The 72,089-nt window shown below is 35.9% G+C and overlaps 1 protein-coding gene across 1 annotated transcript; it reads right to left on the bottom strand.

The window, feature by feature from the left end:
* Positions 1-6,184: 6,184 nt before the first annotated feature.
* Positions 6,185-30,196, bottom strand: LOC128218474 (uncharacterized). Its single transcript, XM_052926147.1, has 9 exons — positions 30,056-30,196; positions 26,522-26,708; positions 25,514-25,729; positions 24,207-24,422; positions 20,906-21,001; positions 18,281-20,245; positions 12,308-12,379; positions 8,181-8,252; positions 6,185-6,676 (listed from the first exon to the last, which is right to left on the bottom strand). The coding sequence occupies exons 2-9, from the start codon at positions 26,535-26,537 to the stop codon at positions 6,471-6,473; spliced, it is 2,859 nt and encodes a 952-aa protein (XP_052782107.1). The 5' UTR covers positions 26,538-26,708; positions 30,056-30,196; the 3' UTR covers positions 6,185-6,470.
* Between the last annotated feature and the right edge of the window lie 41,893 nt (positions 30,197-72,089).

The raw sequence follows: 72,089 nt of genomic DNA on the forward strand, positions 1-72,089 counted from the left end.
ATATAATATCATTATGATGTATAATAATTTATATGTACACAACTTTGTTATTAATATGCATTAGAATTAAGAAAAAAAAATCCGTCAACCTTTAAAGTGCGCCTTTAAAAACTAAATGATGAATACCTCTTGTACATTGACGTCAGACTTTAAACCATCTTAGAGCAATATTTTATATATCATCGTCCCAGAATGAACTGCAATGGACACATAAAGACATATACTTGGTATGACAAGAATTTAATATAATCAACAATAAATGCAACAAAGCTAATACATTACGTAAAGTCGAACCCTGTTGGCTCGAAGTCCCAGGCACAGGCAAAAATACCTCGAACCTAGGGAAATTCGAGCCAAGCGGGAATGCTTACCGACAGTATAAAGAAATCGGTATTTTACATCCAGTTCGAGCCAACGAAGAAATAGAGTAAAGCGAGTTCGAGCCAAGCAAGTTCGAGCCAACGGGATTCGACTGTACATGTATTTAATATGTCGTATCCTAAATGTTGGACCTATTTTATACTTGTATCAATCAACTTATCTTTTTAAGGACAGTTTATACTCAACCACTTATTGAATGTTGTTTCTAAGATACGCCATATAATGTTTGTATTATTTGAAAGTGTATATCGCAAATATATCAATCAGAATATGAGTATTTACTTTCTTTACTCTGGTTCGGGCTTCCCGACCTTGAATACGACCCAACTTTGAAATAAGCTTACCTTTTTATGTCTGTTAGTTAAAACAAAAGGATGTTCTGTGTGTGTGTGTGTGTGTGTGTGTGTGTGTGTGTGTGTGTGTGTGTGTGTGTGTGTGTGTGTGTGTGTGTGTGCATACTTGTATTGCACCCGTAGCGAGGACCTTGACATTCGACCCCGAAGTGAGGACCAATTTATTCTAAGTGCTAGCGAACCGAAACTACGACATAAAGGTATTTTTTACTAGCTGATTATAACGACATGAGAATTTCTTCAATGCACTAAACCGTTTTTCTGTAACAAACTTCGAGGACTCCACCGTATATTCATACAAAAAGAGGACATCTTTCCGAGGACGTTCAATCCTTCTATCAATATAAGGACTTAAGTTACACAATCTATAACTCCATATTTTGTGAGGACGGGACTAATTTCACGAGGGTCATGCGGTGATAAGTCCTCATATTGAGTGCAATTAATCAAAATACGCACATTTGGAAATTACAGAATACATGTACATGTATATGGAAAGTGCTTTGAAAACTAGCTTGCTTTAGGTACCGCCGATATCGAACAAGTCGAAGTTATCTCATATCTCATAAGAGCAGCTTAGCTCGCGACCAACAAAAGCTTGTCTTAATTTTATTTATTTTTCTAAAGGAGATACATATAATTCAAAAAATTCAAAATCACTGTTCTTCCTTTTGTTACAATTTACAAGTGTATCAAGTTTCATTTCACTACTTTGCGGTTCCTGAGATATTAAAGAGACATAAATATACAGTTTGCAACGTTTAAAGGTTGGTTTTCGAACATTTGCGCTCATTTGTTTCAGTTATTAACCCCTTCACTGCTCTACCCCGAGTGTAGTAACATATGCAAACAGCTTAATTCCGAATAAGACACCGAGTAACTCGGCGTCTTATTTGAACCCAAGCTGTTTGACACTCGGCCAATGGTTTAACCAAATGTCGAGGGAGTGTGTTAATTCTAAAGCGGAAGTAGAAAAATTATTCCGCATGTGCACAATCTGCCTAGCAGTGAAGGGGTTAACAAGTGTTTGAAATAAAAATAAAATTCCCAGAACGTATACAAATGTATCAAATTTCATTTCACTACTTTGCGGTTCCTGAGATAGTACTGGCGTGCACGCTTTATATAAAAATCAGGTAAAAATGATATTCTGGAAGCACAAAGTATACCCCATAGATAGAAAATAGCAGTAAATATAGACGCCGACAACAGACGGCGAGCATACGACAACAAATAACCCGTACATTCGTAGCCGTCATTCTATCATTGCAAGGACTTTGTTCTTTAGCTCACTGATCTCTAACTCATGCAGAAAACACCACATGCAAAACACACAGCCACTCCGAAGCAGGTACAGTAATGTGTTCATGAATGTAAATTCACCGATATATCAAAAGACAAAAAAAGCTTTCAGAATACATCACGCTCGACTATTCAACGACAAATTTAGACTTAAAGTAGGTCTGTAAACGATGGCAAGAAAGTACAAAGCGCAAATTCAAGAAGAAATCAGTGTTATAATAAAAGAATCTAAGCAGCAGTAGCATTTTCACTCTATACTCTCATCGCCAGCCAATAAAACGACACATACACAACACTAGGGTCGTTGGCAAAAACACACAATGGGGTAGTATCTGGTCAATCCCTTTTAATATATAGCTCTTTCCTAATGGCTCCCTCAACCATAAGTAAACCTAATACTGCATAAACCTGATTGTTTTTCAAGAAATCAATAGTCATACATTACGAAGACTTCTGTGTCATTTATTAACCACATCGTCAACGTGAGGACCTTCAAGTCCTCGCAAGGGTATCTATACAAAACCACACAAACACACGTCTTTACACAATTACCAGACGCATATGCTACATCATGGCTGGAAATGTTTAAATGCGTGCAGTGTGTTTTGACCAATCAGAGCAAAGCAAATTTTACCAAAACTATCACTTGGTCAAGTCTGACAGGATCCCCTCTAAAATCTCAACTAACTTACAAGTTCATTTCATATTTCCCAAAGTTAAATATTTGAGCGCTGTCGTACATGTTAGACATGCGAAACACCGTAGACCCAGATCAGATGCTGCATCTGATCCGTGTCTATACTGTTTGCCAGTCATCAGCACCTACACTGTCTCGTAAACTGTCACGACAAACAGTGTAATGTGGCGGTCGACTTAAATAATACACTTTGCAACGTTCAAAGGTTGGTTCTCATTTGTTTCACTTATTAACCCCTTCGCTGCCCTACTCCGAGTGTCGTAACATATGCAAACAGCTTGGATCCGAATGAGACGCCGAGTTACTCGGCGTCTCATGTGGATCCAAGCTGTTTTGACACTCGGACAATGGTTTTACCAAAGGCAAATGTCCACTCATGTGTCCATTGCAGTGAAAAGGGAAACGACATATACACAACACTAGGGTCGTTGGCAAAATACAATGGGTAATATCCGGTCAAACCCTTTATCTAGCTCTTTCCTAAAGGCTCCCTCAACCTTAAATAACCTAATACTGCATAAACCTGATTGTTTTTCAAGAACTCAATGGTCAAACATTACGATGGCTTCTGTTTCATTTACTTGACAATGACCTTAATCCACATCGTCAACGTGAGGACCTTTAAGTCCTCGCAAGGGTATCTATACAAAACCACACAAACACACGTCTTTACACAATTACCAGACGCATATGCTACATGGCTGGAAATGTTTAAATGTGTGTACTGAGCAATCATAGCAAGCAAATTTTACCATAATTATCACTTGTTCAAGTCTGACAGGATCCACTTAAAAAACTCAACTTACAAGCTCATTTTATATTTCCTAAAGTTAAATATTTGAGCGCTGCTGTACATTTTAGACATGCTTAACACTGTAGACCCTGAAGTGTGGACGTACGGAGACCGATCACAATATCTCACCTGAGTAAACTCAGGTGAGCTAAAAAAGGGAATAACTCAAACAATTATGCATGCAGAGTTATGGTTCTTACACACCGCACTTCTCCTTGTCATTTTGAAGTTTCAAGGGAATATGTGAAATAGTTGTACAAAAATTAACCTTAGGACTTTGCAAAGAGTTGAGACCCAGATCAGCTGCCTCATTAAAATGTGATATTTGATCAGGGTCTACTATTTGTCATTACAATATACAACACAGAGTATGTGCTGATGACTGGCAAGCAGTGTAGACCTTGATCAGACAACAGTTTTTAATGCTGTTAGTGATCTGGTCTATACTGATTGCAATGTCCAAAGGTTGGTTTTGGTACAGCAGGGCTCATTTGATTTAAAGCCCATTTATACAGCCAAGTCTGCTTATGCTAGTACTATGTGACTTAAACCTTTACTCCATAGATACACCTTTTGACACTTGAAGCAGATGACAAATGAAAACAATGTGGTAAATGGAATATTGCTCATGATGAGCAAATACTACATTTTCAACATTGTTTTCAAAGCCATTCAACATTGGTGTTTTCCATTCTCTTAGATCTTCTTACTCATCATTGTGCATGAGTCTAAAAATAGCATCAATCTTCAAAATTCAATAATTTAGCTCTAATTACTCTAGAAATATATGTTGTAAACAAAAATTAATTATGAAAAGCAGAAAAAGGGATTATTCAATTATAAGCGATGTCAGAGCTATAAACATTGTCTATCACATAAATTGGCTTCTGGGAGTGACATAAAGCAGTGACATAAATATCATGTAAATATTTACATTCCCTATGTAACGTCCTTATATAGACCTATGCGAAATTTTGACGTTTATTTTCCAATGAACCTTTTATTTTGAAACTGGTTATAACCGGTTATTTTATGTAATGAACAAGAGTGAAAACCGCACAGTGACAGGTGAAAGTTTCGACAATTAGAGGCGATCGAGGGGTTCGCCATTAAGCAACATACACCTGTATTTCTCTTTTTCTGTGATGTTTCCGAATACATTTTGAATAAATCGCATGTCAAGCTTAAATCCTATTTTATCAAAATATAAATAAAATTAAAATGAAATAAACGTCGTCTCGCTGGGGTTTATCGGTTTGTAAACTGCAACGGGGTGCGTGCAAAGTTTACATGGGATTCACATACTTTGCACACGCCCGTTGCAGTTTACAAACCGATAAACTGCAGCAAGACAATGTTCTTTTCTTAACTAGTTACATAAATAAAACTTGAAACCGGTCTATAAATATGCTCAAATGCCTAGCAAGGTACCATCTGCTGACTTTGCGTATGACGTAGCTGTATTCAGGATGTTGATATGACATCGCATTTTTATTCCCTCCTTTAACGGCAAAAACCTATACGGATGACGATTTGTCTAGTGTGTTTAACTGATTTTTTTTTTCGAAAATTCCTCTTAATGTTATAAAAAGAATCTTACACGAGTGTTTATTCCATATCATTTTTATGAAACTCGTTGACTAAAACCATATGACACTCGCCAAGGCTTGTGTCATGCTTTTTAGTCAACTCGTTTCATAACAAGAGCACCGCAGAGTGGGTGCCAACGCTCGTCTGTTTTTAAGTCCGAAAAAGGGGAATAACTCAAAAATAAGTAAAGCCAGAGTTATGTGACCTTGTATAGATATGCGTACTATTCCTAGGAACATGTGTACAAAGTTTCATTTGAAAATGTTGAACGGTTTTTGAGTAATGAGGTAAGGTTAAAGTTTTTGGACGCCGACGCAGACGCAGACGCCGCCGACGCCAAGGCTATCTCAATAACTCGACTTTTTTTCTTCGAAAAACAGACGAGCTAAAAATGATATGGAATAAACACTCATGTAAGATCCTCTATGTATTACACCGTTTTAACCCTTTACCTCATAGAAACACCTTTTCAGGCATCTGTATTGCATGACCTTTGAAAACAATGTGGGTAATTGAGTATTTGCTCATAATGAGCAATTGTTTGATTTCCCACAAAGTTTGCAAAGCTATTGGAAATAGGCATTTTCATTTCAAATTGATTTTATTAGTTTTTGTCAGATGCTTTCATCGTGGATTAGTTTAACAAGAGGACCATAATGGTCCTATATCGCTCACCTGATAAAAGGGCTACCAAAGAACCATTACAAAAATTCTCTACAATATAGGTGTATAAGGAAAACTGGCGGTAGAGGTCCACTCAAGGATCATTCCTGAGAAATTATTTTGAAATCGGACCAGTAGTTTTGAAGAAGATTTTCAATTTTTTCTATATAGCCATATAAGAATAACTGGCCTGCCCCTGGTGGCCATGTTTTTTGAGATATCATCATTCTTTGAACATCTTTGGTAAAGGTCGACCCAAGAATCATTTCTGTGAAATTAGTTTGAAATTGGACCTGTAGTTTTGGAGATGTTTGAAAAGTGAACATGCGACGTATGACATACGCCGGATGGAGACCGATCACAATACCTGACATGTGCATACTCAGGGGAGCTAAAAATAGCATATTAAGGAAAGATTTTAATCAAGCTCCATTGTTACCAAAACCTAATGACTGATGTATGATAGTTCTAGAAATAAGTACAATGAGTTGAAAAAGCATAAAAGGGGATGATTCAATAAAATATGGAGCCAAAGTAATCACCTTTGTACATAACACTTCCTATGGTTTAATATGACATATTTGACTGAAATTCTTGTTGAATAATGTGTTACACACAATAAAATGTATTGTCTTATGTCATCGAAGTTCAATCAAACTGGGTTGTCCAATTGTTGAATGTATTGTGAATCTCACACCACTTTATGGTTTTTAATATAGAATTTGATTTGTTGCCATGGACGATGGCTCAGCACTGCCGCTTTGCTCTTAGCTTCAAGGCATAGTGCCTTCCCCGGGAGTTTGGCACTCACGAAGAACTTTCCCAGGAATTGATGGACAGCCTTTTTTTCCTCCTCCGACCACATGGTCCTTTTAGTGCTTTTCTTCTTACAAGTGACTGAAAATGGAAATGCTTCAGTTTTTACAAAATAAACAGAGAAATAATTGAAGTCTAAAGCGTTTATAAATCTGTAAATAGTGACCTTGACCTTGGATAGATCATCAAAGGTCATGTGTCAGACACGCCTTCAGCTTATGATTATAGCCTACAATATTTTGAAAATGGGATAAAGAATATGGGACGGTTATAGAACAAATGAAAATAATACCTAAATTTGCTGCGACATTGACCTTGGAGCTATAGGTAGAGGACATGTGAATACCATTAGTTTATCCAAAACGTTCAATAAAAAGGGATAAAATTTTAATATAGCAGAACAAGAATAGATGAGGTCTGGGGCCGTATTCATAAAGCTCCTAAGAAAAATCTCAGACTTAAGTGAAAATTTCAAATGCAGATTTCTCTATTTTTACCCACAATACTTCAATGAAACTGCATGCTTGTGAAAAAACGTAATTTTCAAAAGCATGCAACGTTTCATTGAAGTATAATTGAAAATAAACTGAAATCTGCATTTGAAATTTTCACTTAAGTTTGAGATTTTCCTTAGGAGCTTTATGAATATGGCCTTAGGTGTTTATAAAACTGTTTGACTGAGAAACATTTTCTAAAACATCTGATAGGTCAGATTTAAATTCAAGTACATTTTCAAGTCTTACCAACTATATGTTGAAAGTTCAAACATGATAAATCAGACATTCAAAGAACTATTTTAGAAGCGTCTGATTGGTAATTCTCATACTGGACAAGTTTTAAGTCACCTCTTGGAATGTGGCTAAACACATAAAGAACATTTGTGCCAATGTATTAAAAACTGTAACATGAGTGTAGGAGTTCCGGACCAGACACAAAAATGTAGATAATAATGTATGTAATTTGACATTGAATAGTTACTTTGACCTTTGAGCTCCTGACATTGGCATGTGGCACAACTCATAGTCTTTATGTAAACAAGTTTTTTTTCCTGATGATATGAAAATCTGATAAGGAATGTAGGTGTTACAATTGGAACACAGAAATGCAGACAGATGCACACACTACAGAACTTCGACACACATGCGCAGATGGTACCATTTAAAGACCAAATTAACTCTGCATAATCAAACATTTTTAATATCTCTAACCTCAACAATTCTAGTAACAATATAATTTCTGTGGATATCTACATTTCCAGTGCAACAGATAAACTTTTTTATGGAATGAAGTACATGTATCTACCCCTAAAGGTTTTTCTTAAAAGAGAAACTGCAAATTGTAATCTAGGTATTTAAACAAACTGGGTAACATAATTATTTCAATAAAGTTTTAATAAAGACGTGTTGCTTCTCCTTGATTAAGAAAACAATTAAGTTTTTTTTTTACAATTCACAGAGTAAATATCCAGAAATCCACTTATCTGTCCAACGATTATTTTATTTTAACATTAGGCATCAAATAACTTTTCTTTCAAAACTCATACTCGGAGCTGCAAATAGAAAGAGATTTTCAAATTCTAAATCACCTTTTCTCGATGGAACTCCATCTGTCTCTCCATCAGCTGAGGACTCGGCGCTCGGGATTTCTACTTGAAGATCTGGAACAATAGAAAGATCTGTAACATGCATTTTCCCCAATTGTGCACAGAAGTGGCAAATTTTCCTGCCCATTGATGACCTATATGCAAACAGTTTGGATCTAGACAAAAGCCCATATAACATGGGGCTTTATCTGTGATCCAAACCATTTGACAATATTACATGGGGCTTTATCTGAGATTCCAAAATTTGACATTATAACATGGGGCTCTATCTAAGATCAAAATAATATTGCAGTATAACATCGCGTATTATCTGAGATCAAAACCAATTGACAATATAACATGAGGCTTTATCTAAGATTGAAAGCAATAGACAAAACAACATGGGGCTCTATCTGAGATCCAAATAATTTGATAATATAGCATCACGCTTTATCTGAGACCCAAACCAATTGACAGTATAATGTCGCGCTTTATCTGAGATCCAAACCAATTGACAGTATAATGTCGCTTTTTATCTGAGATCCAAACCAATTGACAGTATAACATAGGGCTCTATCTGAGATCCAAACCAATTCATAGTATAACATGGAGCTTCATTTGAGATCCAAACCATTTCACAAAATGGCAATAATGAAAGAAATAAGAAATTTTGCCAAAATAAAGCAGACATCAATTAGAGATAAAAAATTGCGTCACCCTTTACCTCATAGAAGCGCCTTTTCAGGCATCTGATGAAGGCTACTTGAAAATATTGTGGGAAATAATGCATTTGCTTACAATGAGCACAAGCTCAAATCCCACAACATTTTCAAAACTATTCAAATTTTGCATTTTTCTTTTTCATTAGACATTTTGCCATATCATTAGATGCTTTAATTGGGGATGAGTATAAAAATAACATATAAGGTAAAAAGTTCAGACTGTAAAGATTAAGATTGCTCAACCGAGATGAAATGTCCTCTGCACTGAGTTTAACTTTGCATATTATATCCAAACTGTTTGCATCATGAGGGCTTGCCAGCTGGTGTGCTAATGAAAGTCCTCAAAATGAAGCAAAGCATTGTTTTGTGCAAGCACTAAAGTAATTCTCTAAGCAGTTGATCTGGTTAAAAAAACTGTAACAACCTTCTGTAACTATTTCTTATTTCTTCCATTATTTCCATTTTAAGCAAATAGTATCTGAATGACAGAAATATTAAATTCTGATAAAGTAAGTCACCTGGCATCTGATCTGGGTCCAAACTGTTTGTAGAGAATGCATTTAGAACTAGAAAATGTGTTCATAGGACACAAATGCCCCCACTTCCACTTTGTCACAAATGCCATATTTTCACAAAATATAAAGGGGCTGTTACGTGTAACTCCAAAATGACTAGTGATTTACATGGCTGTCAAACTTGATCCAGATATGGTCACAAACATGTGTGTAAAGTTTGGTGAGAATTAAACAAATACTTTTCATGATTTAGACCATACAAAATCTTCTGGATGGACGTACGAACAGACGGACGTACGGACGGACAACTCTAAATGCCACCACTTTTTGGGGGGCATAAAAACATCATGGTACTGTTTCACTCATTCTTGCAATGTTCTTCTTTATTTGTTTTAACATCCAATCTGAGTGTTACTTTGCATCTATATCCAAACTATTTGCCTTAAAGACATTTACCCAAGCATGACTAAACTGTTATCGCCATAAATTTGAGAAAAACATGACAGTCGGACCCTGCACCCGTACAAGAAAAGCTAAATAGAGGCCCGTCCCACAGGGTAACATTTTAAATGGGGAACACAATTCCCAAAAAAATGGTTATTTGACTGTTTTTGTTGTTAACGTCTGTTTTCCCTATTCAGTAAATAGACATTGGCCAACATTGTTGACCCAGATCAGGGGTCTACAATGAGTTTAAGAGTTCTGATTTACCGTTATTCTTTGTGTTCAGTCAGTGAATTAAACCTCCACCATGAGACTGTCAGGGCCTCTCTTGCAATGCTTGGCTGCCTAGCGTACTAAAATCTTGAGTTTCCCATGCATTTACCGTTTCATTCACACCTTGGGAGAATTGACTAGTTAGATGCTAGACACTTGATCTAGGGGTCATGAGTTCGATCCCCCACCTGACCAGTCTTTCGATGAGACTTTAAACCGAGGTCCCATGTATCAGTGCTATACACTGGGCATGTTAAAGAACCAGAGGGCTCCTTCAAAATGAGTAGGGCCTTGCCCGGGTTCCTCTGTATCAGCTTCCCTCTCTCTGGGAAGTCCAATTAGCTCAAAGTTGGCAGAAACGGACGACAACAACAAAACCAAAAAAAAAAAACATAGCAACATCATGATGACATGTTAGCTGGTGTTCTTAATAGAGTCCTCAAAATGAAGCAAAGTATTGTTTTGTGCAAGCACTATTTAAAGTAATCATCTAAGCAGTTGATCTTGTTCAATACACTGCAACAACCTGAATATCTATTTCTTTCATTTTTGCCATCCAGATCAAATTTCAATGCAAATATACTGTCTGAGTGACAAAAGATTAAATGCTAATCAGAACAAGAGTGCCAAAACACAAAATACGCCCATCTGGCAACAAAATTATCTAAATTCAAGTGGACTAATTAAAAAGAGTTACCAAACCAATGAAGGGTTTTATGAAAGCCAATTATCAAGTCTGTATCTGCAAAGGTTCCAAAAATATTGCCCTGTAACAATTCCTGAGTTTTAATTAATTTCAATTAATAAAGGGCCATTTCTCTGCAGCAACTTGATGAATGTTAATAAGGATCCAACATGTACAGGATCTTCTGGCAACATACATATGTGTAAAGTTTGATGAGGATTGGATAAACGGTTCTCTAAAAAGCCCCATGACAAAGTCTTTTTTTAAATAATTTCAACAAATAAAGGGCCTTATCTCTGCAGAAACTTCATGAATAGTAATGAGGATCAAGCTTGCACAGAACCTTATGACAACATACATGTGTGTAAAGTTTGATGGGAAATGGATAAGCAGTTCTCGAAATATTCCCTGTGACAAAGTCTTTTGTAAGTAATTTCTACAAATAAAGGGCCTAAAGTCTGTAGAAACTTGATGGATATTGATGAGTATCGAACTTACACAGGATCTTATGGCAACATACACTTGTGTAAAGTTTGATGAGGATTGGATAAGCGGTTGTCCAAAAATTACCCGTGACAAATCTTTCCCGCCAAACACCCACCACCCGCCTTGGATGTTCACATAATACATCCCATCTAAAGATAAGCTTAGAAAAAGTTATCGGGCATCTGATATGGGTCCAAACTGTTTGTAAACAATGCATATTCAACAATCAGCTACAGATAAATAATACAATTTTTACAAAATTTCAATATTTCTTAACAAGACCCTATACTGTCACCACTCAGAAGAATGGTCTCTTCAAAATGATTCTAACAATAGTGAAGAAATACTGGTGAAGATTTTAGCATGTTAAATACACACCCTATCTGGAGCCCTGACATCATGGTTCTGATGGACCTATTTCTCTCATTCTTGCAATTTTCATCTTTATTTGTTTAAACAAACAATCTGAGTCTTATATGGCATCTTTATCCAAACTGTTGGCATAAAGTCCTCTAAACAACTCATCAGCTGCAACATCATGAGGCCTTTCAGCTTCTGTGCTTATTACAGTCCTCAAAATGAAGCAAAATCTCATTATCTGTCACACAATTATTTCATTTTTTACTTTAAGCATCAAATTTTTAACTAGAAAATCTGTCCATAAGACACAGAGGCCCAAACTTCCTCTTTGTCAAAATGCCATATTTTCACAAAACCAAGGCCCATAACTCCATACATACTAATTTTGGGCGCATGAAAACACCCAAGTGCACAAGTTCACTCCCTGAATATTATATCTATGAAGTTTCAAGTCTGTAGTACAAAGGCTTTTAGAGTTATGTGAGACACAAAATTACTGTGCCGTACTGACGTACGGACAGATGTACAAACGGACGGACAGACGGACAAAGGCAAATCTATATGCCCCCCATATTTTAGAAGTGGGGGCATAAAAACTCATACTCGGAGCTGCAAATAGAAAGAGATTTTCAAATTCTAAATCACCTTTTCTCGATGGAACTCCATCTGTCTCTCCATCAGCTGAGGACTCGGCGCTCGGGATTTCTACTTGAAGATCTGGAACAATAGAAAGATCTGTAACATGCATTTTCCCCAATTGTGCACAGAAGTGGCAAATTTTCCTGCCCATTGATGACCTATATGCAAACAGTTTGGATCTAGACAAAAGCCCATTTAACATGGGGCTTTAACCGAGATCCAAACCATTTGACAATATTACATGGGGCTTTATCTGTGATCCTGGCACGGCTTTCACAAAGCGTCTTGAGTCGAGATCGTGCTCAAACTCAAAATTTCACCATCAGAAATCACATGAGGTTAATATTTGAGATTGAAATTCTGAGTTCGAGCACGATCTCGACTCAAGACACTTTGTGAAAGAAAAGCCAGGGCTTTATCTGAGATTAAACTAGAAATGTGCCCATAGGACACAGATGCCCCCACTTCCACTTTGTCAAAATCGACATACTTTTGCAAATAAAAGGCCGTACATCCAAAATAACTGAAGTGATTTACATGGCTGTCAAACTTGATCAAGATATTGTGGTCACAAACATGTGTGTAAAGTTTGGTGAGAATTTGGGCAATACTTTTCAAGAATTAGATCACACAAAATCTTTAGGACATAAGGACGGAAGTACAGACAGACGTACGTACGACGGACAAACATACAGACAAGGGCAACCCTATATGCCTCCACTACATGAGGCTTTATCTGATATCCAAATAATTTGACAGCATAACACTGTGCTTTTTATGAGAACCAAAACAATTGAAAATATAACATGGGGCTTTATCTGAGTTTGAATCTACGACATAAAACATTCCTTTCAACCCTGAACTGATTACTACTATATTTTTAGACTAACCCGTGCCAAAAAAAAGCTCAGCTTTCTAAAAAGCGCAGCTTTAGCTTAGCTAAAGCTATGCTTTTCAAAAGCTGCGTTTTTTTAGCTAAGCTATTTTGAAAAAGCTTAGCAAAAGCTGTGTTTTTTATAGGAAGGTTAGCAAAAGCTGTGCTTTTTAATAATAGCTTAGCTAAAGCTATGTTTTTTTCTCTAAAAAGCTGCGCTTTTTCTTCAAAGCTGCGCTTTTTAAAAAAGAGCTGCACAAAAGCTATGTTCTTTTCTCTAAAAGCTGAGTTTTTTCTTCTAAGCTGCGCTTTTTGTTTATGAAGATGCGTTTTTTAAATCAAAGCTTAGCTAAAGCTGCGTCTTTTGACTAGGTAAAAGATTGCCTCTTAGAAAAGCTGCGTCTTTTTCATATTAGCTGCGTCTTTTCCAAAATTAAAATTGGGTTAGTATTTCTTTAAAGACTAAGCTTTTCAAACAAAGACTAAGCTTTTGGAGAAAAACAAAGGTTTATATTGTGAAATTCATTTTTTTATTATTTATTTATGACACATTATTCTGTAGTTTTTGGCATAAATATTTTGGCAGGAACAGAAGATACATCTTTTTTATTTGCATCCCTTTTAAAAGTATCTTTAGTTTTATTGATAATCTACTGTCATTAAAGAGTGCATTTTAAGTGTATCTTTTTACTAAGAAGTGCATCTTTTAGTTTAGGTAAAACAAAGTAGTATCTTTTGTAATAAAGTTAACATTTATGAAATATACACATAAATACAAGAATATGAATGAATGAATGAATGAATGAATGAATCAATCAATCAATCAATCAATCAATCAGTAAATAAGCATTTTATTATTGATCAATATACCTTCAAACTAAATAAAATAAAATAATGAAATAAAAAGAAAGATTATTTTAAAAATCAAAAATATATTATATTTTTTATTTAAATCAAAAGAACACATTTTACTTATAGGCAATAATCAATTGCATGTAATAACAACATTTATAGAATTATTATTCCTTAAATTTCTTGTAATGCCACTACCAAATTCTTTGTCATTTCCTTTCCAATTTTACAACATGCATGATAAGCCTGATCTTATCTGATTGTACCAATGACCAATTAAATCTCAGCATTTAGGGAGCCAATTTCAAATCAAAGCTACTGGTAGCCATTTTGTTGGGATTTCATTAAAAGAATTTTGATGATGTTTTTAATTAATAAATGAATTCACACCAATTAAACAAATTAATAGTAAAGGAATTAGTGAAGTAAAATAATGATCATTAGATCAGATAAATATGAACTATGATTAGAAACATGACATACCACTATTGGATGATTTGTGATAAACTGACATGTGAAAGCACTCAGGTCATGGTATGTATTCTTTATTTCATTTGTTAATTTCACTGTTATGACACTTGACTACATGTGGGACTTTTATTTGTCAACTTTCAATCTAGTGCACATATTTTAATAAATAATAATGCTGTTGTAGATAGTAGCCGGATGTAGGATTATTGGTCCCAGATAGTAGATTTACGTAGTTTTTAAAACTCTATGAAGATGCACTTGTTTTCATCCTTATATATATGTTAATATCATATTAACATATTATAAGCTGAAATTGCCATGTTTCCATACATATGCACACTAGCACCTATAATGCTATACAAATGTTGGTTTTTGGAGGTGTCATAAAACTGCCATCTGCCACATGGCTTACCAGTTATTGGAAACTGGCCAATTTGGGTCAATCAATTTAAGTTAAGTACTAATAAAGTCATTACATATTTAAAATATGATACCCTGTTTTATTCCAGAGCTGTCAGGAATCTCTAGATTTGACAAAATATAACAAAGATCCTTGAGACTGTCATTTTCCAATTTGTAGCTTTAACAGTTTCATGATTTTCTATCAATTATTTTTGCCACTGAGTAAAAGGTTATTTTATTATTGCTAATTTTGACAAATATGTACTTGTTTGTCTGTCTGTAAATACATTATGTCCAGTTACAAGGTGTCATGTAAAATTAAATATGAAATAATAACAATATATGTAACACAAACTCATGTTTAGGAAATTTAAATAAAGCAAAATGTCTATGTATTTATTCAAATGTGTTCTATTTTTGATGGTTCAATATATTATATAACAGGGTTTAAACACACTTGGTGCATTTTTTTTTTTTTTAATTTCATTTAAAGCGTATATTTTTGTTAAAAAATGCACTTTAGATACACTCAAGTGTGTATTTAGTGCGTTTTTTGTAAAATCTTTTCTTCACCTGTGGTATTTTTTGATGAAAATAGGAGCTACGTTTTTTTTTTTAAAAAGCTGCGCTAAATTAGCTAAGCTATTTGAAAAGCTTCATCATAAAGCTAAGCTTTTGGGCCAACACCGCCATAAAGCTGCGCTTTTCATAATTAGCTAAGCTATTTTGAAGAAAAAACACAGTCCCATCCAAAAGCTAAGCTTTTGGGCCAATTCTGCCATAAAGCTGCGCTTTTCATAATTAGCTAAGCTATTTTAGAAAAAGCTAAGCTTTTGGGCCAATACCGCCATAAAGCTGCGCTTTTCATAATTAGCTAAGCTATTTTAGAAAAAGCTAAGCTTTTGGGCCAATACCGCCATAAAGCTGTGCTTTTCATAATTAGCTAAGCTATTTTAGAAAAAGCTAAGCTTTTGGGCCAATACCGCCATAAAGCTGCGCTTTTCATAATTAGCTAAGCTATTTTAGAAAAAGCTAAGCTTTTGGGCCAATACCGCCAAAAAGCTGCGCTTTTCATAATTAGCTAAGCTATTTTAAAAGCTAAGCTTTTGGGCCAGTACCGCCAAAAAGCTGAGCTTTTCATAAAATAGCTTAGCTATTTAAGAAAAAGCGCAGCTCCATCAAAAAGCTTAGCTTTTGGGCCAATACCGCCATAAAGTTGCGTTTTTCATAATTAGCTAAGCTATTTTAGAAAAAGCTAAGCTTTTGGGCCAATACCGCCATAAAGCTGCGCTTTTCATAATTAGCTTAGCTATTTAAGAAAAAGCGCAGCTCCATCAAAAAGCTTAGCTTTTGGGCCAATACCGCCATAAAGCTGCGCTTTTCATAAAATAGCTTAGCTATTTTGCCCAATATCACCAAGAGCTGAGCTTTTTTAAGAAATTAGCTAAGCTATTTTGGCAAAAAGCATAGCTTTAGCGCAGCAGCTGTATTGTTTTTTCCCCAAAAAGCTGCGTTTTTTATAAAAAAAAGCTGCGCTTTTTCGGGCCAATACCACTAAGCTTTTAGCTGTGCTTTTAGCTGTGCTTTTAGCTGTGCTTTTAGCACAGCTTTTAGCTTAGCTTTAGCGAACCTTTTTTGGCACGGGAATTCACAATGAAAGTAAATGATGGATAGGAAGATAATCTTGGAGAAAGGATAAACCATATAGAATGGCTTTGCAACATTGTGGGAAAAGGAGCATTTAATCATTATGATCACATGCTCCATTTCCCACACTGTCTTCAAAAGTCTTCTGCTACAGAGGAGTCAATAGGCATATCTATGGAGTAAAAGGTTAAAGAGCTTTTAAAGATTTGATTATATGACAACAAAGATTAAATCCAGACCACACCTGGTAAGAACTTGCCCCCCTCTTGTTGCAACACTGATGTCAGACAACTATAAGAAGTTTCAAAGCTCTACCTTGAATGGTAACCGAAATTCTGACAAAAAAAGGGACATAACTTTGACAAAATGCAGTCATGAGTTATGGCACTCTTGTTGCTATTATGTTGTTTGCATTCACCGTATGGCACTTTTGCATGGTTCTGTGGTTTTGGTCAGAAGGTCAGGAGAGTGCGACAACGGCTCCTCACCTCTGACTTCAACTCTCCTGGTGACTTATGAGGTACACCTGGGACTGAAACCTGGCCCGTCAAATTATTCTGACACCCAACGAACCAGTGTAATGCTAACCCGAAATCCTGGGCGTCAAGGAGGGAAGTCATTATTACCAATTTGCAAGTCTTTGGTTTGACCGGCTTGGGGACATTGAACCACGGACCTCCCAACCCGTAAGCTCTAAGCACTCAGCTATGGTGGACGTTTGTTGCTATTATGATGTCAGACAACTATAAGAAGCTTCAAAGCTCTACCTTGAATGGCTACTGAGAATTTTAATAAAAAAATTAACCAAAAATACGACATTATCATGATCTGAACAATCTTGGTAGAGAGTCACTTAAACACTTTTTGTGCCAAATATTTGTCAAATCTGGTCAAGTGATTTTTGAAAAGATTGTTAAAGACTTTTTTATCAGTTGGCATGGCAACCAGAGTTCTTTATGGAATGGAATTCTTTGAACAACTTTTAAAGGAAACACCTCAGGAACAAATATGCAAAGTTGAATCAAGTTCAAGAGAGCAGTTTCAGAGGAATCTAGAAAATGTGTCCATAGGCTTTGTCTTTCACAAAATAAAGGCCCAAAACTCCGTAAATATTAATTTCGGGCAGATGAAAATACCCAGGTGCACAAGTTCACATCCTGAATGATATATCTATGAAGTTTCAAGTCTGAAGTACAAACGCTTTTTGTGTTACGCGCGACACAAACTTTTCTGGACGTACGGATGTACAGACAGACAATGGCAAATCTATATGCCTCCCCCCACCCCCCTCTTTTAGTGGTGGGGGCATAAAAAGTGTGAACAGATGCCGGACATCAGACAAGAGGCGGTCACAATAGCTCACCTTTACCATATGCTCCGGCGGATTTCTATCCTTCCATTATGATCATAATTAATATTTCGACTAAGTTTCATGCAAATCTATTGACCCCTTACAGAGACATGGTTGCAGATGTTTGAGATTTCAAAGTGACCACTTGTTGTAGATGCGTAGCAGTCTTTTGGTGCAGGTGGTTGCAAAAAGAAGACCGAAAATAGAGCAGAAAGATCCTGCAGGAGCTTTCTGGACTATTATTGACCTTCATTTAAAGTTCACCTGTCTAAAATCATCCCTTGTGATTGTCTTTTAAGGTGGTCAATATAGCAAGACTTTACAGTATGAAAATGGAGATTTTGCCATATATCTATGTATCAGAATATTTTGACAATCTTACCTTCAACATCTGGATGAATCTCATCCAGAGTTTTTCCCTCATGGTTTTGAATTTTTCCACTCTCTAACTCAACAAGAAGCTTGCTAATTTTAGCAAGTTGAATAGTATCCTCTGGTAATCTGTAGAATTCCCTATGGATTCTCACATCATGACCAAGAAAGTTGGCTAATTGATCCAACTCATTGTCTTTGAGGTTGAGTATCTGAGAAATTGTGGCCACATGTTTCCGAAGAGAAGTGGAAGTGATGAGTTCTGGGTTATTTGCACCACATTCCAAAGCAAATTTTCTCAGCACATCAGAACTTCTAAGCGGAAATTCAGCATCTCCGAATCTTGCGAATACATAAATGTTCCTAGTGCTGATTCCAACTACTTCTCTTGTTTTCATAAGAATTTCCATTTGCTGGTGAAGTTTATCTGTAAGTAAGACTGGTACACGTCGACCACGTTTTCCTCTGATTTCAATTCTTTTCATATTTTCAGCAAGCTGCCTTTCAAATGGCGACAGGCAACTGGCCACTTCTGCCTGCATCTTCACTGATTGTTGGGTTCCTTTCAAATACTGGGAAACTTCCAAGCGTTCTGCCTCACCACCCCTTCTTCTATTGAAAAGAACAATCTGTGCAAGCGTCACATTGGCAAGTTCTCTCCAGTGGTCTTTGTCCGCAAACTCTGTCAGTGATTTTTGCAGTGTGTCTGCTTGTGCTTTAAGATAATCATGTAGCTTCTTCAAATCTTCTGCCATTGGTATTTTATTTGGTTTGTTGAAGGTTTCCGCATGTAAATTCTGCAGCGCAGCACTAGAAACCTCAGCAGCCCATTCACCATCACAAAGTTCTAAGAAACTATTGGCTTTCTCCTTCAAATTTGAGTTCCTTGTAACAAGACTTTGGTTTTTCAAAATATTGGCACATTTTCTCAATGAGTGTCCAATCTTAAGAGCCAGTGATGGAACTTTGTATTTGCCATTTCCATCAAAACCACATGTTACTTTTACTGCCTCAACAATAGATGGAAACTTTACAGGATCAACACAGTCCATCAAGTTGTGAATGTTTCCATCAGATTTTCTTGCATTCATAAGTAGACGAGCCACTTCTCTCATTTTCTGTCTTACGTATTGATGCTGATGTGGCTGCTGCGAATGTTTACTATACAGCTTTTCTCCAAACCTTACTATCAGCTCATCATGTCTTGCAACAAATGATACTTCATCAGATGAAAACTTGTTTACAATGTCTGTTTTGAACGATTCATTCTTACTAAAATCATTAGAATGCATCAATGCTAAACCAGCTGCCTGGTGATTGATCCTTTTCTGTTTTCTTGCAGTGCGATTTTGCTTTGGACATCGTTTGGCATGTCTCCAGAGATCACGTCCTAAAAACAAGCCCAAACACTGGCTACAAGTGACATAGTCGCTAGCCCTACTTGAATCTTCTTCTTTTGGTCTCTTGAAAGGGATCAAGTTTCCTGTTTGTTTAGCAATCACATTCTTATTATGTAAAAAGTCTCCAGCATTCATTAATTCTCGCAACTTCTCTTTCCTGGCAGGGGACTTTTTCGGAAGAGACAGAACTTGTTCCACCTCAAACTCGTGCTTATGTTTTTGCTCAAAGTGTCGGGGCAGTTTTGCCACCAACTTCATGCAGTATTGACAACAGTGTTTTTTGTCCCATATTCGAGTGCCATCCTCTTTCTTTTTTGATTGCATTATAGTTAAATTCGGTTTTGTCAACTTATTTACTAACTCCTGCTCTATAGGAATAACATCAGAATCACTTGTGCTGTCCGACACATGTTCTTCAGCATTATATGACTCATCTAACTGTTCTTTATATTGGGCATCAGCATCCACAATGTCTTCCTCACTGTATGTAAAGTCACTGCTCACAGGGGGTATATATTCATCACCACTATCCTCAAGACTTATATCTTCATCAGACCACCTTTCATCATTGGCTTCTGTAAAGAAATGGATAAATGGTTGGTTAAATGATTTTCAAGCTTTGCAATTCTTGTCTGCAAAAATGTCATGATCATCTGCAACTTTTTCATTAAAGTAAGAAAAATCATACAACTGCAGAAATAAGTGTCCTGGAAAGACAGCAATTCATTGATGCAAGGAGGCGTTGAAATGTCAGATACTCTGTCTAAATGGTGACTTCTTATTGTCACACACTTCAACATTATGAGGACGTTCTACTGATGAATTCCTCATACATTACACAATTTACAAATACCAATTACACTGCCTCAAAAGCTACACCTATTACTGTCGGAGATTACCAAGTAGATACTATTAGAACATATTTTGCTATCTAATTTTGTATAGATAGCTTTCCCTGCGAAAATGTCAAATCAATTAGGAGTTTGACAATCGTCAGTCATATACTCTGTTGGTAACCGCAAAGTTAAATTCGAGCCCTGTTTAATATCTTTTCTGCATAAACCAGGGGTGCATCTATTAGAGCATGAGCGTCTATTAAAATGAATATGGTATGTTACTTGTTCACAATATGCTAGTAAATAAAGCTACCCTTTGACGTTTCCTAAATTTGCACCAAAGACTAGTGCCATGTGTAATATTTACAGGTTAAATTCTAGCAAGTGTTCCTCACATACCTTGAATGGCCATGCTTTGTTTAAAATCACCATTGTCCAGTTCACTGTCGCTCTGTTCTTGGTCTGTACTGGAAGCTACCAAGCTCTCAGTATCTTCTAAAAAGATAAAATACAGGAAATACTAACCCCTTCATTACTTTGCCCTGAGCATAGGAATTTTATCAAACACCTTGGATCTAGATCAGAAACTGAGTTATTCAGCTTAAGATCAAGATCTATGCTATTTGACGCACTGATAATACCTGTCATAAGAGGACCATGTTGATCCTATATCACTCACCTGATTAAGGGGTTCAAAGGAACCATTGCAAATACTCTTTGTATATAAAAGATGTATAAGGAAAATTGACCCGCCCATGCGGCCATGTTTTTTTTATATATCATCATACCTTGAACAACATTTATAGAGGGACACACAAGGTTCATTTCAGCAAAATGAATTTGAAATTGGACTAGTGGTTTGGATTCCGTATAGCTGGTAATTTCTGTGGGCTCAAATTTCTGCTATTCTGCAGTCCCTTTATCGAACCGCAAACATTTATTCCGCAGTATAAAATGTCCGTAGTTATTTAACACGCAGGTAAGAATATCCTCGCAGGTAAAAACTGATCAGTCGAACGCAATGCCCAACATTATGGCTAGGTGTAATAACGGGCCAATACTCCGACTAGGTGTAACTAGAACTATCACTGAAGGTGATTGATACGTCCACACCGTAGCATTTGTTCCAAGTAGTGAAATTATTAAGACATACATTTTGTCAATAAAAGGTGCCTTTCTCTTTCCCACATTGAATACAGTTCAAACCCACTGTGTGGCATATACATGTAGGAAATATGGTGCGGATAAAAATATATCTATGGGTCAAAGGTCAAGGACACAGCGACCTCCTTTTTGTACTAAACTCTCCGGCTCACCAAGATGCATTCACACACCAGATTTGTTGCTTGTAGGTAATGCTGAGTTATTGCCCAGTTACAGTTTTTCTATATGGGTCAAAGCTCAAGGACAAGGTCACAATAACATAATACTGGACCACGACGGACCTCCTTCCTAAGATTTATCAATGCACCAAGTTTAATGTCTCTAGGGCATATAGTTAAGAAAATATGGCAAAGTTTTCATATTATATGACTGACTGACCGAGCAAGAAAGCGTTGGACGGACAAGGTGATTCCTACATCTTGCGATTTTTAAAGAGAAGATGTGGTCCCTGAAACTTACTTGGTGCATGCCTCGGATACAAGCTGTTAGCATATATTACATTATACCAGTAATCGCGACTCTCAGAATAACTTTAAGATAATTATAAGCAGTTTTGTATACTACATTTGGTTTGATTTGAGACGCATTTATTTTGTATATATATTCCGGGTAGCTTTCCTTTTGGATATCAAACATAGTTTTGCAGTAACTTTTGTTTCTTTAGGTCCCGATAAAGCCAACAGTGATATTTAAAACGCCGACTGGTTCTCAGGGTTTAGGCCATACAGGCCGTATCGTAAGTGTAGTGAAATCGAAAGTAGAATTTGATAAACAGCAACGTGCAGATCGATAACAACCATAATCAGAGTTAGTTCCGCAAAAATTTATCACTCCCTTTTCATGAAACGCAGAATTAATAATCCGCAAAAATAAGTTATTTCTAGTTTTTGACAAAAACCCAAAATATTATGGCCGCAGAAATAACCAGCTTTACGGGAAGAAGATTTTCAAAGTTTTCTATATAGGCATATACGGAAAACCGACCCCGCCCCTGGTGGCCATGTTTTTTGAAATATCATAAATCTTCAATCAAATTCGGTAGAGAGGTCCACCCAAGGATCATTTATGTGAAATTATTTTGAAAATGGACCAAAATTTTGAGAAGAAGATTTTCAAAGTGTTCTATATAGCCATATAAAGAAAACTGCTGCCCTGTCCTAAGCGGCCATGTTTTTTGATTATCATAACTCTTTGAACAACTTTGGTAGAGAACCTACTAAGGATCATTTCTGTGAAATTATTTTGAAATTGGACCAATCGTTTTAGAGAAGTAGTTTCTTACTTTCATTGCTATGACAACCAGAGTTCTTCATGGAAGGTGTGGGGCCCTAATTATCTAAGCAGTTGATCTGGTTAAACAAACTGTAACATCATTCTGTATCTATTTCTTATTTCTTTCAATATTGCCATTTTGGGCAAATATCATTGCATCTGAATGACAGATAGATTAAATTCTGATAAGAAGTAGGTCGCCTGACATCTGATCTGGGTCAGAACTGTTGCAGTAGAAAATGCATTTAGAACTAGAATGTGTCACAGGTCAAGGCCAAGGTCACAGTGATCTAATTTTGGAATGCGACACTCTGCCTCACCAAGATGTATTCACACACCAATTTGTGAAGCATAAATGATGTGGTTGTGGTTCAGGAGATATGCTCTGGACAAGGTACAACGATGGAAAGACAGAAGTACGGATAGGGGTAACATTACATTCCCAGGCCATTATATGGCAACGCATAAAAACATCATGGAACCATTTCACTCATTCTTGCAATGTTCTTCTTTATTTGTTTTAACATCCAATCCGAGTGTTACTTTGCATCTATATCCAAACTATTTGCATTAAGTACTCTAAACAACAGACACAAATGGCAACAACACCATTTATGTTAACCCTTCCATTGCATATGTCTTTTTATGTTTTTTGCAAACAGAATAGATCCAGATTTTGGAGGAGCTGTCTGATCAGGGTCTACAATGTTTGAGTATTTGATACTTTGCACCCAAGGCTATTCTTACTGTCATAAATATAACTGGCCTTATCTTAGTGGGTAGAGTATCAAAATAAATATTCATGAAGTAAAGGATTAAGAACTGTGGCTTCAAACCAACAGTTTAGACCCATAGTTTGTGGTAGTTGCATTGTTCAAAATATCGTTTCACTCATTCTTGCAATGTTCTTCTTTATTTGTTTAAACATTCAATCTGAGTGTTACTTTGCATCTATATCCAAACTAATTGCATTAAGTCCTCTAAACAACACACACAAATGGCAACATCACGAGACTTACCCGCTGGTGTGCTTCTAAAGTCCTCAAAATGAAACGGTCTTGTTTTGTGTAAGCACTATTTAAAGTAATTATCTTGGCAGTTGTTGTTTAAACCATTCACCACATAGAAACGCCTTTTCACGCCTCTGTAGCAGACGACTTTTGAAACTAATGGGGAAAATGGAGCATTTGCTCAAATTGAGTTTGAGTTACTAAGGATGCCTAAGCAACCAGTGTTTGAGTTGACAAATTTAGACTATATTTACCTGTTGGCTTTGTAGTAATGGTATTTGTTGCCATTCCTTCTGTTTTTGCTGCTGCCAGTTTTGGTTTAACTGTTGGTTTTGACGTACTTGAAGAAGCCATCTTTAGTTTCTTCTTACGTACTCCAAAGTCATCCTCTCTGTCATCTTGGTCGTAATCATCGTCACCATCATCACTGTCATCATGACCTACATCTACTTTGGGGGCAGAGTCACTGTCTGAAATTTTATTTTAACCCTTCCATTCAATGCCTATGTCTTGTTATGCTTTTTTGCAAACAAAATAGATCCAGATTTTGGAGGAGCTGTCTGATCAGGGTGTACAATGTTTGAGTATTTGATATTTTGCACCTTAGGCTATTCTTAATGTCATAAATATAACTGGCCTTATCTTAGTGGGTAGAGTATCAAAATAAATATTCATGAAGTAAAGGATTAAGAACTGTGGCTTCCAAACCAACAGTTTAGACCCATAGTTTGTGGTAGTTGCATTGTTCAAAATATCGTTTCACTCATTCTTGCAATGTTCTTCTTTATTTGTTTAAACATTCAATCTGAGTGTTACTTTGCATCTATATCCAAACTAGTTGCATTAAGTCCTCTAAACAACACACACAAATGGCAACATCACGAGGACTTACCAGCTGGTGTGCTTCTTAAAGTCCTCAAAATGAAACAGTCTTGTTTTGTGTAAGCACTATTTAAAGTAATTATCTTGGCAGTTGTTGTTTAAACCATTCACCACATAGAAACGCCTTTTCACGCCTCTGTAGCAGACGACTTTTGAAACTAATGGGAACAAGAAAGCTGTGTTTGTGAAACAGCAATGCCCCCACAGTGTTTTGTCACAAAAATGACGTTTAACCTTGATTTGACCTTTGACCTTGAACGGTGACCTTGACATGTTTGCACTGAAAATGTGCGGCTTCATGAGATACATATGCATGCCTATTATGAAGTCTCTATCTAGACTAGAAGTTAAAGACAATGTTAAACTTGGTAATTTGACCTATATATTTGACCTTTGACCTTGAAGGATGACCTTGACCTTGACATGTTTGCACGCAAAATGTGAGGCTTCATGAAATACACATGCATGCCAAATATGAACTCTCTACCTGTAATATTTCAAAAGTTATGGCCAATGTTAAAGTTGGACACAAACAAACAAACAGACAGGGCAAAAACAATATGCCCCCCACTTTAGTGGTAGGGGGCATAAAAATGGAGCATTTGCTCAAATTGAGTTTGAGTTACTAAGGATGCCTAAGCAACCAGTGTTTGAGTTGACAAATTTAGACTATATTTACCTGTTGGCTTTGTAGTAATGGTATTTGTTGCCATTCCTTCTGTTTTTGCTGCTGCCAGTTTGGGTTTTACTGTTGGTTTTGACGTACTTGTAGAAGCCATCTTTAGTTTCTTCTTACGTACTCCAAAGTCATCCTCTCTGTCATCTTGGTCGTAATCATCGTCACCATCATCACTGTCATCATGACCTACATCTACTTTGGGGGCAGAGTCACTGTCTGAAATTTTATTTTAACCCTTCCATTCAATGCCTATGTCTTGTTATGCTTTTTTGCAAACAAAATAGATCCAGATTTTGGAGGAGCTGTCTGATCAGGGTCTACAATGTTTGAGTATTTGATATTTTGCACCTTAGGCTATTCTTACTGTCATAAATATAACTGGCCTTATCTTAGTGGGTAGAGTATCAAAATAAATATTCATGAAGTAAAGGATTAAGAACAGTTTAGACCCATAGTTTGTGGTAGTTGCATTGTTCAAAATATCGTTTCACTCATTCTTGCAATGTTCTTCTTTATTTGTTTAAACATTCAATCTGAGTGTTACTTTGCATCTATATCCAAACTAGTTGCATTAAGTCCTCTAAACAACACACACAAATGGCAACATCACGAGGACTTACCAGCTGGTGTGCTTCTTAAAGTCCTCAAAATGAAACAGTCAATCAGCAAGGAAGTAACAGACTGGCCAAGGCTTTTTGTCTCAAATTCGACCTTTAACCTCAATTGGGACCTTGACCTGGTAGGTAGAGACCTGGTTATTGTATGTGACATATTGGATAATGACAGTGTACATTTGTGCCAGGTTATTTAAGAATCCTTCAATCAGCAAGGAAGTTACAGCCCCCACAAGGTCGGTCTGACGCACAGAGGCACGCATGGACGCACACACATACACTCAACAGACATAAGGACGGCTATGTCTTTGCTCCCTCAATAAAAACACTCAATATATGGGAAGGTATTTTAGATTGCTAGCAAACTCTTTCCAAGATAATAAAATGTCATTACCTTTCGCTTTCTCCATGGAGCATCTTTTACACCATAGTCAAAGGTAAGCTGCTCTCCTGGGTGTATGTCTTTTATGGAATACAGCCACAACCGTGGCTTGTCAGTCATGATCTTTTTTACCTTACAGTTTGGTTTAGCCGAGTCATTAACCATCCTGCCAAGACCTTTGGTGTTAGTTGCATCAATACTGAAAGAACAGTTTAGTTCCAATGTAATCTATGTTAACAAAAAGGTTTTTTTTACTTTATGCAACACTGAACATATATTCAATCTTCCAGTTAATTGAATTGCTATTTTTTGTGATGAATGCTTTACCAATCTTTGTCTAGGGTCCTACAACAGGGAACTTCTAAAGGCAAACAGTTAACATCAAGACAGAATGTTTGTTAATAGTTGAATGGGCATATAAAAAGAAATACAAACCTGTCATGAGTGGCCATTAAAAACAGCATCGATTATTAATGACAGGTGACCGCTTAATGCAGACAAGAAGTTTTGAAAAGCTTTTGAGAGCTTTCTGCATTACTTCCATTATGTATTAAGTAACCATCTGTCTTTAAGACCACCAAATGCCTCAGTATTCAGTGGCCACTTAAACAGGTTCGATTGTAAGTACTTATGCCGATCTTTTTCCCTCAAACAAATCCTATGTTATATTGTCATATCAATATATTACAGAGGTTGTGCTGATAAGTACTCAAGTTTGGAGTATTATAAGAACATTTGTTCTTAAAACATATTTCATTGTCTGGACTGAATAGATTTGTTAAAAGTACATAGGTAAAGACCTTCATGTATACAATGCTATTTTATTCAAATTACCTCACTATTGCAAAGTCATTATGCAAAGTCATAACATATTAAATTAATATATTAATATCCCCTAAATATGCCAGGAATATGTTCCCCCCTTTTTGAGAATGATAATGGTGCTTTTCCAAATCTTAGCATTATCAGAGTAATATGCATCTTTACCCATAAAAAAATGTAAACCATCTATAGCAGGCTACTGGTTTCAGCCATAAATCACAGCAGTTACTTTTTAAATTATCTTGTCACCTTAACAGGGTTTTCAGATTCCTAAAAACGTGTCACGTTTCTGATTGGTAATTGTGGGCATGCTTGAGCACTTGGTTGGAGTGGAATATTCCATATTCTATCAGAACATTGTCGGAAATAGCCGAGCATGACGTGCGCTATATAATTTACTTCTCAAGGTTGATATTGGTTGTACTCGTAATGATGTAGTCCTTTAGACTGGTTTACGACATGATTGGTTTATAAAACCCAGTCTAACGTGTCAAAAGAGCCCTCCGTCGCATAAACAAAGATAACAAACAAATATCAATAAAGATTTAGCGATAATAGTAGAAAACAGGGAGAACTCAACATGGCTGTCATGTTTTATCTACACAGGAAATAATACAAAAACTAGAATGTGACCATTGTACACAAATGTCCCGCTGTATGCTGAACTTAAAATAGGGTCATCACTCCATCAAAAGTTAGACACACCATTATTAGATCTTCTATTAAGTCAAGGTCAAGGTCACAATGACTCATATGCAACACTCCGCCTCACCAAGATGTATTCACATACCAATTTGTGGAGTAGTAGCTGTTATAGTTCAGGAGATATGCCCAACACAGTTTTTCTATTATACGGGTCAAAGGTCAAGGTCACAGTGGTCTAATATTGGTACATGACACACCTTCTTCCAAAGATGTATTAGTGTGCCAAGTTTAATGTCTCTAGAGCATATAGTTGAGGAAATATAGCCCGGACAGTTTTTCTATTATATGAGTCAAAGGTCAAGGTCAAGGTGGTCTAATTTTGGTACATGACACACCGTGTTCCTAAGATGTATCAGTGTGCCAATTTTAATGTCTCTAGGGCATATTGTTGAGGAAATATAGCCCGGACAAAGTTTTTCTATCATATGGGTCAAAGTCAAGGTCACAATGACCTAATTTTGGTACATGACACTACTGCTGTCCAAGATGTATCAGTGTGCCAAGTTTAATGTCTCTAGGGCATATAGTTGAGGAAATATAGCCCGGACAAAGTTTTTCTATGATATGGGTCAAAGATCAAGGTCACAGTGACCTAATTTTGGTACTCAGACACTCGACTTCACCAAGATGTATTCACATACCAATTTGTGAAGTATTAAATGTTGTGGTTCAGGAGGTATGCTCCGGACAAGGTATGACGGAATGACGGATAGGGGTAACACTATATGCCCCGGCCATTATATGATGGGGCATAATTATACCGGGCGTTTAGGTATGGTAAAACTCGCGACCCTTAGGTTAACTCAGGCACCGGCATGTGTTCGGTATCATGGGAACCAGTATTATTTCAGACTTTTTTCAATTCCTGCATTGTAAATGATAGGTATATACAGCTAAACAAGCATACCGTATTACATTATAGTATGGGAGGTAAAATGTCTTGGAACTCCATAACAAGAGGCCCATGAGGGCCTGTGCTCTACTGGCTTGGTTCGTTTAGTCCTGTTCATAGATATCTAACAACTGTACAAGTTTGGTGAAGATCTGTTTTGAAATGTAGACTTTTTTGCACTAACAAACTGTTTAATAGCAATTTCAACAATTTCAAGGGAGATAATCCAGTCATTCTTAAGCCAATCTGGATGGTCTACGAATGCATATCTACATGTAACTTCTGTAAAAGTTTGGTGAAGATCAGATTTGAAATGAAGGCTTAATTAAACGGCGTAAACAAGCTGTTTTATAGCAATTTCGACAAATTCAAGGGAGATAATCCAGTTGTTCATAAGCGAATCTAAATGGTTTCGGAAGAAACTGATTTCATACGCATATTTATCTACTGCATAAGTTTGGTGAAGATCAGATAAGAAATGGAGAATTTAGAGCATAAACAAGCTGTTTTGTTGTAATTTTGACAAATTCAAGGGCCATAATCCAGTCATGCATGGGCAGATCTGGCTGGTTCTCAAATGGAACCGAGCTCTTATGGATATCTAACTTCTGTATAAGTTTGATTGAGATTAGATCATAACTAAATACTTTAAAGCATAAACAAACAATTGTTTACGGACGCACGCACGGACGGACGCACGCACACACGGACGGACAACAGACACCGCGTGACGGCATAAGCTCTCTGGCCTTTGGCCAGTATAGCTAAAAATAAGGCAATTGAAAACAAAATAAATTTCCAAATTGCCAATGCTTGATAAAGAAACATAATTCATTCTTTTTAAAAAGAGCTTGATATTAAAATTCAGTACACAATGAGTGTGTTTTAAATCAAGCCCTGCTAAAGTATTGTACCCCCAAAATGCTCTTGCACCCCCATAAATTCACTCTAGGGGGTGCATTTACTTCCAGAAAAAAATACGAGTGGGAACACTGAATTTATTTTTGCCTTAGAATGATAGGAAAAACAAAACAGAATGCAGTTAAAAATATTACACAAGACTAAATATTTTGTGCTACGTTTTTATGTCTCCTAAAACTACACAAATTAATGTATAATATACTCACTACATTTTTTTCCCGTTGTTATGAAAATAATACTTGTAAGTCTCATCCTCCTCACCATCACTAGGACTGCAGCTTCTCAACTTCCCCATGTACTCCAAAAGTTGCAATCCCTTTGGAATGTACTCTTTCACAAAAACCCCATTACCTAAATAGAAAGGAAAATGCCCATTTTAATTAATTCTTGGTCCATAATAGATCAAGGTTGTTGTAAAGTTACAATATAATTTTTGAAGACATGACACAAATTTCCTGACTCATAGACGAACAGGACAGGCAGACAATTCTATATGCCACATGAAGTGGACTGGAAACATACAAACAATTTGTGCTGAATGATTTTATACATTATATGACAAAACAAGAGCTGTCCGTAAGACAGCAAGCTCGACTTTTTGGCACTTTGACTCAAAGGGGGAATAGTTCATTCAAAGTACAAGAGATATGGGACTTGTCCTACTTGGTAATATGCTGACATCGGATAAGTGTGTAAAGCATATATAGTTTCCGAGTAAAGGCCATGCATGAAAAACTTTAACCAAACTTTCTAAATCAAACAAGAGCTCGGCAAAGCGGGGCAAATGCGCCCGAATAAGTGTGCAACACACATGGTAGACAATAGTGGCATTTATACCTAACAACTCATAAAAAGTTTCTTTGCTTGATTGTAATGTCAATATTAAAGATCTAAGTATAGTGAAACCATTGTAATCAGACAAACAAGGATAAATATTTTTTTTACGTAGACTAGAAATGTGTCCATAGGACACAGATGCCCCCACTTCCGCTTTGTCAAAAATGCCATATTTTCACACAATAAAGGCCCATTACTCAATAAATATTAATTTTGGGCAGATGAAAATATCCAGGTTCACAAGTTCACACCCTGAATAATATATCTATGAAGTTTCAAGTCTGTAATATGAACACTTTAGAGTTATCCGAGACACAAACTTTTCGGGGCAGACGTACGTACGGACAGAAGGACAATGGCAAATCTATATGCCCCCCTCTTTAAGTGGTGGGGGCATAAAAATTGGTTGGCCTAGGTCAAGCAGAACTTATTATTTTGAAATTGGACCAGCAGTTTTAGAGAAGAAGATTTCAAAGTTTACTTTATAGCCATATAAGAAAAACTGGCCTAGCCCCTGGAGGGCATGTTTTTTGACATATCAAAATTCTTTGAACAACAGTCTATACGAATGAAGCTCAGAGTTTACCAGACAGTCGGTCTGGTAAACTCGCATGCTTTACCAGACCGGACCAATTTTTACCAGACCAAAATATAATGTAAGATTATATACGGTACACCAGAATTCTATACATGTAATACTTTGAATCAAAAAATTGTTTTTTTTATCATATATTCATTCTAAATGGCTCTCTTGTTAAAGAGAGAACTGTTTCAACAATAGACAATTAGGTCAAGTTACTAAAACAGAAATAATTTCGCAAGCTCTCAATTTTCTATAAAAGAAAATTTAGCTCATTAGATTCACCTTCTTCTGATGATTTATTCAGGCAGGACAATTCCTTGCTGACATCTAAATCATTATTATAAATGGATCTACATCTGTATATGATTACTCAGAATAATATGTTCCAAATAATGTGTAAAACTGTGTGAAGTATTTTCAGATTGGTTCAACTGGAGACATTTCATTTTTGGTCTGTTCTTTATGACATTAGTGATAGAGCTTGTTTGAAATTTGAAACTTCATGAAAGTAACCATGTCCTTGAAACTTCTTCTACACACATACACACTATTTCATCGTTTCACTTTTCATTAATTTACTTAGACTTATTAGTACTAAATACTATGAACACTATGTTTATATTATAAAAAAGCCTTATTTCAGTTTTCTGCAGGCTATGCAATGTCGATTTTGATTTTAACTAAAGCGATCATGCATTCTTAGTTTTCTGCAGGCTATGCAATGTCGATTTTGTATTTAACTAAAGCGATCATGCATTCTTATTCTCTATTATGGTTACAGATAAAAGTCCAAATAAATTGATCCGAAATTAAGCAAATTTTGGCTACTTTCGGAAAATCCCAACATAGTCAAACTCCAAGTGAAACCGTCTCCATGAGTGACATTAAAAATCTAGTGTATACTCTATTCCTCTCATGTGGACGTAGAGAACTCAACTTTATTTGGAGTTTCAATTGACCATGAATCGCTGGTCGTAATGCGAAATAGATTCTGTTTCCGATATTTCTTTTGGACAGACTAGACTAGACATTTAATTTTAGAACAAGACAAGGACTAATTCACAGACCACGCCGCGTTCTGTAAAACATGTCATATGAATATAGTTTACATCGTACTCGGTCCCGCGAGACAATTAGAGTGTATTAGATGTTGCCTGTGTCTAAAAATACGACACTCTACTCTTTCGCGAGAACTGGCTGAAAACTAGAAAGAATTCAAATTGAATCTATATAGCTGTAAAAGGAAAACTGGCCACACCCCTGGAGGTCATGTTTTTTTAACATATCAAAATTCTTTGAACAACTTTGGTAAAGGTCCACCAAAGGATCATTTCTGTGCAATTATTTTGAAATTGGACCAGCAGTTTTGGAGAAGATTTTTTTTTAAAAAGTGAACATACAACGTACGAGACTGATCACAATACCTCACCTGAGCATAATGAGGTGAGCTAAAAAGGGGGAATAGTTCAGTCAAAATTCAATCAAGAGTTATGGGACTCGTCCAACTAGATAATGAAATGACCTCGAATAAGTGTGTGAAGTTTAATGGCAATAGCATATATGGTTTCTTAGAATAAGCCTTGCATGCAAAACTTTTAAGTCCAAAAAGGGGGAATACTTCAGTCAAATCCTATCTAGAGTTATGGAACTTGTCCAACTAGGTAATGTGATGACCTTGGATAAGTGTGTGAAGTTTCAGGGCAATAGCATACATGGTTTCTTAGAAAAGGCCTTGCATGCAAAACTTTAACCAAACTTTCTAGGTGCAAAAGCGGGGATTAATTCACTCAAAATCCAATCTAGAGTTATGGGACTTGTCCAATTTGGTAATGTGATGACCTGGGATAAGTGTGTTAAATTTTAGGGTTCATGTTTTTTAAAAAAGGCCTTGCATGCAAAACTTTAACCAAGCTGGCAAAGCCGACGCAAGGGTGACTAATAGCTCTCCATATTCTGCCAATAGTCGAGTTTAAAAGAATTATACTAACTAGAGCTGGGTACAGCAAAGAACAAAATACCACACTATACCATGTTTTTCACCAAATACTGTGATACGTACCACACAAACTATGACAGACTGACCTATTTTCTTATATGATCTATCCAACCCTACTTTTTTTTAACACAAAATGGCTAAACAAATATCACTAAAATTACTTGCCTTTATGCTGAGAATTTGCCACATTTTCTTGAACTTGATCAAAACTGTTTCAGTTTCGTTTACGGCATCGTATTCTTTGTAATTGGATTCAAAAGGACAGCGACCGCAGAATACACATGCCCTTTTAAAAAACCTGTCCTATTCAAACATATATTGTTAGTGTGTATTGAATCTTAACACAGTTCTACAATTAAGAACAATTAGAGGACATGTCACACAAATTCTGGTACAATCACATATATGAGGACGTAGAAACAATTTATATTAACACCGGTTTAGCTGAAACTGATTGGTCGAGATACTTTTTAATGTCTCGATCTGATTGGTCTATCTATACACTTTTAAGCACTTCTTGTCACGTGATAACCGGTAAATTGTGTATAGAAGGTGTGTGCGTGATTGGTATCTGACATTTCGAGGACATTTTAAAACATGAATGAAATTCATATAGTCCTCGAATTGAAGTGATTTATGGAACACATTGTGAGGACCATGCCAAAAGTCCTCGGAAGTAAAAAAAGTCCTCGAAGTGTTGGTGTGCGGTCAAGTTTAAGTCCTCTCACGTCAGCGAGTACAAGGACACACACACACACACACACACACACACACACACACACACACACACACACACACACACATGCACACATACATGAAATAATAATGTCAAATGGAGACATTTGTTATAACCACTAGAAATGGGGATGTCTTTAATTTTGCTTCTATTACGCTCATTTTGAGAAAATAAAGTCAGAATAGTATCTCAATCGACTTAAATACATTTAATTGAGTCTACGAAGAATATGAAAGGATGTGAATATTTGTAAACTAACTGGGGACATACTTTAACGTTAAACTGGGGACACACCCTTATATTTCTTTCCGAATTAAATGGGGACAATGGATATCATGAGAAAGTGACATTTACGTGACAACAATGGTCAGATACCTATAAAATATTTGAAACAGGTAGTTTTTAATTAAATGTGTAATGTTCCCACATGTAGACTGAATTTGAATGTCCCCAATATAGACTGATAAACACGATAAATGTGCACAGCTTGGTGAATGTCCACAATTAAAACGAAAACCTTTCTTCTATAAAACTACAGGGACAAGCCTGGCAGTTTTAATTGTATACATACCGGTAAGCCCAATTGAATTTCATATAGGGCGGTCATGGTCGTAAACATTCAATATTTTCATAATACGGATGTGCATATGTGTACACTAGCCGGGGACAACACCCTTAGATAAAAAAACTCAGAATGGATATCATGAAAATATACGTTCTGTTATCAGAAATATAGACATATTTAAAAGGCTTTGAAAAGCAACCTCGAAAGAAAAAATTGAAACTGCAGTTTGCAGTAGTCCCCAATTGGAAGACTAAATTCACGAGTGTGTTGCAGGATGTCCCCGATCATAGACTGATATACAACGTAAATACGCACAGCTAGGGGGTGTTCCCAATTAAAACCTTTTTACATGTCGCAGATATTTTTCTTTCATCTTGTAAGCACAATAATTCTCAACAACCAAACTCTATATTTATTATTCATTTATACATTTTATGTCGGTAGATATTATTTTATTCATTGTTGGTATTATAGTTATTTTATACCAGTTTGAGAAGATAAATGCTGATATAAATCACTCATTGGGAGAAGTCAGTACTAGTGGTCATGAGAGTGTATTCTGGTGGTACTCGAATTCACCTCACTTGGATAATAAGTGGACACTACTTACTACACTCACGCACTGTATAGTGCAGGTATAAAGTCCGAATACAGAACTTTAAACTGTACGGGATTGTTTTTCAAAAGGAAAGCAGGCAAGACATGTGGAGACCCGAATTCGCATATTAAAACTTTTAATTCTTTCTAACATTTTCACATGAGAAAATAAAAAAAGAAATAGAAAACATTGCCACCAATGACATTTACCATAACGGATTTAAGTATATCATATGCCTTCATTAGTTACAATTGTCACAAATAACAAATTTCAATCGCAGGCCATGTAAACTTAGGTGTCAGTAATCTAAAGCAAGTTGTGTTTGTATATATGACACCATTATACCATGTTAAATTGAAATTCAAATATTTCTCTGAACACAGCTGGAAATATTTATGTTTAATGCTCAAAACAAATATCAATCAGACTTTCATAAAATCAAAAGTAAACAAGGGTATTGCTGAAAACGATGTATGCTCAATAAATTTAGAAAGGGAAATAACTTTTGTATTTAATTTTCAACATAATGTATGACTATTAGAAAAGTCAAACAAATTACTTGAAAATCATTCAGTATTGGCATCTGATTTTGCTTCAGAAAAAGAACGAACATATTTAAATGTCATCAAAAACAATACTGGTAATAAAAACAGCAAAATATATGACAAACAAAGGAAATGAACATGTAATCATTTTTATCCAACACACTACCGGCTTCAACATTTCTCCATGTAAAAAATAAATCAGCAGCAAATTATCGTCACGATAATAAACCAATCAGCAATCATAATTGTTTTGCCATTTGAGAGGCAATTTGATTTCTTACAAAGTATTTGATCTTCCTCCAGGTTCTTTTTTGCATGTAAGAGTACTTTTTCATACACTCTTCAATATCTCTTTTCCCTGGAATCTTCCCTTGTAATATGTGACGTCCAAATCAGTCCAACACATCTACCTTTTCTTCCTCTGACCATGGCCTTTTACCTTACTTTTTCTTCACCACTGGAACATATTAAGAACATTACCAAAACACTTTGTCTTTAAAAATAAGGCTTAATTTCAAAGACAGTATAACTATTCTTGATGATAGTTATACTAGCCATCACAACTCATTTTATCCCAGCCATGAATTTCGAAAACATTTTTAAGAATGCTGCTCTTTAAGTAGTTCTGTTTTACAAGAAATAATGATTACTAGTCACAGACAATTGACAAGATGCCAACGCATTTACTTCAACGTGTCAGGTAGGTTTTTGGTGAGCGTGTTCTGTTAATTCATTAGATAATGCAACAATGTGCTATTTTCTTATTATTATTGGTCAAATAATTATCTAATTGACAGCTGACGACTGGTCAATTTTTAATGAATAACAACAAAAGGTTTTAAATTGCATGCTTGAGTTTAAGTTCCTCATAGTGTATTAAAACAGAAACTAAAGATGTAACGATAAAGTAGCCTCTTATTCACCTTAATCACAAATACAATTAAAGCTATCACTGAATGTAATTCATACCCCTGACGCCGCCTTGACAGAAAACGGTTTTGCATTTGAACTACTTGGAGCCAATTTGCAACGTTTTACATGTTTCCATAACTCTGAAAAAAGGTAATAAGCATAACAATTTTCACTTGGGAGATATTCGTGCTCATTGCTTTTGTCCCTTGGTCTGTACTTCACCAGTAAGGACCCCGTGCTACTACGAATCACCCCAATGTAATGATGACGATTGCCAAGATTTCTTAATTTTGTATAAATATTTTGCTTGCTGTTTCATTCTTCTCAGCAATATACATTTGCATTTCATTTTCATCAGAATGATACGTTCTTAAGTGACGCGGTAATTTAGGCTGTGGTTTATTGCAATACAGGCAGTAAAACTTGACTTATACCCTTAAGCTATTATTGTATGTACACATCATGGTATAGATGGTTGAGGAATCTGGAGCATTTTGTGTGGCAACCTTTGTATTAGATTCATCTTCATATTGGTCGTAGGACTGGGCTAAACTACTGCAAGTTGAAGACGTCCCAGGAGCCTTGTCTTCATTCATAAGATTGGTTGAAGAAGCCAATGCAAACATTCATAACCGATAGTCAATTATCAGACTGAATTGGGCACATAGTCTGAGTCCTGATCAGAATCATCTACTTCTGAGGGAATATCAGATTCTGCAGTCCCTGCCAACTTTGGTGAGCCTTGATCTCCGCCGTCATCTTTTAGTAAGATAAAAAACAGATAAAATGATCGTCCTTAGATGTAAACATTGGTAGTAAAATAAAAGATAATTTTCCTCAATTGAGTCCAAAATTGTCAGCATATGTCACTTCCTGTTCGTATTATGAAAAAGAAGTTATTTAACACGAGCTTAAACTTTTACCAAACTTTCAAAGTTAATCAAGGGCCATAATTTGTATTTATTATAACAGGGAGTTATGTATTCTAACTGTATGGTGGCCGGCATCAATGGTGTAAAGTAAGAAGGGTATATGAGTTATTATTGAAAAATCCAACTTGCTCTTAAACTTCAACAGGACACAATTTGCCCTATAACTATTACTTAAATTGAATGAAGGGTATTGCAGTATAAATGTTAATCGCACATTCCCTTTACCTTTAACAGTACACCGACAGAAGTAAAATTGTCCTCCATATTATTGGAATACAGGAGCTAAAACGTCACTTACCGAAGTCAGGGTCCTTGTAAGAATCATCTACTTCCGAAGAAACGTCAGATTTTGCAGTCCCTGCCATCTTCGGCGAGCCTTGAATTCCGCGTTCATCTTTATGAAACAAAAGAAAACACATATCATGATCTATTTCAGATGTCCCCAATTGTAAACAATTTTCGAAGGTAATATTGTGTGATAAAATGTTCCCATTTGTTATAGATTTCAAAGGTTCATATGTCCAAGACATTCCCAAATTTGCACAGGTGAGCTTAACCAGGTGAGCTAAATATGCAAATATCTTAATTTCCATGAAGTCCTTCGAAAGATCTTAACAGTGATCTTTACCTTGCTCACACGGCTGTCCACCGTTACGATCATTTGTATTAATGTCAGAGATATTCCCAAGACTAGACATGTGTATACTTTCTATTTACAGGTTGACAGCATATATTTCTCAATCATATCACTGATTTTCAAAGAATGTGTGATGAAATATCCCCCACCAACAATTGATTTTACTAGTTAATATGTACAAGAATTTGCCCCAATGCGCTCAGGTGAGGTACAGTATGAAAAGTCACTTACCATAGTCAAAAGCCTTGTAAGGACTTGCCACATCTATAAGCGTTGTCTATGTCCGATGGCTTGATGTCTAAGTCAACTTTTGAGCGTGGTTGATGATTTTCTGTTCAACATTCTCAGTGATATCGCCAGTATCACCAGAAATTCCTGATATATCGAGAATCATTCGCCGACCATACTGCTCAAGATCATTGTTGGCATCGTTGGCCGCCTTAAGATTCTTTATCAAAATCAATAAGATTGACAATCAACAGTGACAGTTAAAACAGTATTGTAACGCAAACTTTGGCAAATGTAATGGGATTAATTAATGGAAAATATTCAACCATATATATCGAAAGTGGTCTTCTTGGACAAGCCTTTCTGGTAACTAAGATGTTTTGACTAATTATCGTTTTTTCTATGACCGTCTATTGCAACTTATATTATGACATTTTCAAGTAGAAAGAATTATATCTATGTTGATTTTTAATAATTTAATTTTGAATATAAATATTTGCTTATTATAACAATATCTTTCATAAATTATGTCTGTATTTAAACACCTCTAGTCGTCATTTGTATATACACTTGCAGTAATCAGACAATTTCCGCCTGTTCGGTAATGCAACACTCCTATTTATCGGCATGGTTTAGTTATTTCTAACCCTTTTTTATAAAAATAAAACAACAATCGTTATCTCTTTTCCATTAGATTTTCTTGCAAAAGACATAAAAAGATTTTAACAATTTCTTTAAGAAAGATGTCTTTCATACGAAGCAATTTCTTAAAAGTCTTAACGTCATACAATGCGTCATGAATAAGAAATGAAATTTGTCTCACAGCCGTAAGTTGTACAAAGCCATACAGACAAATGTGTTAATGTGTGATGCACGAGTGACAGAAATTCCAATTTAATATACGTCTGTAGGCTTGAAACAGTATGTGGCAGACAGACGTCAACAGCAAGTATGCTTTATGAATACTAACCATGTCCTCTATTGAGGCAACATTTAAATGCGGGCTGTTAAAGGATCATTCATTTACAAACAAATACCCTACATTGGCACACATTCCGAGATAGCAAACCTTCTACCAGTCAGTTGTACGATCTTTCGGTATGGCAAGTATGCTTTCTAATGAGCAAATTATTTATATCAGTAGACAAATTAGAAACAGAGACTTACAAGAAATATAATTTCGGTTCGATCTCCGGGTTATTTTTAGTGCAAATATAAATCTCCGATTACTGTGATCGTGGTAATGAAGACAACGGCGTAACATTAATCTATAAACATAACTGCATAAAAGAAACTCTGTCAAGAAATATTTGAATCAAATTGAGCAGAAAACATAACGCCATCGAAGTGCTCTAATGCGATGTGCTCGAAATCACTCGAACCCTTCCCAAGCTACTAGTAAGAAAACATTGTACAGTGATTGTAGACAAACAAACATGGGTCATCTTCTGGTTATGACCAACCTGCATACCAAGTATGAAGTTTCTTGATCCAAGTAGGACGTTCCTGAGTGCGAGGGGGCTTTAGTTATCGAGCGGAAAGAAATGTGCTGTACGGACTGGTGACCAACCAGTTTTTTTTCTCATTTAGGTCACTGTGACCTGTACCTACTGGTCTGAAAATGAAGGGGGTGATGCTCCTGTGTGCAAGTTTTCTTTAGTTATTTAACGAAAACCGCTTTATTTTTAGGTCACCTTTACCTTTGCCCTACTGATCCAAAAATCAATACTTGGGGTTTACATATTAGTTTATTATTATTTGTTTTATTATTAAGATTCCTCAAGTTAATTCATACTTTGATGAAATTTACCTTTTACGTTCCTTCTTTATTCAGGATTGTTGGATAAGAGTGAGTTGTGCACACAAACTGGTTAACTACTTTTGTGAAAAACTACAGAAACAAGCTCAGCATCCAAAAGTTTAATCATAAACCCCGTTTAAATGGCACTGGGTAAACGCCTACGACATAGAACTCAAAAGCATAAAATCACAACATGACACATAGAACAACAGCACAATACTTCACAAACAACACATTGCATACTTTTCCAAGGCGATACCTAACAACCTAGTTTTTGGACTAGGGCACTTGTGGCCTAGTTAATAGCCATAAACACGCTATCTGCATTCTCAAGCCGCATCTGAGGATTCACTGACGTAATGTATTCATACGCTGTATTTTAATTGGATTGCCGTTAGCGAATTTGAATAATCAAAGTAGTACCAGAACTGATTACAATGAAAACATCCAATAAAAATAGTTCTCCTTAAAATTCAAGCTAACTGTATGTTCTTTTAATGAAGCACAAGAAATTCATACGTAGCGAGTGAGTTAATCGGGCTAACTACATGAATGTTCTTGCATACGGTGAGATTATATGCAATGAGAATATGAACATATTGGTAAGTACGCATCGATTTTTTTCGGTTTAATGCTCTGTATTGATAGACTGGTACCCTCTTTCTCTTTTATCCGAAAAGAAACACGTATCAGCTAACCGCGGCGACCGTCGCGCATTCGAAATGTCTTGTGAATTCATACGTAAAGCGAATAAAGCGTGCGGTGTAAGTAGAAAACAACCAGGAAGTTGGCTTAAAAAAAGTATTGTTATCCTTTGTATACACTGTTGGTATTCCGAAGTCGGTCCCTGATCTTTTTTTCGACATAATTTGCATGTTTCCGTAATATTTCTTTTCGATACAAAGTTTTTTTAACTAATCATCGCATGGCACTTGGCACTTTTTTTTAATACAACATGATTTTTGGTATTTATTGTTCAAATACTATTAATGTTAACTAAAAACCATATGCCGCGTACCTGTATAACTTTATATTCTTTTAGGAAAAGTAAATCAGGGTACCAGTCTACTTATCAAACTTTTCAAAACTGTGCTGTAACTCATTGAAACTAATGTAACTGCATAACTCTAATCATATGTCGACCTGAAAACTCGATTTTTGATGAAAATATTCGATGTAACCGATGTAACCAGTTGTAACCAATGTAACCGCGTAACCCGCTATTTCAGATATAAAAAAACACTTTTTCAAACTTTTCAAAACTGTGCTGTAACTCATTGTTATTAATGTAACTGCATCATATGTCGACATGAAAACTCGATTTTTGATGAAAATTTTCGATGTAACCGGTTGTAATCAATGTAACCGCGTAACCCGCTATTTCAGATAGAAAAAAAACTTTTTCAAAAACTGTGCTGTAACTCATTGTAACTAATGTAACTGGATAACTCTGGTCATATGTCGTCCGGAAAACTCGAAACTCTGGTTATATGTCGACCTGAAAACTCGACTTTTTGTGGTTGAACTTTGACTTCATTGTATGTAATATGTTCTACTTATTTGGCTGTAACCCATGTAACTATAACGTGAGAAGGGTTACAAAATTCGAACGTTCTCATTTATGGGCCAGTTTTTGGCGCTAATTGGACCCAAAGGATCTTTAGTTAAAGAGCAGAAACCATTTTTACCTCAAGGTTATCTACTGGTCATGACCAAGATCCATACCGAGTATGAAGTTTCTTGATCTCAGCGTTCTCAAGTTAAAAAGTGGCTTACGGACTGACTGACTGACTCACTGATAGATTGACTGACGGACGGACAGGGCAAAACAACATGTCTTCCCCATTCATTGGGGAAGATATAATTACCAATAACAAAGTTTCGACTTCACTCTTGTCGAAGCATTCATCAGCAGGTTAATGTCGGGGGTGAATAGAAGACCATTATCAATATTTATGCGAAAAGCTACAGAAACAAGCTCAGTAGCAAAAAGTTTAAACATAAACCCGGTTTAATGGCACTGGGTAAACGCCAAAGACATAGAACATAAATCACAAAAAAGAAACATGAAGAACAGCACAAAACTCAACAAGCAGGACAGTGCATACTAGTGATGGACCGATGATCGCCCATAATCGATTATATCGGCGGACATTCGTAACTCAGCGATCGGCGACCTCATCGTTCCTTTATCGAATAATCGAAAAAAAAGTTTGCTTGAATCTAGTAAATTTCCAACTTTATAGCGCAGTAACTTAGAGCTAAGGGAAGTAATCGCTACCTTATGTTTTAACAGTACTTTCATTTAGTATTTCTTTGCATTCAAATCGCTTTATGATGGCAGACGGTCTGGGGTGACATCGATCTCAAAATATTTGATTAACCTGGTAATTGGTCGTCCAGGTGTTGGAAAAGTGCAAATTATTCCAGCGAAATGGTTTGGGTCATTCAAGCCCAGATTCTTATGACACTAGGCTTGATCGACCCCAGCTGTGCTCACATATTTAAATGAACGTCAAGATCAATCGATGTAAAAACAAGAAAATTTGAAGAATGGAAATGTTTGCCGTCCAACTCCGAAAATACGTGAGAAAAGTTTTGATATTCTAATTTCCAATTACTCGTTATTTTTAAAAGCTAATGTCATCCATAACCAATTTGTTATGTCTCATTATTTTTCAATTTAATTTTCAAAACCGGTTCAAGTCATGGACAAATTTGTCCAAAGGGCAAAACAAATGTATCATACAATAAGACATGGTTGATAATTGCCCCAGTGAAAAATAATTACCCTCGGGCTTTTTATTTAACCTTTTATTTTCTAAGGCAAACTGTGTGTGATGCTCGTAGTTTCAAACAATGACTACATCGTATCTTTGAAAAGATTTTGCATTAGGTACTTTGAATTGTATTCCTCCGTCTGCAGATATATTTGGGTTTGTTGAAGTACTTGGGTTTACCTATTAGTTAATTATTATTTGTTGGTTTTAATGTTTCCTCAAGTTAATGCATTCTTTGATAAGATTTACCTTTTACGATTTTCTTTATTCAGAATTGTTGGTATAAGAATGAGGTTGTTCATCTAAGCTGGTTTAAACCCCAGTAAATTTACATTTTACTGACCGTTCCAAGGCGTACCTAACAATCCTTGACAAATATACCTAATTTTTGACATAGTATATATGTACTGTGTTGTTTGAGTTTTGTACTATTGTTCCATGTTTCGTGCTTGTGATTTTTTGATTTTGTGTTCTATGTCTTTGGCGTTTTCCCTGTGCCATTAAACAGGGGTAATGTTTAAACCGTTGGCAACTGAGCTTGTTTCTGTTGTTTTTCACATAAGTATTGACATGACTCTAAACTATTATTAACAACTGGCTAATTAAGGCGTACTAAAACAAGGTTTCTTTTGCTTGTTTTGCTTTATTCGCGGTATCAGTATATCGCATTCAGACCTATTTTTGCTTCCAGACCTATGCGTTAACCGAAGAGGAAACACAATAGTATGTACTCAGCCATTTATTGCTTTACACAACAATCAAGAATTTACACCAGATTGTTGTTGTTGTTGTTGTTGATCAATCTTTACCCCTTGTTGTATTTCGGTATAGGGTTACCCAAGGAAGCTTCCTGTAAAGTTTCATTGAATTTGGACTGGTAGTTTCAGGGAGATGGGTTTTTTTAAAAAGCAGGAAGTTGGCCATTTTGATGTTGTTGTTGATCAATCGTAACCCCTTGTTGTATTTTTGTAGAGGGACATCCAAGGAAGCTTCCTGTGAATTTGGCCAAGTAGTTTCAGAGAAGATGTTTTTTTAGCAATTGTTGACGGACCGACGCCGGACAAAGACCGATCACAATAGCTCACCTTGAGCACGAGCACTTCCTGCTCTGGTAAGCTAAAAAACATGTAACCACATATAAATAAACTTTACAGAACCAACCACAATACTAGTGGAAATGTGGGTGCCCAAGAGATCAGTGACCATGAAATTGGATTTTGTAAAGTAGAGGGACGGGATGCTGACATATTGGCACAGGCTTCTCCCACGATTGACAATGATTGTACACGTATTTTTGATAGTAGATGATCATCCCCAAATAGCTCATACGACTGATCCCAATGCACAATGTCCTAACCTTATTCAGGTTACCCTAGGGATATGCTTAGTGCAATGCGGGTCTTTGAACTGTGTGCAGGAAATGTTCCCCGTTCCTCTCTGTCAGGAAACCAAGCCCTAACCTAAGCCTGATTTGAGCCCCGTCCAGCACACCATAAGCCATCAACTAGCATCGTTAATGAACTGCCAGTACAAAGGAGTTCCCAAGCCTGTACCAGTGGAGAATGTTTTGGAAAAGCTAGCAGACACTTACAAGGGAGGAATGCAGGGCCTTAGGAAGACGGATTGGAAGAGGATACTAAGGCCATCACTGAGCAGGAAAGCCTATTGAAAACCTTTGCTGGATGATCTCCTACCACCAGTATCTGAAGCCTATGCACGCCCAGAATCCACCTTCAGCAGAGACGGACAAACTCAGCCAATAAATCACGGCTCGCAAAGAAGAAAAGTGAATTTGTCTTATTGAAGGGACGTATCACATAGAGCCTATCTCTAACTTTCGGGGTCGATGGTACAGCAGCCGCGCCAGGATTACCCCCAACAACCGATGCAGGAGAGGTCCCTATTCCGTCCCCATGAAAGATCCTCCTAGCAGGGAAGAGACAACAGACGTCCAGTGCAGCCTGGTGAATTCCCAAGAAGAAGTTCCATCCAAACCCCTACGGCAAGTAAATTGTGGTAATCCACACTATAAAAACATCAGAAAAGGACAATATAGGTAGATAAAACATATTTTCAAAAACAAGTGGCAAATATTTAAAATGTAATGGAAAGTTTAAGGGACAATTAGACATTGAGTACTAATAAAAAACATTGAATATCACAGATCTTAATTTGCAAAGACAGTATCAGGTATATCACAGGCAAAGTTGCATCAATAATGATGACTTTATATTATCTGAAAGACAATGTCGATATAACATCTCAGAGTCTATAAAGTTAAATGTTTTATTGTTAATTGTGTTAACTTTAGTATATACTTGTTTAAAAGCTCACATGCCCTTTTTCAATACATTTCTTTTTTATTGCTAGCTTATTATTCAAATGTTAGATTGTTAAAGGATGACCTTTTACTTGAGAAGTGGGAGTTGTAATATCTCCAATTTTTCAGCCGATCTTCGTTATTCATATATAATGTACATGCTTGTTTTTTTATGTTAACCTTGTAATCGAAAGCCGTTTCTTTTGTTATATGGTATGAAAGTATCCATATTTTCCTTAAATAGTATTACAACAGTTTATAACATAAATATAACATTTATTCAACTATGATCTAAATGTATCCTTTTTTACTTTTTTAAAGAGTAAGTTGTTCTTGTATGGGAGCCGCCACATTGAATGAACTACTTTCGCATTGCATTCTTTGACAACTCCGTAGAAACTGTCAAGATGCTGCCATGATATTGCCAATATTGTATGCTTCCATTATGATCTCTTTCTTTTAGCATTTTGATTTTTGAGCCTTTGTGGCAGTCAGATAATTTTGTCTTTCGCCTTTTCATACACAACATGTAAGAAAGAATTTCATTCATTTTAATAATGTTTGCACTGTTTGAATTGAAGCATTGGTAAATGTCTATTTGTCTACGTAAACTCACGAAAGAACATTTTTTCACCAAAGGAACAATTGGTCTATGTTCCTTCGGCTCTAGTATATAAGCTCGAGCTTTCAGACGATCAAGGACTCTGGCAGCCATTTCCACAGCAAGAAGCTAAATTTTATTTCTTGAAGTATTATTTTTATATTTTAAATCACATCTCAATTCTTTATAGGAGTACATTTTAAGAAGAAAGAAGAAAAGTCATTGGTTAAAGTCCTTTTAACCAATTTCAATAGTATAGTTTTTTTAAAGATACTTTGACTTAAAAGTTTCAGTGAGAAATAGAGAGAGACATTTTTGTTTAAATCCTGGTGTTTTACAAATAAATAGAAACATGTTATCTTTGGTTTTATTGTTACTTACGAAATGTTTGACTCATAATAAGAAAACGCTCATTTCATTTTCATTTGATAATTTTCCAGAGTTCATGTTATTTAACTGTTTACATTTGTAGGGGGAGGTTCTCAATAATATAGAAAGAACTTTCACAATACTCTGTGAAGTTATTAAATGACTGAATGTTGCTGTTGCGACTGTATCGAAGATTTAAAAACCAGAGCTATTCTATGAAATTCAGAGCAAGTGCTTAAGATGATCACAGGCAACCGGAAGAAGAACATTATTGCTAGTACTCAGTAGCTGGTAATCTATTGTAAATATTCGTAAATTATACCCATTCGATGGTATTTCTTGATTACGAGTCGAAAGGTGTATATTATATCGGAACGCTACAGTATGAAAGCTTTGTTAAATCATACCTTATTCAAGATCAATAATTTCCAGGATATCTGGGCTGAAAGGATTACCTCTAGAATGTTAACAAGATTTTTCCATATTTGGGCTCTATGACCTAGTTTTAACCCCAGATGACCTATATTCGTACTTGAGCTAGAAAACAACGAAACAACCTTTATGACATATTTCCAGGATATTTGGGCTATAATGAAATCAAATAAAAGCAACAATTGATTTTCTGAATTTAAGTTCACCTTACACAATGTACTTAAAAATTGCCGAATTGTTTTTGTTTTATTTTCAAGTAAGGCATAAGTTCCCTTTTTTCTCATTTTCAATCATTATTCTATGAAAACAGAATTATTGAATTTTAAACAATTTATTACAGGCACAAGTTGAGTAAGTTTGAACAACATTCACAATTCATTAAATGAATGAGAATAAATCATATCCGATTCCAGGCAGTATCCAATTCACGGCCATCCTCAAGAAAATATTTACTAGCGGCAATGAATTCTGCCATAAAATTGGGCTAAATGTGTTTCAAAAGTATTGTCTTAGCCACCAAACACTTTGCATATGAGTGCAAAGACCTGTAAACATAATACTTTACTATGATAATAAGCCTTCATCGTAAAAATTCCAGCTTGAAAATAACGAAAATCAAAAGAAAATCAAAATTTACCTACCGATTGTCGGACATAGTTTCTTCACGAAAATGATAACGTTTACACATAAATAACTACGTATTGGGGTATTTGTATAACTTTTTCCGATATGACACAAGGTTCTTCAGAGCCTCGCTTACATTTCCACAAAACGATGTAAATGTCAAGGTCGATTGTTATTTTTGAATGGATAAATAAGACATCTCAGTTTTACTCTAAGAGTAAAAAATCGATTTTCATAAGCTCGTAAGATATTTATATTTATATTTCAAACAAAAAATAATAAAATATTCCATTAAAAAAGAGTTATTTCAACCCGAAAAAAATCATTGTTTAAAATAGTGACACAGACGGCGCCTCGCTCTTAACCAATTCTGACATCGTTATCAGAGTTAAGATTATTTTTTTTAGTTTTAAAACCATCAAATGATAAGAGTAAGGATTGATCTGACACACACAAACGTAGTTAAGCATGTTTTCATTCATTATCGAGTACACTACTAGTGTGGCAGAGTTTTGCTAGTTTTCTTTATTAGATTTGCCTTTTAAAAATATCCAGCACAAGCGAATCCTAATATATTCCAACGAAGTTTTCGTCATCATCGTCAACATACTGAAGGATGGTATGGATTGCCTCTCCTATTATTTTATCCAGTTTTATAAGTGCAATTTTGTTATTTTCGTTTCTTTTTTGACTGATATGTATTTCCGTACCCTCCATCAGGCAGTAGACTCGTAGTTGCTGTTTCTAATAAGTATTACTTTCCTGTTAAAAAAACCAATACGTGCGAAAAGTATACAGTTATGAAAATAAATATAATTTTCAATTGGGTTTTGCAATATGAAGGTGCGGCGCTCCCGTAAAATGTTAAAGTAAAAGCTCGGGCCTAAGTGTAATAAATGTTAACCAACTAATGTTGAGAGTTGAAATCAACATGAATTTATTTCTCTTAAAATAATTTTTCAAATACTCAAGAAAAATCCAATATATCACCAAGATTTGAACCGACATTCAAATTAGTATTTAGAATGTCTGAAAGACGATCAGAAATTCGATTTGGAGGAAGCCTTTTAAGTTACGTTTTTTCTAAAGAACATTGACGTACAAACTATTATAATACTATTAATGGTCAGGGAATTCAAACTGCAATTGTATTTAGAGAGTATGTTGTAATGCTTACTGGTGAAGATGGGTTTTCTGCACTTCATATTATTTAAATCCTTGCTAAAGCAGTTTTCAATTACCACCTGTCTGTTACTGCGCCAGTCTCAACTTCCGTTTAGAGTTCGTGTTCATGAGCTAATTGCATTTTCTTAAGAATTGTCCCCAAATCAGTAAACAATAGTTCAAAAGCCAAGTGTTTCCCTGAAATATGCTTAAATCTGACAGTAATTGCCATAACTCCATTGAAATTATTTTTTTTTACTTATTTAATCAAAACATATTAATGTGAAGTGATTTAACAAAACGAATTGTTCTTGTTTATATTTCCTGTTCCGGTTAGAGCATTAAAAGGGCTTTGTCTTCTACATGCGAATGCGCATTTATCTTCTATACGGGGAATTTCTTGTGAAAATCGAGAAGTAAAAAACGGAAACAGACGACACTTTGTTAAACCACGGAATTGGAATGCGCGCACTGTATCAAAGATTGAAAGATAAATACAATGTCATACTACCTAGAATGATGCATAATATAAGTTACCATAGGCAACGCCCTACATCTTTCACTAAGTCCAAGCTTAAAAAAATACTGATAAAAGCTGTCTAATGAAGTTTGGGACGAGAAATAAGCGTATAGGCTGCTGTGATAGATTTTAATCGTATTTTGAAAATCGTCCGCCACAGTTGAAAGTGCACTGGAATTAATCAATTTCCAACATCTTGCTGCGGATATTATACAGTGCAAGGATGGGTTGGAGTTCAATAAGGGAAGTAGAGCGCCTATGTAAACGGTACTTTATTTAAACGAAAAATTTTCTCCCTAAAAAGCCGACCAATAACCGTGCCAAAAAGCTGACGGGGAACCGGGCCCGTAAGCCTACCGAAATCTGATTTAAAAGACATAAACCGGACTAAATGTCGCGACTCAACCGCGTTACTTAAGAAACAAAAGAAACATACGAGATAACTGATGAGAACCCTTTACAGATTCTAAACTCAAAATAGACAACAAATAACAATGTTTGTATACCACGTCATAAATGCTACGTCGGAAGGCATTATTTTGCTTCAAATGAAGACTTTAAACCAATACAACTTTACTATTTGTTCCCAATTTAAATGAAACAAAGCGCAGTCTATGCCGCTTTCTGAGCTCCGTCATTGGTATGTTACTAGTATTCGATTGAGAGTTTAGTTTACTGAAAGTACAAACCTTTTCACTAAACCGCTGCCTGATGGAGCACTGTCTAAACATAAGTTTGGGAAACAGGTTTGTCGAAGCGTTTGAGGAAACGTATCACCTTATCAAACGCTGGTTATGAAACCAAGGCGTGGCCTGTGAGAGGCATTGACTGTCCTTTGTTTTATATAAAATGGTGAAGAAAAAGAAGTCATCTTTGTTTTAAGTGATCATTCGAAGCAAACTGTTGCCTTCCGACGAATCATTTATGACGTAATTTATCACGTGGTATTCACACACTGAATAAACAAACGTCGGAAAACGCAATATACTGAAATAACAACATAAGCTGTGCTTATCAAATTGATCATACTAGAGGTTCAAAATTGCATAGGTGAATATTTGATTTGATGCTTTAATTCAGAACATACAATTTCCTACCAGATATTCATTTTGGTTCTTATTGTATGGATTGTTTCCCTAAACTGGTTTGTTTCGCAAAATAGTTTGAAGGGCGCATAACTTATCATGGTGAAATACGTATGTAAATAATGAAAACCCAGTGTTTTAGCGGTGGCATACACTATAGAGAAGAAGTCCATGTTGTAAAACATTGTCCACTAAAAGTAATATTAAACTTAAGAGAATGAGTTTTACCACGCAAAGCATGGTCTCAGAAGGAGACGAGGTCTCATTAAATTTTCACTTTAGTCTATGTTTGGAGATCAGATAAGAAATGGATGTTATATTTGTTAACAAGCCGTATTAAAGCAAATTTCAAGGTACATAATGCAGTTCTGCATGCGCTAGTTAAATTGGTTTTCAAAACGAAACCGTGATTAAGTCAAGATCAAACTACATGTCTTGTTTAAGTTTAGTTATCATCGGGTAATAAATGGACGCTATATCATATTTTAAATATCAATTTTATAGCATTTTTGACAATTTCTAGGGCTACTATAATATAATCCGGTCATGCATTTGCGGCGAAGGTGATTTTCAAAGGAAACGAGATTTCATCAATAAGTAACTACTGTCATATGATAATTAATTATCAAAAGTCATAAAATATACATTTTGACAATTTCAAGGGTTATTATCCAATCATGCATGAGTGATTCTGCTGGATTGATTAAGATACTAGCAAAATGAAGACTTCATCGCATTCAAATGCAATTTGCTGTTTTATACGACGGTCGGACTACCCAAAATAGGTGCAACTTCCGTTGTTGGCCTAGAAATTATTCGATTTTGGATTAAACGAGGGTTGATTCTGGAGCTTCGTGGAGGCCAGCAAAGGCAAAGGCGCCCCTGACGACAAATGAGCTGTTCTTAAAGAGAAATGCAGGCTGTGGTTCACACGTACAGTCGAGGTGTCTTCTGTTTTATATGTCTGTTATATATTTAGATATTTATATATATTTAGATATATTTACCCATATACTGCACAATAAGATAACATCATTAACAAATGTTGAAAATGTCAATTAGCAAAGAACTAAATGAAATTTTGTTTGATCGGGTTCTCTTTTTTAATGCCGATAAACTTGGCTTATATTATTGATGTTACGAATTGCACATTGGCGGTTGACGAATTTGTTTTGTAACGTATAAACCAATCAATTAATTATTGATCACATATAATGTATGCTTATTTAAAAAAAAAAATGTCATTGACCTTAACAAAAACATCACCTTATTACACAGTATCGATTTCCATATAGATTAATAAATTCAACCACAGAGTATGAATTGTAATGTAGATAGTGAAAGTCTTAACGATTCAGTGATGTTTAGCTTCTCGGGTACGTTCGTTCGTGTGTTTAAGGACATTGATATTACCATTCTTACAAAAATTAATTTTAATAACACATGAAAATTCACCACCGTAATGTTGGCAGAAAACTGAAATCAGGTTGTACTATATGATGCAATAGAAACCACAGGGACATACATGTTAGACCCTGTTTAAAGCATCTTATCAGTGATAAACATGCACCTAGAGTGAAACACATAACGCACAATAAGCACAGACGGCCCAATTATTCATCACGATATCATGTAAATAATTGACCCATCGACTTTGAAAGGTCAGCGAAACAAGACATAACGAATGTTTAATATTCATTTGTCGGATTAAATTTTAAAATAATTAAATATGTGCTGTTATATTTACTACGTGTACCTGTGTTTACTCCAAATAAAAATATTAATAGAGTCAACTCAACAAGTATACCCTTAGTCTTGGACTATTAGATGTTGTATCATAATTCAGTCCCGGTATATGTGATTTATTGTTTGCTGTAATACAAGGCGTATAAACCAACAAGTTAGATAATTTTAATTAAAAAAAAATTAAGATTTTACTTGGTCAAGCATTGGCGAATATTTTGCTCAAGTTGTATTATTTGAAGATGTAGGATCAGTGCTGATATATCGTGGTCGATTATCAGTCATTTGTCAAATATTCACCGTTCGGTATTAAGTATAAAAAGAATTTTCAATTACTCCCAAAATAAGAAGATATCAAATTTCATTTACAGGATAAAATTCCCCTCATTACTTATATTCTTCCATTATTATACACACTAAACAGTCTGGATTTAGGAAAATCCATTCCAGTTGTAAGCGTTAACAAGTTAATAGATGCATAGGGAAAATATATTGACTGTGGCAAACGTGTTGGTGCTATCTTTCTAGATCTACGAAAGGAATTTAATTTAGTGAATCATGAAATTGTGTAATTTTTCTGAAAATTCGATAAAGTTTTGTAAATCCTACTTAAATAATAGAAAACAACTAGTTAAAGTCGGAAACATACAGCCTGGCCTGCTTACAATATAATCATGAGTTTCTCAGGAATCCATTCTTGGTCCATTGTTATATGAAGCCGGTAGTGATATAAACACCATTGAACGTCAACTAAAACTACATCTTAATATCTTGTCGACTGGTGCATAATAAATAACATTAGGTGCATCAATCATAATCCAAGTGTATGGTTATCGGATCTATACATAAACAAAACAAGTTGGTAAATTAAATCTAACATCGATGGAACAGCATTAGAAAATGTGACTGTGCAAAAACTACTTGGAATCTATATACTAGATAATAACCTAAAATGGCATCCGCAATGGTTGATTACACGGCAGTTACTCCCCTTTGAATAAAGTACAGTTGTCTAACGATATGCAATAACTGACATAATGCAAACAAAGCGTAAAAAATAAAGCTCAGACATGATTCTATCATAAGCAGAATGAATGTATTTTTATAAAGCACCATTCCTTAAAAAGTTATTTTCTATTTCATTGTAAATATCATTTGCATGTAAATAGGGAAGAACTTTTGAATTGTTTCACCGTTTGCAAAAAAATGAATAATACAACTGTTAATTTGCAACTGTAATAGAATATTTATCTTAAATAAGATTACAGGTAAATAAGCAACCAGTTATATCAAGTAAATAAGTCTTTGTTGATCAGTCAAGATTGCCAGCGAATATGCAATAACTTGAATATAGCATTGAATAATAATAACGTATTGCAATATAGATTTGACTGAATGAGCTTAATCACGTTATGTTCTAAATTGAAACTTTTAAAATAATATTTAAAGAAATATGGCATTTAATCGTGAAATGGATCTAGCGTATCGCAATATACAGCGCGATCCATTTGTTTGCGTATTGTTACAACCATATACGTACACATTGACTGGACGAGAGCCGGCACGAGGTGTTAAATTGAAACCGATTAAAGAATATTTAAAAAAAAAACCAGTACATTTATAAATCGTTTGTCATTCTTTCCCAACTACTTTGTTAACTTTAAAAACTAATTCATGACGCCGTTGATGCTTTGCATCAATGGTCTGTTATATTTAAAGATTTCTGTTGACTATTTATTTAGATATTGGTGAGACACGCGTTGATAGCATATTGGTATAGCGTAGTGATTGAGTGTCAGCTTCATGTGCGGGCGTCAAGGTTTTAATCCCTGGCTTTGTCATAAATAAATTCTAGACGAGAAAAATGGTACTGACAGCTCCGTTGCTTGGCATACTAATGAGGATAGGGCTTGTCAGGAAGGTATTGAAAGAACCACTTCCTGCTTCTTGGAAATGATATAAACACTTGTAACTGGATAATCTGTTTGTCGCAAAATAGCTTTGTAGCTGTTGTCTGATAATATATGAGACATTAAATGAAGGTTTTCATTTTTGAAAATCATCAGACTTCAGTCTCATTACTTCGAAATGCATTCACCTATTAAATATGGGCAACTAGCAAAAGCGGATCAGTGGTCCAGAGGCAGGCTGGACTACGAGACAGGTGTCCTAGGTTCAATTTCCTGGCTGCCACTGTGTCCCAAGGACACTGTTGCCATCAGTATCGACCTTAGAGACTGGGTCCATACCAGGTGGGGACTTAAAATAGTTTTATACCCACGTTTAAATGAATAAGACACCTTTATAAGCCCGCTGACCGAGTGGAGAGTTCATAAAACAGTTGTAGCTTTAATATGATATGATGGTGAAAGGACTCTTCTGGTCTCTTGAGTTTATATGTGCCATTACAAGTCGGTAATGTGTATGGTCTATAAAAAGGAAGATGCCTCGACCAACAGAAACTACTGTTGTGTTGGGGGTATGAGTCCTCTAAGACAGACAACAGTCTGGAAAACTTGAATAGAATCTAAGCACACAATCCAGAATCCTGGAGTACAAAAGGAAAAGAATTATGAAAATTGTTGACCCGTTTACACTTTGCTTTTACCTCGTAGGAAACGCAGTCTTGCAGATGGGTTCTTGCCATGCATGTTATATATGACTTTTTTAAGTGATGGTGGGATGGAGATCTTCAAACATCATTTTGGCTGATGATGTGTTCGAAACAACTTCATGTAGTGTTGTGTCTTCAAAAACTGGTACCCTTTTTTCTATTTCAATAGCGATCGTGGAGGCCACCATTTTGCTTTATGTATCGTCAAAAACTGTGTCGGCTTCGTCATCATCTTCCGTTTCGTACCGTTATTTAATTCCCCTTGTCATTTTGAGTTAGGTCCACATTAAATTGTTTTACCGTAAAGGTCAGTCATGCTTTTAAAACTATTTAGGGTGCTGCAAGAAATTAACTAAATAAGGCTTAATAATTACCATATTAATTTCATCCTTTTAGGTATTCTTTTACATTAACTTTCGCCTCCTTTTTCCACAACGGTCGTTCCTCATGCTCTTAAATATTGAGTACTTAATGTCATCGTTAAACGTGTCCTTGTCTGTTTAAATGCTAGTTAAAGCGTTGATGTAATATTCCCGGAACATGTATGCCAATGCATTTTTTATGTTGTTTCAATAACACTTTCATCAATGACAAAGACTGTAAACGAATAAACAAATATGATAACAACCTTATATACAACTAAATAGTGTACAAATAATTCAGTAGTTGGTAGTGATGAAACGATTATCAAGTACAATCGATAAATCGTCGCTGACAATGCTTTGTCGGCGACAGTCGATAGTGGGTGTCCAAAATCGATGTCGCTGATGTTACTTCCGGTAACAACGTAAAGTTTTGTTTTGTGGTAAAGTCGAGTAAATGTCTTTTTTTTCTTTCCGGTCTCGTTACAAACTCTCCAAAAATAACAAATTGTTTTTAATTGTTATATATTTCATAAAACCTTCAATAACCTGTCTATGTGGTGTAGTGGGTCAGGTCTTACCTGAGAATACCGGGATGCCGGATCTGTGCATTCTGTTTATGAAACTTTTTTGGTATCGTTTGTAATTAACTAATTTAAGTTTTTTTGTGAAAGTTTTATGAAATTAAGTTATTCTAATGAAAGGTTCAATAAACAGGTTATTGAATGTTAAGCTGGTTCACAATTATTTCATATGCTTTAACATAGATGAAATGCTAAGATACCTTACATGATGTGGTGTGCATCACTTTGCAATTGATGTGCAATTATAAAGTACGTGTTGTGTTCTTATGTATTTTGTTGAATTATTAAAGGCAGAGAAGATTATGGAAATTTACTTTCTATTGCAAAATGCATAACCATAGCATTACACGTACTGATTCCAGGTTAACCATCTAAATGATCATGATGATACTTATATAAAGGATGTATTCCTTACTGATATTATGAACTTTCGATTATTGTCCGATATTAAATCGAAATGCTTGGTCAGATTCGATTCGATTATCGATAGCAAATGGAGTCTGATTTTCAAACACTAGAAGTTTGGTTCTTCGTTTAACGGAAATGCACAATGCCACACATCGCCATATATCATTCTCTATTAAAGGGCAACTGTCTGAGGAATAAGCTACCGTAAATTGTTTCCTAATCACTGTTAATGCCTACACTAAATGTTTCGTCTACTTAACATAAATTCTAATTTTGAGTCAAAATGCTTCAGTATATAGACTCAAAATTGTAATTTACGGTAGCGCCTTCTTACATAGTCCAACCATGGCAATTATTGGCTTATAACGCCGTATCATCGAGCCTTTAAATTGCCTTCTTTTTGCTGTGGATTTTCGGGAATGCACAGATCTGAGAATGAATGATCAACGAATATTAACTTACAGAATAAGCCGTGTCCATGTATAAACTATTTGTTTTACTGCAATGGAAAATGCTAAGAGAGATTCTCTGGAATTTATTGTTACAGAAAACAATTTTAAGAGGCTTAGTAGATAAGTTTACAAACTTAAATATTGTAGTTGGAACTAATGTTCGTACTCCAATCCGCCACTACGCGAAAACCGAAGCGGTTCGCTACATTTAGCATCATATTCAGTTCTAAATATTGTTTCCTTTGTACCTTGTTGGTATAAATACATATGTATTATGTGTTTGCATTCTATTTATTTGCATAAAAGTGGATAATAGTGTCTATATGATAAATAATTGAACTCCTTAAATTAAAGTTTAACTCCACCATATTTAGTACGGACATGATTGTTTACACCAAATTTATCACAACGTAATAAAAAAAATCCTCATATAAATAAATGCCAAATAAAAAACAAAGAAAACTTGCACCATTTCTGTCGCACAACAACAGAATGATTCAGGAATGCCCATAAATGTTTCTAAATCTTCTCCAACAAGATAATTTTTTTAATAAATATGTTCTGATAAACACAATAAGTTAAACGCCCATGTCTGTATTGATTGGCATATCATGGCATTAACACAATTTAAAGCAAAATGTGAACCCGCATTACAGCAGTTGGCTAGATTATTTGAATAGCCCATAAATTTACTCAAATAAAGAAAAAAAGTAAAATGTGGTCCTCCGTTTCAAAAGCTGGCTAGAAACTTTGACTGGTACTTCAATTACACTGAAATGAGAGCAAACATGTGGTTCCCCGTTTCAAAGTTTACTAGATTTCTTTGATTAGCACTTCAATTCCACTCAAATGAGAGCAAATTGTGGTCGCTCGTTTCACTGGCTAGTAAATTTCCCTGGCACTTCAATTCCACTCAGATACGAGCTAAATGTGGTCCCCCATTACAAAGTTTGCTAGATACTTTGACTGACACATAAATTCCGCTCAAATGAGAGTAAAAGTAACCCAACATTTAAAAAGAATTTGCAAAGATTCTGATCAAGTCACATGCATTGCTGTTGAAGTATTTTTTCCTCGTCCTCAAGTCTAGAATTAACATTTGGAATGGTCTTGAGTATTTCACTTTTTACGTCAGCAAACGATGTTCTAATGTTTATGATGTCATTGTGTCCATCAATAATCCGAAAATATACATACAAAGAGTGATAAAAATATTTGAGTCTGTTTACTGAAGAGTTGTTAATCAGCTTTGTTGTTTGATTATGCCAGATTTTTTGCAAGACAATGAGTGTTGATGTAAACATTGTACACCATAATAGCTTAGATATTTAACTGGCAAACCTAGTGTTTAAACTGTTACGACCAACAGACGCAACAGAGAAGGAGAAACCAGATATAAACTTTAATCGAGTACCGAAATTAAACCCACCGTTTCACAAACTTTACTTTGTTAAGATATTAGAAATGTTATTGCACCAGTGAAACTTATATTGAAAGTCTAATTTTGACACAAGATTAGAAATAGTGCTCTTTTATACCAAATACAATGTTGCAAAACGTAGAACTTAACACCTAAACGACTTCCTCATATTTTTTTTAAAGATTTTTATTTATTTAAAAACTACTTTACCTCAATGAATGCAGGTTACAATACGATGAAACTGGATTTAAAGACAAATAAGTACCAAAATTGAAAAACATCATACATTTAACAAATCTTTGTCTAGCAAAACGGTCAAACAAACATTTACCAAGACATATGTTGCCTCTGTTCAGTAAAGTTGGGACAAATAAAGAGATAGTGGTATGTAGTCTCCTGTCTCCCAGACCTACACAATGGTGAGGGGACAATATTTCTAACATACAGGTGGTGATTAAGGGAACTACAATCGTTGCGTAGGCGAGTGTGCAGAACCCGAAGCCGACGTTTCCCGTAATAAAATATTCTAAGTGTTTAGAGCTTATTAGAATAGGGGTATGATTTAAAACCAGCGATATTGTTTACAGCCTTGCCTCAACTGGAAGAGAATTCCATGCAAATATTGTAGAAGGAAAGAAGGAATTCATATACAAGGATGTGCGGGTTCGGAAACTAGATATATTGGATAAATTTCTAAGTGTTTTTGATGAAGCTTGTCCTCCTGTCTGGGGAACCAAAACCGACAAATAATTTGGCGTATAACCATTTTTCATTTTAAAGAAGACAAGAAGTTTGTGTTCCTCGCGTCTAGTACTTAAAGTTTCCCAACCAGATTCAATTTGTAGTAAATGCAAAGAAACAAGTCTACTACAAGCAGTACCTATACGTGCACATTCGTTTTGTATTTTATCAAGTTCGTCTTATTCGTATTGTGTACAATTATCCCAGATAGCATCTGCATACTCCAAGAATGGCCTGATAAGGAGAGAAAAATTACCCCCGGAGACCGTCTATCAAGTAGATAACGAAGACGTTTCATTATATTAACTCTGGACTAGGCTTTATTTTTGATGTAGTTAATATGAGCATGCCAACTGCAATCATCAGAGAGAAAAATGCCAAGATGTTTGTGAGAAGGAATAGAAGGAATAGCCGTGTCGAACATATATACTGGTAGTGTGTGTATGGGTTTATTTTTTTTACGAAATATGACCATTGATTCTGATTTTGATGGATTGAACTTAACAAGCGAGCCATTTGTCGGCCGAGAGAGATATTTTATTGATGTGTAGTCTGTAGGTTTAAGGTTGAGACTGAGGGGAGTCGACAATAACAAAGAGACTCGTATTACCCGCAAAAAGGTTTATATTCGAGTTAACCTCCTTAAAGCTGCACTCTCACAGATTGAACGTTTTGACAACTATTTTATTTTTTGTCTTGGAACGAGCTTATTTTTGCGAAAATCCATGGAAACCAGTTATATAAGATTGCTGACAAAAAATTAGATCACATATATTCATATTTCTGTTCAAAAATTGATGTTTTATGCATTTGTCTTAAACCGTTAGTAATGGTTTAAGCCATAAAACATAAATTTCGAACGGAAATATGAAGATCTTCGATCTGATATTTTGTCAGCAATATTATATTATTGGTTTGCAGATATTAACGCAAAAATTTTGCTCCCTCTAAGACAAAAAAAGAAAAAGTTGTAAAAATGGTATATCTGTGAGAGTGCAGCTTTAACAATATCATTGATGTAAACAAGGAACAAAAGGGGACCTAGAATTGATCCCTTTGGAACTCCCGCTTTGATCTCAGATAACGAGAAAGTAGCTCCTGGAATTACCACGCGCTTGGACCTATTTCCGAAGTAATTGGAAAACCAAGACAATAGACGACCAGAAGTCCTGCTTGTTAATATTTGTATAGTAGACCACGATGCCAAACTTTATCAAACGCTTTACTTGTATCAAAAAAGACAACTCTTATTTCAAGTCCATCGTCGAGATTTAAGGTACCAGATGTATAAAAAGCTATTGATTGCATAATGCCAATAGCGGTAAGGTTGTTCCTTGATGTAAGTGACATGTGTTCAAATATATTTTTGGTATCATTAGAAAGTGTACTGCGTGCTGATTACTAAAATAACAAATGACTGAAAACACTTGGTACACATAAAGTAACTTCAGTTCCTTTTTGTCTTTATTTTAGTTGAAATCGCACACCCGCTTATTTTTTTTATAACTATATTTATCCCTCTCGTTGGCATGCGAGAGTGTGGTCTTGTGTTGTGTGGGAAAACGGCGTACCCGGAGGAAACTCACTTGTCCGGCTTGGTGACCACACACCAAACTCAAATGCGCCCAGGCCGGGAAACTAATCCGGGTCGCTTAGGTGATATGCGAGTTCCCTAACCACGGCGATAACCGAACAACCTAATAAAGCGGAAGATGAACAATGTTGCTATTATTTATAATTATTTTTAACATCCAAAAAGTAATATTATTTTTGATACAATTCTAATTTTTAATTCTATCGGTACACATAACTACCCTTGAAATGAATCCTTAATTATATGCAGTCACCTGGCGATCCAACTGATTTAATTGCACACCTGATACCTAATTCCATGTCTGCTGATGTGGATTTAAATTATAAAATGTACAAATAGAAATGAACAGTAATAGGAATTAAATATTTCAACACAGGTTTTTGTGCACCAAAATTATCAGAATTTTTTTTCTGATATAAATAATTGCCATTAAAAAGAAAAAGAAAAGTTGCAAATTTTCTGTCGCACAACAACAGAATAATCTAATAATGCCTATACATGTTTCTAAATCTTTCTATTACCTGAGGTATCTTTGAATAAATATTTACTCGCGAAAACAATCAGTTGAACGCCTATGAATGTATTGATTAGCATATCTGACATAACCACAATTAAGAGCAAAAGGTGAACCCTCATTGCAACAGTTAGATAGATCATTTTACTAGCCCTTCAAATCCACTCAAATAAGAGTAAAAAGTGGTCACTCGTTTCAAAAGCTGACTAGAAACTTTCACTGGCCCTTCAATTCCATTAAAATACGAGCAAATGTGGTCCCCGTTTCAAAAGCTGACTAGAAATTTTCACTGGCCCTTCAATTCCACTCAAATACGAGCAAATGTGGTCCCCGTTTCCAAAGCTGACTAAAAACTTTCACTGGCCCTTCAATTCTACTAAAATACGAGCAAATGTGGTCCCCGTTTCCAAAGCTGACTAGAAACTTTCACTGGCCCTTCAATTCCACTTAAATACGAGCAAATGTGGTCCCCGTTTCAAAAGCTGGCTAGAAACTTTCACTGGCCATTCAATTCCACTCAAATACGAGCAAATGTGGTCCCCGTTTCAAAAGCTGGCTAGAAACTTTCACTGGCCATTCAATTCCACTCAAATACGAGCAAATGTGGTCCCCGTTTCAAAAGCTGACTAGAACTTCCAATGGCGCTTTAATTCCTCTCAAATACGAGCAAATGTGGTCCCCGTTTCAAAAGCTGGCTAGAAACTTTCACTGGCCCTTCAACTCTACTCAAATATTAGCAAAAAGTGGTCCATTATTTCATAATCTTGCTAAATTATTTGGCTGGCATTTTAATTCTTCTCAAATGAGAGCAAAATGTTGTCCACCGTTTGAAAAGTTGGCTAGATACTTTAACTGGCACTTCCATTCCACTCAAATAAGAGGAAAGGCGGTCCATCATTTCCAGAGTTTGCAAAGAATCTAATCAAGTCACATGCATTGCTGTTGAAGTATTTTCTTCCTGGTGTTTAAGTCTAGAACTGATTTTGGAATGGCCTTGAGTATGTTAGTTTTCACGTCAGCAAATGGTGTTTTAACATCACTCACTGATCACTTTGTTTTCATCAATGATCAGAAAAAAACCCATAGAGTTGTGATAAAACCCCTTGAGTGTTTTCATTATAGAGTTATTATTCAGCATTGTTGTCTGATGATTCCAGAGTGTTTTTGCATAATATTGCATGTGAATGAAAACAGTGTATATCATAATAGTTTTGCCATTTAATTAGCAAATCTAGACCTTAAACTGTTACGGCTACTTAACGCAAAAGAGAACGAATAACCTTTGTAAATAATGACTTTTTCGGAATAAGAAATCATTGTTTTAACGTAAACAATAAAAGTCTTAATTGATCTTTTGTCAGTGGTATTTTATTACCTCACTCTCGCGTAACATTGTGCCAACGACAATGATAAATATAATGTTGTTATAAGCTGAAATCAAATAAAGCTTGTGTTCAGTTTCAGCTAAAATTAATAACAACTCATTCTATAAAAATAATTATCTTTCTTCAGTAAATAAAGTCTTTCGTTTTAACGACAATATTATTCTGAACATATTATGTTTGTGAAAATTGCTATCTACATGTTTCAGTTCTCATCGTTTAACACGTTCAAAAACAATTGCGTTATGGTTCATACTAGACTGAAAATTACCTACCATTTCAATGTATCAGCAGTCGCATTCTAGCTGAAACTGACGATTTTATACATGGGATGAAGGTCTCAATCTTACCGAGACTGTCGGTGTAACACGTGAGATGTACGTCCTAGTCCAACGGAGACTGTCGATGTTAACCTTGGGATTTAAATCACAATCTAACCAAGACTGTTGCTATTAAACGTGAGATGTAAGTCTCAATCTAACCGACACTGTCGACGTTATACGTGAGATGTAAGCCTGAATCTAACGGAGACTGTCAATGTTAAACGTGAGATATGTAAGTCTAAATCTAATCGACAATGTCTCTATTAAACGTGAGATATAAGTCTCAATCTAACCGACATTGTCGATGTTATACGTGAGATATTAATCTGAATCTAACCGAGACTGTTGATGTATTGCATAGATGTAAGTCTCAATCTAACCGACATTGTCGATGTTATACGTGATATGTATGTTGTGATTTTGGTTTTTGTTCTTGAGAATCTATCCTACAAAATTAATTTCAGAATACGTTCATAATTGCGTGTGCATTCTAATGGTTCATGCGAACCCTATCCCCGACATTGAATTAAGAGGTTGTTTTATTTAAATTTTTTCTGCGATTCACCTGATTGTATGTTAAGTATGCAAGTAAATCGTCATTATATTTCAATTGATTAAATCAATGAAATGGTGTTCTGAAAGATATAAGTGCTAACGTATTTATTGGCACCAAAACGAGGTTGATATAGCTTTTTTAGACTCTTTTTAAATGAGTTTACAAAATGGAAATAGCATAACATAAGCTTGTTTATTAGCAATATATATAAACACACGAGTATTGAACATTCTACATCTATCACATAGAACATGTATATATGAAAGTTCACATAGTTTGTGGGATATAAGTTGTCCCAAAAATGTTAAAATAAAAGTATTGAGAAGAAGCTTTTCATATCATATAACTTATAGCCAGCGGTCTAAATAAAACAATTATATATGACAACACTACAGTGCACTTTGCAACAATTATGAAGATCCCAGTTCGATAGTACCAAATCAAACATTGTTTGTACATGTAGTTTTAATTTAACTTGATAACAAGAAGTGTGTCTTTCCGTTCTACAACAATCAGAGAAGAAGTGCGGCTGCTGAAAAAACAAACTATACGGTCTGTAAACTCCGTGTTCTTCCCTTGCCAGGGTGGCCAACTTCTTCTTCCCGTCTTTTTCAACTTGGAGCACTATGTCGGAGCCATAGCAGCAGACGAACACGTGTCCATCAGGTGTCGCGTGTACTCCAGTAGGTCCTCTCATGTCAGGGTTAGTGAGAGAGGCCAGTTTGTTGCCGTTGTTGTCCAGGGTAATCAGTTGATGTTGACAGTAGTTTGTGATATATATTATTTTCCCGTCGTTACTTATGGCACATGTTTCGACCGTGATACCCCGTGACTTGTCCTCGTACAGCCTCTTCACCTTCTGTCCCGACAAAGGGTAAACGTAGAGGGCGGTTTTGGAGATGTAAAGCTGGCCACCATGATGAGCTGCGGCATAACAGTCATGGTTGAAGCTTAACTTCCTCGTAGTAACGAGTTTCCCTTTCGTAGCATTAATGAAATAAAGTCCTTATTTATCAGCATTTTCTCTGTCAACACAAACGGCTACTTCATTTCCGCCAACATGGCACACGTCCCATGGATTTCCCGGTACATCACAGTGGTCGAGCATCCTGTACTCCTTGTCCAGGAATTCACTCTACAATTTCTACAGTCTGCTATGACAAACTCTCCACTAGGCATTTCACACACGCCATAGATAGCACATTGATATTTGTCGTTTTTCAACTTAACGTTGTAGTCCTTGTACTCTGCAACACTGAAGACGTGGTTTGGATCAGAAGGGGGATCTTTTCGCTGTTTGGTCATTACAGTTTGTTCTTCAATGGCTCCAAATGTCTTTACTGCAGATAAAAGTTCTTCAATAAGATTATTGGCTTGAAATGTTACATTGTAACACTCAATGGTTGATATGCCACGAAGTTGATCATTTGCCTGTGAAATCATACCCTGGCTCTTTCTGGACGCAATATATGATTTTGACTCGCTTACTTTGGTTTGAAAAGTGGTTATCATGTTTTGCAGTCCGATAGTCATTTCGTCACAAGTTTCGATATCTTTCTTTATGTTTTTTTTTTAAGTTTAACTATAATACCGTCCAAGTCCTGTAAAGTTGCCTTCTCAATCTTGTCAAGAATTTCGTTGATCTTTTTACGTATGGTTTTAATTTCATCAGAAATGGCTGCCCGCGTCTTTTTCAGAGATGTCGTTTTCTTTAATCGTGCTTCTTTCATCAGCTCGAATTGCTTTTGAAGTTCAGCTATCTTCTTTGGAATTTGTTGAAACTCAATATTTCTCTGAAAACATTTTGCTACATCTGGAATGTGTTGAATTTTGGAGCATTGCCTGAAACCAAAAGAGTTGTGAAACAGTTGTAATCAGATCTGCATAAACTGTATATGACCTTGTTTATGTGGAAAAATGTTATAGAAAATGATTTAAATATGACGCAAGTAATCAATAGCGGTTCCAGGGGAGGGGGCGCGACCGTCGCCCCCGCCCCCCTCACTTTTTAATCGCCCAAGCTTCCGTTTTAATGTTATATAGGAGAAAAAGATCATATAATACGCCCAGAAAGCATCATTCAGGGCTCGAATTTGATATATTTATCTTTGGGGAAACCAAACTCCAATGAAAACCAATTAAATTTCGGTTCTGAGGGAGTGGCGCAAGTCAAAGGGCTACGCCCGTGAGTTACACCCCCTATGACGTCGAATCCTAGACCCGCCCCTGGTAAGTACAGCTTATTTACCGGTTAGTGTCTTAAAGGCGGACAATATAGGTTGGTGCCAAAAAAAAATCTTTTGAATTTTAATGCATTTTAATGTTTTATTCATTCTACTTAAATGATCAAAACCACAAAAAGCGTATGATTTGTTTTCAGATTAAAAAGATAATACGATATAAATGATATGTTGGCGCATTTTAACTTGGGAATTTATGGCCACGTGGCTATTAATTTGCATGTATAGAGGCTTTTTTTTAAATGTACACAAATCATAAACTTTTCCTTTTTTAATCATTAAAAGTGGAATGATTTCAATATTATAATTTATATAATAAAATATATATTTGCATCAGCCTATGTTGAGTGCCTTTAAATTGATGTTTTGTTTATACATACCTGTGGTCAATGGCAACGCATACTGAACAGCACAGCTGGTCATGGTCACCACATACCAGCTTTAGCGCCTCCCCGGGGTGCATCCCGCATCTCTCCAGGGCGTCCACCACCCCTGGGGCTGCCTCCCATTTCTTCACGTCCTTCCGGCCGAGCAGCGCGTGCTTCTGATATAATCCGTTATGTTTTGAAACACAGTCTTGGCAGTAATATTTTGTGCATTGAGTACAATAATGGTGAGCTTCTGTGTTAAATCCGTTCTCTTCACACGGAGAGCAGGAAAAATCGTGAATGAAGTCACAGCCCCTCTGAATTGATGATTCAAAATTAGATGTCATTTTCTCTCTTGAGTTTAAAAAAAACAACTCAAGAACTAAATCAAATAGATGATCATTCAGTCTGTACTGTTTAGTTTGTAACTGGGAAGTAAATTGTTTTGTACTGAGCTGATAGAAAAAAAACAATATTACAATCAGTTTCACACTGGCACATAACACGATATCAAAACAATGAGCGCTTTTACTACCGTGTTTCATTAACAAGCATTGTTTCCAAATCTAAACATATGTTAGTCCCATGTCAATTGAAATAGTTTCATAGCCATTTCTATTCTCTAAAAGCCCCCCCCCCCCAAGATAAGCGTATCCCGAGCCAGTCGCTGATTGCCGATAAGTCACGATTGCTTGTCCCGAGCTTGGCGAAGATAGCCGAATAGTCGCGATTGCTTATCTCGAGCTTGCCAGAGATATCTGAGTAGTAATTTCACATACAATTTAAAGATGCAATATTACTCTCAAATAAGATTTACCATATTTAATATAATTGTTTAAATTTACCAGAAAGGATTAATAAATGTCGAAAACAATGGTTCTTATGAAGGATACTCTGTTTAATTTGAAAGAAAGTTGCCGAAAACACGATATTTCTACCTTATGAGACAGTAGTAGACCACAGTTAATCTTTTAGCATTCACCAATCATTTAATATTCTTGCGTTTTCATCTATTAAATACACGGCTATAAACTTGTTATCAGTAATTAATATTATTCATAAATGCATTATTTAGTAAGAAGTTGAAGGTTTATCACTCAAAAGTTATGTTTGTTATACATGTGTATGTATTGATTTTGATTAAGAGTGTCACTTTAATAATGTTCTAAGTTTTAATAAGTGGTCAGTAGTGTCTAGTGTGTCTATCCAGACTGCAATGCACTCGGTGACCCCTTCTTATTCTGTATAAATCCGCCATCTCGTTTAAAGGTTACTTCACTCGCTTCCCATGCCAGAGGTCCCGGGTTCGATCGTGGAAGCGGGTGGGGGTAAAAAACTAAACGTTACAAAATGAGTTCTTTCTTAAATGTTTAAATCAAATTACGATTATTTTATCTAACAAATACGCAGAATCAATGGAGCGTATCCTCCTCCTCAACCTCATCCTCTTCCACCTCCTCCTCATCCTCCTCCTCATGGAGCACAGGGGGCGCCACCTCCTCCGCCTTCCCCTCCTCATGAAGCATAGGGTATGCGCCGCTTCCTCCACCACAACAACTACCACCACAAAGAGAGGACAGTTATAATAGTAGACGCATCATGGTATGACTATGAAAATACAGCACAAATATGGTACATTTTGGCGATAGAAATGCATTTTATGAGCAAAAGTAATGCATGATAAAATAAAGGATAAAATTGTTAACTTTCCATTTAAAAAAATGTTGTCGTTTAGAATATTTTATTGCAAGTGCTTAAGTGATGTTTACGATTTCATTCACGACGTGTTACAATTGATTATCGGATTGTTGAGAGATATTACGAGCACTTTAAGAGTAGTTACGAATGCATACGTATATTTTGCGATTAGAAAAAGGTATACCTGGTACAATCTGCATATTCGAACAATTCCCTTAAGTTGTGTGCAAGACGTCAAAGTCACATCTCTTTACGCCGTATATACAATACATACAAGCACGGTTCTAAAGAAGAAGGCAGTCAACAGTAAGAAGAGAACGCGTTCACCCTCCACAGAACTACAACCGCAGAGACAGTCCGCTGCTGGGCATATTTCTCTTTCCTCTGGGCTAGTGGAAGGAGCAATTGTAGAAATCGTTGATATAACTGCAATATGTTGCTCTCATATGCCATGTTGTCTCGCTGGATGTCAGTTGTCGAATGATGATACATATAAATTGCATACATTTTGCAAAAACATAATGAAAGGTGAAAACTCGTAGCTTACTCGCAACTATTCTTAACAACACGTTAACAGATCTCAATTTAAATGGATCGTAACATTCCGCAATATACTCGTAACAATAAATAAAAAGCTCGTAAAATGTCGTTACATTTTCATATTTATCCGTGGTAACTCGTAGATTCATGCCGTTAATACCATGCAATAAACCGCAGACGACTCGTAATTACTCGTTACCACTCTTAAATCGCTCATAACAGTGGCCAAGTTGTAAGGATCCGTGTACTTTTACGAAATTGTGCCATACGTAAGGATTTATAAGAAAATCCGTATACGTGAGGGTAGCATTACGTTTGCTCAAATAAAGATGGTGAAAGATGATATTATATATACAGCTTTTCATAGGCGTGGACCTCTAACGCAATGGCTAGAGCCCCAAAACGAGACCCTAGATGTTAGATGATGTTATATATACAGCTTTTCATAGGCGTATAACACTTACCCAATGCCTCGAGCCCCAAACCGAGACCCTATATGTAAGATGATGTTAAATATACACCTTTTCATAGGCGTAGACCTATAACCCAATGCCTCGAGCCCCAAACCGACACCCTAGGTGTTAGATGATTTGATAGCTTTTCAGAGGCGTAGACTTCTTACACAATGCCTCCAGCTCCAAACCGAGACCCTATATGTAAGATGATGTTAAATATACACCTTTTCATAGGCGTAGACCTATAACCCAATGCCTCGAGCCCCAAACCGACACCCTAGGTGTTAGATGATTTGATAGCTTTTCAGAGGCGTAGACTTCTTACACAATGCCTCCAGCTCCAAACCGAGACCCTAGATGTAAGATGATGTTATATATACACCTTTTCATAGGCGTAGACCTATAACCCAATGCCTCGAGCCCCAAACCGACAACCTAGGTGTTAGATGATTTGATAGCTTTTCAGAGGCGTAGACTTCTTACACAATGCCTCCAGCTCCAAACCGAGACTCTAGATGTAAGATGTTGTTATATATACACCTTTTCATTATTATTATTATATATTTTGTTTTAGGCGGGTGGCCTTTGTCAAATACACATGCAAAATTGAACATTTAAGTGAGAGAAAAAGAAATTCTGTATTACCACCTTATATACCACCGACAATACATTTGAAAACATTTTTGGTCAATATATATTAGCTAGCTGTTCTCAACAGCACTAAGCTTGAACAACAAAACTTTCAAATGTTGTGTTTTTTAATAAGTAAATTAGATTTCAGATAATTGACTATGATAATCACACAAGTCTACACCATGCGTTAGGCAAAAAAACAACACTTTAGTTTCTCAGGGACATTAAAATGAATGGGGAGGAAGTGTTTTTTTCAGCTGCCTTATTTCTTTCGTATTTTAAATTGAAAACGATGATAGAGACGTTGCATTTACAGAATTCATTCTACAAGGATTGTTAACATTTGATTTTGATTCATATATAGCTTACATCCGAGCTTGTTTTCGATAGAAACTGGCCGAGGAGTTCAGAATGCTGCATATTTGCGAAGGTAGACAACTAAGGCTGATTCCTTCAGTTTTTCGCGCACTTCTGAATCCTACATCTGTAATGTTACACTTTCCTTAATACTATACCTTTTTTATACGTAGTAGCTGTATTTTGGTTTAATACCTTCCAGCGACATGATTATTTTAAGGTAGTATACGACACGAAATCAAAGCAAAATTGTCAAAATCATAACCAGCTGGGGAACAATTTATTGAATACGTGAGTTGACCTAGGTTTTGTAGACTTAATCCAGTAACTTCTTACTTCCTTGACGAATTCTCATTAACTTTTGACAAAGAAGCACTATGATTTATAATTTCAATAATACAAAAAGAAAAAAAAGAAAGTTTAATGATATCTCTTACAATTTTAGGCAGAAATTGCTATGGCGGAGATCGCTACAATTATAAAATCATAACTATTGTTAATGTAGTGTAAATAGTTAAAAAATACTTGAAGTTTTAAATTTTTGCACTATTTATTGGCAACCATCGAGCCCTGAAATTCAAAATCCTTATATCAAGATAGCCTGGCACACTTTTAACAAGCATTTTACCATTGCTAGGTTTGCAAGTTTTTGCTTGTACATGTTTCATCCACTTACATGAATTGGGAAATTATTTTTTTAGTTTAATACTTCCATATTATTCTAAAAGGGCGGAACTAATAAATTAGAATAGAACGTGATTAAGGCGAGGACGGAGATGCAGCAATTTAATACCCACGCCGAGGCGTCCTCTCAAAACAAGAAGGGTATTTGTTTGTCAGAAATCCTCGAAAGATCATGAATATGTAGTATAAATTATAAATCATCAAAACATATGAATGCTTTCTTGTTGAGATTGTCTTTGTGCAGATAGCTTAAAGCTTTCCACCAAGAGCTTGTGTGTTTGAACGCCATCATGGTGAGAATGGTGTAGTGGTATTGGTGTCGACTTTCCACCAAGAGCATGTGTGTTTGGTCCCCACCATGGTAGGAATGGTGTAGTGGTATCGGTGTCGACTTTCCACCAAGAGCTTGTGTGTTTGGTCCCCACCATGGTGAGAATGGTGTAGTGGTATCGGTGTCGACTTTCCACCAAGAGCTGGTGTGTTTGGTCCCCACCATGGTAGGAATGGTGTAGTGGTATCGGTGTCGACTTTCCACCAAGAGCTTGTGTGTTTGGTCCCCACCATGGTGGGAATGGTGTAGTGGTATAGGTGTTGTTTTTCAACCAAGAGCTTGTGTGTTTGATCCCCACCATAGTCAGAATGGTGTAGTGGTATAGGTGTTGTTTTTCATACAAGAGTTTGTGTATTGATCCCCAAAAGGGTGAAAGTGATACAGTGGAATAGGTATTAAAAGTTCAACCAAGAGCTTGTGTGTTTGATACCCACCAGGGTGCGAGTGGTCTAGCAGTATAGATGCGCACCTCACACCCAAGAGATTGTGGGTTTGATCCCCACCAGGGTTAGAGTAGTGTAGTGGTAAAGGTGTCGGCCTCTCAACCAAGAGGTTGTGGGTTCCGGTTCCCTACTAGAGGTACGTTCTCTCGGCCTCTCGAAAAGGGCACTATTTTGGTTTTGCCTAGAAAACGCACTCGAGCGTGATTAATATCAGCCTTCAGCAGTATTTACAATCGAGTCTAAATAATTTAGTGGAAATAACACTTGTTATCACGAAAATGAAAGTGTAACATTTTACTCCTTTGTGAGATATTGGTGTTTAAATTGCAGTTATATTTGTAACAATATATTTCAAAGAGCACCATGTTAATTATATCTAAAACAAAAACTCCATGTAGTATTTGTAGCATAGAATGAATTATGTTCATCTTTGAATTGAACTCCTGGGTAATTCATTTTAGACCATTGACTAAGCTTTAGCATCTGTATTTAAACCGTCCGTAGAATCAGTGTTCATGCTTGCAATGACATATCCCTAGCACCTTGGACTAGACTTAAACATCAGGCCCCAATTTCTCGAAACTTCTTAAGCTTAACAGGCTTAAGTCGCTTATTTCAATTAGCCCAAATACATACTTATAATGGTTTTTGATAGATAAAAAATGGTTTCTTCTAATAAGCATACAGATTTTTCTTATATATTTTCTAAAACCACTTAAAGCTGTAAATATAACGCATATTATAGAACAGCAAAAATAGTGAGTTTAGCTTAATCCTGTTATAAGGGACTTAAGAAGTTTCGAGAAATCCGGGCCTGTACTTAAGCAATCTAGCGATCATGTTTGGCTATGCCGTATGCCAAGCATCTTGGACTAGACTTTAACATCTGTAATTAAGCTGTTAATAATGAGTGTTCGTGTTTGGCAATGGGGAAGAACACTGAAAGTGTTAAAGAAAATGTATCTCTGGTGGCCAATTTGACTAACATCGTCGATAAATGAGAAAGCAGGAGTGACCGATGTATACGACGAAAGTCGTCTTTGAAACATCGAGCGTCGCTTGTCAGCATTACATGTCAGCCTCACTGTTGCCACCCCCTTGCCGCCTTGACCAACTTTTAAATGAAAGGTTAACATTTGTAGTATTGTTTTATTCTAATTAGTATTTTTTAAATAAAAACTTTTACTTACAACATGTATCATTTGCGTGTATACACGTGTTATCCGGACATAGCTTATACTGGCCGTCAAGCCGAAAACACTCCCGCACATCTGGTCCCAAATCGTCCATCTCACGTCTGGAAAATATGAGTTAACACTTAAGTGTTTAGGTAAAGATTACATGGCAGTATCGGTACTTACATATATAAACATATTAAAAAGTTCCACAATATACGTACGTGAAACAATTTGATCTTCAATTGTAAACAGTTTTCCGATTTCAACCTTATTTGGCAAACGCTCCTTCAATTCAATATTTCTACTTCAAACCATTTTCATTTCCCCTTTTGTGTGAGATACAATGATAAGTTAT

This window comes from Mya arenaria, chromosome 14 (assembly GCF_026914265.1).
Source record: "Mya arenaria isolate MELC-2E11 chromosome 14, ASM2691426v1".
NCBI classification, from domain to species: domain Eukaryota; kingdom Metazoa; phylum Mollusca; class Bivalvia; order Myida; family Myidae; genus Mya; species Mya arenaria.

What these genes read in the sequence shown, in the direction of transcription:
- LOC128218474 (XM_052926147.1), bottom strand. An exon ending in CATTACTACAAAGCCAACAG is followed by an intron (nt 24,423 to 25,513) that starts GTAAATATAGTC and finishes ATAAAATTTCAG; the next exon opens with ACAGTGACTCTGCCCCCAAA. An exon ending in TGGAGTTCCATCGAGAAAAG is followed by an intron (nt 6,677 to 8,180) that starts GTGATTTAGAAT and finishes TTCCATTTTCAG; the next exon opens with TCACTTGTAAGAAGAAAAGC.